Source organism: Mytilus californianus, unplaced genomic scaffold (genome assembly GCF_021869535.1).
Source record: "Mytilus californianus isolate M0D057914Y unplaced genomic scaffold, xbMytCali1.0.p SCAF_26, whole genome shotgun sequence".
Taxonomy (NCBI): domain Eukaryota; kingdom Metazoa; phylum Mollusca; class Bivalvia; order Mytilida; family Mytilidae; genus Mytilus; species Mytilus californianus.
This window is the reverse complement of record NW_026262675.1, coordinates 1,240,625-1,312,713: the sequence shown is the minus strand read 5'-3', so window position 1 is coordinate 1,312,713 and position 72,089 is coordinate 1,240,625. Positions and strand designations below refer to the sequence as shown.

The window sequence follows — 72,089 nt, the reverse complement described above, 5'->3', positions numbered from 1 at the left end:
AGATTGATTAAACAAAATAAAATCACTAATAAAAGTACTAAAATATTTTTAAAGTTACTACTATTTGGCCAAAAATACATGTATATTCACACTCACCACCACATGCACACAAAGCAGTGCACGGGAGACCCGATTTTCCACATTAACAACGACCACGGCATCCTTTCTTACATCCACAATGTACAAGCTTCTGACAAAATGATGAGGCCTCAGAAAGAGTTTTTTTTAAAAGTGATCCTCTTTGTCCCTTCGCCATCCATTAGCGCCTGGACTGGGTAGCATAAGAGCCAATTCCAAGCTCGCCCCCCTTAACACCTGCCTTAGTATATTGCACGTTTAACATGCTGGAAAAGACTAGACCAAGTTGAGGGAATAGCCTCAATTAGCCTTCCCTTTTGCGCAAATAGTTATTTTCTTGCTTCGTTAACCATGTTAACCCCATCTGATAAGTTTGTGCGATTTTACAGTTAAACCCCGGTGATTTAGGCTGATCAATCATCATTCCTTGTGTTAAAGTCCCATCTTCAAATGCCATTAATGTCTCCCACGCAGTCTTTTTTTCCTTTTCAAGCGAACATAGAACCGTATCACAACCGGTTAAGGCTTGGAGCACAATAAGTCTGTGTGATCACTCATTGCCTAGTGCATTTGAAAGGTCATTGATTGACATTTATCCAAAACGTTTTGCCCTCCCAAACACAATCCATAGTTCGTCTACCCAAATGTCACGGAATAGCGAAATAGTAATGACAGCATCATCAGTAACGACTGTTCGAATCATGACTCGTTTGAGTTCGTGTTTCACTGCATCAGACACATGCACCATGCTTCTAGTGTCAGCCTCTTAATGCGAACATGGTGCTAAACTTGAAATACTTCACGTGGTGGATAAGATAGAATATCCTGAGCATTTGTTGCTACAAGTACCATACGCATCCAAGACTTCTTCCACTCCTGTAACAGTTTTAAAGTATTTTTTAAGGTATGACATAATACCCTATCAGCATACTCGTTATTAAACACCTTGAAACAGTAACAACAGTGAATGTAGTCTCGGATGCGTACATAGACAATACCGGTAGTTTACAGGCTGCTTCAAGAAGCAAGAGCTACATTTAGGGGAAAGGGAATACACAGGCGAATCCAGGGTCAAAACAAATTCCTCAAAATTGGCAAAGTTTTCTGAGAGATGACGACAATAATAAAGAACTTTTTAGTTTTCATTCACAGCAGATTGCTCAATAGATTTTGAGGAAAATGTAGTTGTAGCAACAAATGCTGAGGATGTTCTGTGTTATCCACCACATGATGATGTTTCAAGTTTAGCACCATGTTCACATGAAGAGGCTGACACTAGAATCAAGATGCATGTGTCTGATGCAGTGAAACACAGACTTAACTGAGTCATGACCCGAACAGTCGATACTGATGTTGTTGTAATTGCTGTTTCGCTATTCCGTGTCATAGGAGCAGACGAACTTTGGCTTGCATTTGGAAGTGGGAAAAGCTTTAGATATATATCTATCCATGACCTTTCAAATGCACTAGGCATTGAGAGATTACACGTTTGCTGGAAAAGGAACTGCGTTGGTGACATGGATGGCGTTTGAAGATGTGACTTTATCATTTAGAATGATGATTGATCAGCCAACATCACCAGATATGGATTTGATAATGTCATTGATAAAACGATAAGTGGTTTTGTTGTAAGATCGAACAAATTTATCAGATGGGGTTAACGAAGCAAGAAAACATGTGTTTTTGGAAGAGGAAAGACTTATTGAGGCTATTCCCACGACTCGGTCTAGTCTTTTTCAGCATGTAAAACGTGCAATATACCATGGCGGGTGCGAATGAGTAACAAGCTTTGAATTGGTTCCAATGCTAGCTAGTCCAGACGCTTATGAATGGCGAAGGGAAAAATATAATCCATGGGAACCCTTTTGGACAACTCTTTGTGAGGCCTCTTCATCTTATCAGGAGCTTGTACATTGGATGTAAAAGACAATTTCACGGTCTTTGTACATGTGGAAAATCAGCTCTCCGATTGTGAATAAACATGTATTTGCGGCCATAAATTAGTAATTCAAAAGATGTTTTATTACTTAAGTGATTTTATTTTGTTTTAATCAATCTATCCAAAACTCTACATCGAAGATATGGATTGAGGACTCATCTTTGAAATTTACGCCATATTGGTTTTTTTTACCTGAAGTGTTAACTTTGTATTTAAACATTTACAGTTGAATAGATTTAGTGGTTTTGAGGATAACTTACAGCCAAAAATTAAATGACCAGCACAAAAAAAACATTTTCTTGACATTTTGTAAAAAAATTAATATTAAAATAAAAATTTTATATTTCTATGTCCGCCATATTGGATATCACCGGAAGTAGGGGTTTTAAAGACATATGTCCTATAAATTGTATCCATGAGAAGCACCAAAGAAAGGTTCCTGCACAATATAATGATAGAAGCAATACTTTAAAACACATATCAATTACCCTCCCTAAAAATAAGCTTATTTTAGTACAATGTCCGCCATGTTCGATTTTACCGGAAGTAGGGTTTTTGAAGACATCTAATCTATATAATATATCCAAAAGTAGTACATAACAAAGGTTTGTACCAAATATTATGATAGTAGCTTGATAATAACACCTTTTCACATACTAGCCATCGATATTGGGCTGATTTAAGTATGATGTCCGCCATTTTGGATTTTACCGGAAGTGGTTTTTTTTTTTCACATGCCTCCCTATCTGATATAAAAGAGTAATAGTTGAGGAAGGTCTATGCCAAATTTCATGCTTGTAGCAGGATGTGCACAATTTTTCACAAAGCCGCCGTACTAGATCTAGGAATGGGTTTTTGACTGATTACTTCTGTTTACTAAATCTTGATTTGTACCATTCAGTTAAACTCAGAACAAAAGACAGCGTAGTCAATGCAATAAACAACTTACTAAAGCTTACAAAATTATATTCTTGACTCTTCAGGAAACATGATTTCTGTCCAGTTCAGTCCAGTGCCGGTATGCGATTCCAATATTTACATGTGCAGCATTTTTATGTTTGTCTTGCCCCTGTTGCCATTTTGACATATCTTTGAACAACAGAACATTGAATACTAATTCTATTTGTTTGAAGAACTTGCACCTCCTACAGTTATAGGGAATCTTTAATTACATGTTTGAATCTTTAAAGGCTGTTTTCTCATTCTGATGTCCAATGTCTGTTTTTCTTCTTTCTTCATTGTATAATTAGCACAGAATAGATCGACGCAACGTATGGTGACGATTTATGAGCGCCAAAACCATAAAGTAGCCTGGGACCATGGCCCAATATCTATTTTTCATTCTACTGTCAACCAGTGAGCCATGATCCAGGCTTTACCAATAAGGACATAAACACTGGTTAGACAAAACCTAGTCAGGTCAGCTATGCCGGAGGAATATAATTGATAATTTTAAATGTGGGATAAACATCTATAAAACACTAACCATATATCAAAACAAAACCAGAAATGAATACAGTGACTATGAAGAATTTGTTTTTTTCCAGATATTTAAAATAGAAACGAACTAAGCACCAGGGGACTGTAATTCCGTGATTTTCGTTGGTAACTCTCTATCATATTTGTTTTCCGTTTATTGATTTCTTATTAGTAAAATAGAACACACACGCGACATCGCGGCTCCGTGACTGAATTAAGTACCTACACCTTATTTTCAGCCTGGATTTTCAGTATTCGTATTTTCATTTGATAAAGTCATGCTGATTAAAAGGTGCACCGTTTTCTCTGCTTTTAAAATCTTTCTGTTTGAACCCGTCATGGTTTTCTTGCTACAATACAGTAGTGGTACTCCAGATAGTGGAGGGACGAATAAAGCAAGAACTACAACCGTAAACTACATGTGACATAATCTATTGGTATCGGTATCTGATTCGACCCGGAAGTTGCTTATCATATGTGGAAAACAAATGGGCCTGGAATGGTGTAATTTTAATCAACACCATTGTCCTATAGTAGTTATATATAAAGTTGAATTCTTTGATTCGACGTTTATGCGTCATGCCGGCTAACAATTTGGACCTCGTTATTTTAGTAGTATAGATAAGGTCGTTGGTTTTCTCGTTTGAATTGTTTCACATTTTGTCATGCCGTGGCATTTTATAGCTTATTATAAGGGATGGGTTTTGTTCATTGTTGAAGGTCGAACGGTGGCATTTGGTCTCTGGTGGTAAGTTGCCTAATTGGCAACCATATCTCCGTATTTTTATAACTGAATATCCATATTTTATAAGACCATCATAATTATGAAATAGTCCTGAAATAGGTATCACATGATCATTGACTATTATGACAAATTCATTCAGTTGTGTCACTGATTACAAATACCGTTGTAATATATTATATAAACAAAGTCAATATTCAATACCCATACCTTAAAATACAAAAGAAAATGATCGGCTTATCACTTGTAAACATGTCATGACAGTATAATTGTTTTGTTATAAAGAAAATATTAAAAGCCGTAAGGGGGAAACATTTGTTTAATTTCTTACATTTGTTTTACGTGAAATAAGAATTGCAAGTGACTTTACAAGTTAAACATTTAGAATATGCTTACATGTTAAACGGTTGGATACAGAACTATGGAAGGTACTGCATTTATATTTTCAATTGAAAATCAGTTAGATAACATAATTAACATTAATTTTGTTAAGATACATTTTGTATTCTGTACCTTTTTCAGGAAACGGTGAAATAGATTTTGAGGAGTTCGTTATGATGATGTCAAAAAAAGTTCAAGACGCTGACACTGAGAAAGAACTTAAGGAAGCATTTAGTGTTTTTGATCAAGATGGAGATGGGTTTATAAATACAAAAGAACTAAAACAGGTGATGGCTAATTTAGGAGAGGATTTAGCAGACGAAGATGTAATGGCTATGATAAAGGAAGCAGACAAAGACGGAGATGGCAAGATTAATTTTTCAGGTAAAAAAATAATTTTGTAAAATGTTAATTGCAATTTTGTTCATAAAATGAATGGTCATCGTAGATAAACATATCTTGTTTCAGAAAGGAACACTTTAAACTTTGATAAAAAACACTCAGATTATAACAAAAAGTTTTCTTAAAAATGGCATCGTCAATATACTTGCATATTATATAAACTATATTTAATTATCAATTGACTGTTTACCCTTTTCTTGGAACAAACAATGTCCTCTTCTCGGTGACGTGTTCCTCAATACGTATGCAACAGACTATTTTTAATGTCGTTTTGATTTTCTGTGACTTTGGTTTGCTGTCTCTTTGATTTGTAACCAATGTTTCCTTTTGCTTCATATTCATGCAATGGCTTTTCAAGAATAATACAATTAAGTTTGCATCATCCATTTACTTTACGTTCCGCAAATAACATATTGAAAATATATTTTCATTGAGTAATTCATTGTTGGCGATCGTGTTCATTTCAATTGCTTCATTGGGGTTATAGTAAGAGATTACACATATCAATAAGTTCTGTCTATACATTGATTTATACCTTGAAATCGACAGTGAATGGTCAGTGGGTAACTAGTTTAACGACAAAAAAATGACTTCATGTTTCTCATTGTGAACATACACAAACCATATTTAAGTTGCATCATTTCTGGAGTACTTGCATATGGCGTATTAATATCTCTCCCTTGCGTTTTGAGGATTTTGTCAATAGTTGGTGGAACTAACAGGGAATCCACTGAACCAAGGGTTCTTAGGTCAAGCTGAATGTTATCAATAGTTGGTGCTACTAACAGGGAAGCCACTGTACCAAGGGTTCTTAGGTCAAGCTGAATGTTGTCAATAGTTGGTGCTACTAACAGGGAAGCCACTGAACCAAGGGTTCTTAGGTCAATCTGGATGTTGTCAATAGTTGGTGCTACTAACAGGGAATCTACTGAACCAAGGGTTCTTAGGTCAAGCTGAATGTTGTCAATAGTTGGTGCTACTAACAGGGAAGCCACTGAACCAAGGGTTCTTAGGTCAAGCTGGATGTTGTCAATAGTTTGTGCTACTAACAGGGAAGCCACTGAACCAAGGGTTCTTAGGTCAAGCTGAATGTTGTCAATAGTTGGTGCTACTAACAGGGAAGCCACTGAACCAAGGGTTCTTAGGTCAAGCTGAATGTTGTCAATAGTTGGTGCTACTAACAGGGAAGCCACTGAACCAAGGGTTCTTAGGTCAAGCTGAATGTTGTCAATAGTTGTTGTTACTAACAGGGAAGCCACTGAACCAAGGGTTCTTAGGTCAAGCTGAATGTTGTCAATAGTTGGTGCTACTAACCGGGAAGCCACTGAACCAAGTGTTCTTAGGTCAAGCTGAATGTTGTCAATAGTTGGTACTACTAATAGGGAATCCACTGAACCAAAGGTTCTTAGGTCAAGTTTAATGTTATCAATAGTTGGTGCTACTAACAGGGAAGCCACTGAACCAAGGGTTCTTAGGTCAAGCTGAATGTTGTCAATAGTTGGTGCTACTAACAGGGAAGCCACTGAACCAAGGGTTCTTAGGTCAAGCTGAATGTTGTCAATAGTTGGTGCTACTAACAGGGAAGACACTGAACCAAGGGTTCTTAGGTCAAGCTGAATGTTGTCAATAGTTGGTGCTACTAACAGGGAATCTACTGAACCAAGGGTTCTTAGGTCAAGCTGAATGTTGTCAATAGTTGGTTTTACTAACAGGGAAGCCACTGAACCAAGGGTTCTTAGGTCAAGCTGAATGTTGTCAATAGTTGTTGCTACTAACAGGGAAGCCACTGAACCAAGGGTTCTTAGGTCAAGCTGAATGTTGTCAATAGTTGGTACTACTAACAGGGAAGCCACTGAACCAAGGGTTCTTATGTCAAGCTGGATGTTGTCAATAGTTGGTGCTACTAACAGGGAAGCCACTGAACCAAGGGTTCTTAGGTCAAGCTGGATGTTGTCAATAGTTGGTGCTACTAACAGGGAAGCCACTGAACCAAGGGTTCTTAGGTCAAGCTGAATGTTTGGTTTGAGCGTTCCTGATTATGGTGAATCCAATAAAATCGCTTTGGACGCACGAAAAGTGTGTTTTTCTCACTGAAATAATTACTTCGAATAAAGTATAACAAAAACACCGGACTCAAAGGTAAATGCAAATTGGTTGAAGTCCATTAAAACGGACAAAATTCGTCATAATGGTTATTGTTCACGAATTCACATCTTTTTTTAATTTGATATGTGCCTTAAATGTACTAATGTCAAAACTAAGTCTAGCTGTTTTTTATTCTTTATGTGGTGCTTTAACAAAAAAATTACCAAAGTACTCACGAATAAGTCTTGTTTGTACGTTGCGTTGGACATGACATTTCTGTATTTATTCTTTTTTCATAAGTTTTTATTTTGCTTGTATAGTTATCTGTTTGTGGTTTATTTTTACCATATTCATTTAGGGAATATAGGAGCATTTTGTTTATGTAGCCCATACCACCGTTTTTTAACTTGTGAACCATTTTTGCCGTGCATAATGTATAAGTACGCAGTCACGTTTATTTTGATAGTAGATATATAGTAGTAAACAAATAAAATGGGATATTTATTGTAAATTTTATTCCCGAATTTGGAACCTTTTCTTACAGGCATATACTTTCTGAATGTTTTCGTAAAATACTAGTAACCGATATTTTCAATGCAAAATACAGGCACAATACAAAATTTCGAAAACCACGTCAACCTAAATGTTAGATTTCTTGGCAGGAAATACTGTATGAAAAGAGCAAGTAGTTCGGGTTAACTGCATATCAATTCCGATACCAGTAAACCAACTGGCCAAAAGTGAGAAAATGAAGCAGTATACATATAAGAAGTTATTTGAAGAATTAAAAAAAAGCATTCACCATTCATCCCGCACTTATGATGGCTACTAACTGTGATAAGTACATAAGAGGGAGTACCTATAAACAAGGGTAACATGAATCAAGGAGCAATTGCAACAACTCTTAATTAAGGACGACTGTTAGGCTGTATGCACAACGTCGTCAAAGTGAGGACGTTGGCTCCGAATTTCAAAGTTTATTTGATTGATTGCTGTCATCAAGGTAGTTTATTTGAACTGAAATGAATGTCACACAAGTTGGAAGTTTGGTGAGCTGTAAACCTGGCTAAACCTACAATTTTATTCGAAAGTGCCTGTTCCGTGACAATATTATGAAAAACAATCTAAATTGTTCCAATGAGGAAAGTCTGAAGGGATTTAACAAGTAGCTAGTATAATATTTTGAAATTGAATTTTGGATATACCTTAGATTTTAGTACATTTTTAATATGGGACATTAAATGAAATATGAACTGAAATGCAGTTATTGACATACATATACCTAATATCATATATGTTTATTTTGTAGAATTCTTTTATATGATGACATGCGATGAACTAAAGTAATTAGATCGCATGAAACAACTAGAGGCAGCAATATTATTGAACGATTTGTTTAAATTATGAATGAAGATGTAAAAAATGTAATCAATAGATTGAGTCTCACATTTAAATTGTTTAATGTGTTTAAATGTATTTGTGAAACGAAGTTGTTTTAATGTCAACATTGTTTGCTAAATATACATAATCGTTTGCATATTTGAAACAGACATTGAATTATTTGTAAAATTGTGTATGCATTTTTGTTTGTATATTCAATATCGTTGTTTTAAATCGCTGTTAGTCTGTTTTATTAATTGCGTGAACCCCTGAGGGTTCACGCATATTTATTAGTTAGAAATATGGTATAGTCTATGGAGGAATATTCGGAAGCTAAATTATTTTTCATTCGGAACACCTATTCATTTTATCTGTAATTAGCTTCCTGCAATTAAGAGCACCTCCATACAGTGTATCTGAGATATTTAAAACATGACAATAAAGAATTTTCACAGATCGCTAATTCACTTATCTGATATATGATAATAAACAATCTATAGATCCTTTTCAAACATGTATATTTATTGTAAAGCTACATTTTAAGCATTGCAAGGGTTAACTGACTTGAGCAAAGTTGACAGTTCCCTTTGATAAACAAGTGAAAGTTAAATGGTCAAGATTTAATTATAACGACCTATGGTATCAAACATCTGTGTCAAGATATTCACAGAGCGATATTTTAAAATAGTGCTGTGGTTTCTTCATAGTGAGTTATAGTGGGCTTTGGGATTTGATTTGTAACAATAAAATCATTATGCACACTTGTCATTTTGACAAATCAGATAAAAAAAAATATGTTTCAAATGAAAATAAAACAAGTAAAATAAAGACTGTTCGTTAATATAAATTTTTACAACTTTTACTGTTTCCTTTTTACTGTATTTTCTATCCATTAAGTAATCTTGTAAGTTAATTAAATGTTTATTTAATTCATTGATGTCACTATTATTTCAGTGACCGCTGCAGAAAGTCTTGACTCGTTCAAGTGACTACTGCATGCACATTAAATTTCAAGTCCCATGTTCTTATTTGCACCATGTATAAATGTTATGTACAGCACAACTTATTTTCTTTCTGTTAAAATTATTTTTGGACTTGTTAAGTATGCAAGCGCACACCAAACAGTGACAGGATAGTCAACCAAATGACGGTGGTCACTTAGTGGTAGAAGTAGAAATTTCTTATATTGTTCGCACACTGTAATGCTCTTAAATTTATGTGTGTTTTGGATGTGCACTAGTGATTGGTAAATATTGATACGTTAACATCAAGAATTCCATTATTAAGGAATCGTTTACTTTTGTACACTTCGGTATCTAAATAGAGGGTGGTAAAAGGGAGGGTCTGAACACGGAAACACGTGAAATAACAAATCGCAAAACGTTGCACGGAAAAAAAAAACACTCTGGAAAAACGAAGCCAAGGAATAAAATCGTAAATATTAAGGAAAAGAGTACCAAAAGTTATTACTCAACCGTTCTTGGAGATCATGCAGTCATTATTAATGGACATGGCGACCCTCCATGTGGTCACCTTTTAGCGTCCGTTAGTTGAATCCGATTTATCCTAGTAATACAATAGGCTATTAATAAATATCTTGGGACCAGTTAATAAGTTTATGATTTAAAACAATATTTGGGCTGACTTTGAATTAGTCCCGGTTTACTTTGTAATCAAATGCGGGACAAACACGAGAAAATAAGAGTACGGACACGAAACACGGAAAATAATTAAGGGAAAACACGAAGCACGCACATCGTACCAAACATGAGAAAACGAGAAATAAAACGTCGAAACACGGAAACACGTAAAATAAAAAGGCCGAAAACGTTGCACGAAAATAACCCTTTACTCCCTCTAAATAGGCCATACTAGATGTCGACACCTCATATTAGAACTTAAGTAGATGGTCAATTTCAATTGCAAGGTTAAAGAAATCTTCAACTTGCTCTAATTTGCCTGTGAAGACCATAAAACCGTCATCCCTATTGACAGTGTAATTTGATGTTTTCTCTCCATTGGAACTTATCTAAGATTTTAATGAATAGGGCAGACAGATGCAGATCTGTGCATGTTGGTGACAATGGGCGCTCCTATAATGTGTTTGTATAACAGTCCATTAAACTCAAATTCATTGTTTTTAAGAATTAATTTAAGAAATGCAGTTAAATCTATTTTGCTGAGAATCTTTAAAGTATATTCTCCTGTGTGTCAATAAATTCTAATGCATTGATAACAGTTTCTTCTAAATTATCAATGATCATATTTGTGTACATTGACGTACATCATAGGCAATAAGAATGCATACTTTTTTACCTCGTGTGACTCTATTTTATTAATGATTTTTTTTGTATCATGAATGTAAAAGTTATGCCTATTCAATAATTGGATGTTGGATGTGTACTAATTGATAATTTAGTCTTAGATGCATGATTTTTTAATAAGTTGTTAGTGGCTTTGAACTAGCTGTCAGTAACTGCGAGTACTCTCAGATCTGTACTTAGTGTCTATTTGTTGTTGGGATATAGAATCGTTTTCATAACAGCGTAGACAACCGTAAAACTTTTGTTGGTAATAATACTGATGTCATTGGCTTATCGATAACAATGATTTTACGCTCACTCAGTCTGTCAGAGGCCTTCCAGTGGGGATTTAAATAATGATCACTTGTTACACATTTCGATACATAAAATGAAACTTTCTTTTCACAAAACTTTAAAAGATTTGTTTTAAATATTTTTTTATACCATCGCATACAACAGTTTCATTTTAAAGAATAATAATGCTCAGAGCTGATATCATTAAATAATCCAAAAATACGTGTATTCATTGTAAAAAAAACTTTAAATTGATGGGGTTAATTCACAAAATATCTTATTGATTACGAGAATAAGTACTTCTACGTTGTAATCATTTTAAAAGAGTGGCCTACTATTTAGTCAATGCATACATGTAGGTTTTGTTTGTGAAGAGTTCCGGATAATTAAAAAATCTATTTTTTGTTTTTGTTTAGTACCTTGATTTTTTTTACATAGATCGATTCATTCATTCATTCAGATATTTATCAGTTTGTCTTGGCTATTCAAGTCCTACACAACGTCTCACGAATTTGGTCTTTTTCTTACAAAACTTATATTCTTGTGATGTATTCTTTTGTTGAAGAATGAATGTTGCCCCTTTTTTTATTTTTTGTCGTTTTTTTTGTGTGTCTCATTGACGTATAAGACAACCGGACTACCCCTTTCTTCATATTTAAAAACATACGAGTGACATCAATACTAATTCATGACACAAAATAACTAACTCAAACTTACATAGAAGCAAGATAATGAACATCGCTTTTATGGTCTACTTAATATCGAAGTCAGAATGTGGTCTTTGTAAAGATGTTGTAAATTAATCAAAAACAACAAAAAACAAAATATTTGAATGTTAATATTGGAAAAAGTAACGTTGCGTAAATCATTACAATTATTTTATTTGAAATGAATATCAAGCTGTTGCATTTTTCCGCTGCAGGCAAATTTTGACTTTTGACCGCATTTTCAAAATTAATTTTCTTGTTGTAATCCTGTTGGACGCTGCGCTGTGTAGTTTATTTTTCTTTTATTGTTTATTGCCATATATATATATAAAAGAAAATGTGGTATGAATGCCAATGAGACAACTCTCCACAAGAGACCAAATGACACAGAAATTAACAACTATAGGTCACCGTACGGCCTTCAGCAATGAGCAAAGCCCATACCGCACAGTCAAGACGACAAAAAAAGTTTGAAAGGTTACATGTTAAAATAGAGAATGGAAATCGGGAATGTTTCAAAGAGACAACAACCAGACCAAAGAGTAAACAAAACAGCCGAAGGCCACCAATGGGTCTTCAACACAGCGAGAAAATCCCGCATCCGAAGGCGCACTTCAGCTGGCCCTTTAACAAATGGACGTCACAAAATGAAGACTAACAAAAGCCAGAGGCTCCTGACTTGGGACTGGAGCAAAAAATGCGGCGGGGCTAAACATGTTTAGTGAGATCTCAACCCTCCCCCTATACCTCTAGCCAATGTAGATGAAACAAACACACAGCAACACATCGCTACATATTGTGCCAATGTCGGGCTGGGGAGGGTGCATGTTATACTGATTTAACCCACTGGATTGTGTGCCTGCACCAAGTCTAGCCAGGGAGGGATTGCATATTAAACTCGATTAGTCCCACTAAATTTTGAGCCAAACGTCCGGCTATCCGGGTTTTGTGTTGTTCATTGTTGATTTAACGTCTATTTTACTATTTATGGACAGGACTCGATGGTCTTTGTTGTTGTGGTCTCTTAATTTTCCTACCTTTTATCTTTTTAAGTATTATTGTCGTATGACAGATCTAAAGCCGATTAATTACGAAACTATCTGCAATATATTTAATAGTCCTAAACATGCATGACAAATTTGACACTAGACGTTACGCAAACAAAAATAAATACACCAATGTATCTAAAGTCACAATTGATACAACTTTATATAAAAATAAGGAGATGTGGTATGATTACTAATAAGACAACTATCCACCAAAGTTCAGATGAAGTGGATGTAAGCAATTAAAGGCAAGCGTACGGCCTTCAACAATGAGAAAAACCCATACCGTATAGTCGGCTACAACAGTCCCCGATATGAAAAATATGAAACAATTCAATTGAGAAAACCAACGGCCTAATCTACAACAAAACAATTAACGAAAAACAAATTTTCTGCTTTTTGATCGGGTTGTTGTCTGTTTGATACATTCCCCGTTTCAATTCTCAATTTTATTATAGATATAACTGCATATAAAAATAAGAATATGTGGTGCGATAGACAATCAGACAAATCCCTTCCAGTGGTCAACAGACGTTAGCAATATAGGTCACCGTACGACCTTCAACAATAAGTAAAACACACACTGTATATATATATAGCATGAAAGCTTCAAATGGCCTTGTCATGACAAACACGAAAGTTGAGTGGATGCAGAATAGAGCGAGTGAAAAAACACGGATACCGCATGGAAACTGGCAAATGGTCCGCAATATTACTTTGGTCAATTCACTAACTTGAAATTAAAGACCTGGCGAACTTAAGTCCTTATCTATGGCTGAGATGTATGTTTAAAAAAAAGGAAAATCAAGGTATGTTTTGATATTTATATAATGCAAGTCTTGGTTTTAAATTATTTGCGAGTAAGCTTACCCAGAAAGACGGGAAAATCCATTAACAAAAGAAAATGAATATACGAACTACAGTGCACAGTTTATTATATACATATTTTATTTGCGATCATAAAATGTACGAAGTCGTCCATTACTATGTAAATTGGGTCGATTAAAAAAAAAGCTGAATATGTTTCTGTTGCCAAGGGTTTTTCACAAGTATAGTAGTTAGCAGAAAAGTTCACCAAACTATACATTTTACCTATTCAAAAACGTAAATGCAAATTTCACAAAGCTTGATCCAAATAGCTTTTTTTACTGTCTAATAACTTGCAAGAACGAAAAAGACAGGACAGAAGTATATTTTGTCTATATGTTTTGTGTTTGCACACTTTTTAATGTTGATCATGCATTCGTTCTAAAATAAAATTTTGACCAGATAAAAGTTAAAAGATGACATAATTGGACAACCGCAATTGTTAAATCGCTTTGACTTTAGAAAAAAGATAATAATCAACACTTTTAAAGCCAGTTAAATCCTTTTTTTTTTGCTGAAAGAACGTGCGATATCATAAAAATTGCTTATCAAAACATAACAAAAACACAAGTAAAGAACGTTTAAGTATTCAATATAAATCAAAGCACAATGGTTATTCCTGATTAGTTTTTCGAATTATTTTATTAAGGCGTTGAGACCCTTTGGTGACCCCACAGTTTAAATGTCTATAATAAATACGTCGTGAGTTGTGGGCGTTACAGACGAACGTTCACCTAATCTGACCCAGTCAATGGGATATTTTAGCGCGCCAATCAATGGTCTCGTCTACGCTGTTATGCACATGATTCTACAAGTATCCGGCCATGTCCACTCTGTATAGTATTTCTGTTTGTATCCATCTGATGAGTTAAGCCTTTTTCAACTGATTTTTATAGTTCGTTCTTATGTTGTACTGTTACACCACTGTCGCAGCTTAGGGGGAGGGTTGGGATCCCGCTAACATGTTTAACCCCGCCACATTCTGTATGTATGTGCCTGTCCCAAGTCAGGAGCCTGTAATTCAGTGGTTGTCGTTTGTTGATGTGTTACATATTTGTTTTTCGTTCATTTTTTGTACATACATTAGGCCGTTAGTTTTCTCGTTTGAATTGTTTTACATTTGTCATTTCGGGGCCTTATATAGCTGACTATGCGGTATGGGCTTTGCTCATTGTTGAAGGCCGTACGGTGACCTATAGTTGTTAATTTCTGTGTCATTTGGTCTCTTGTGGAGAGTTGTCTCAATGGCAATCATACCACATCTTCTTTTTTATATTTATAATTAGATCAAGTAAGTATATCTCGCGAGAGAGTTACACTTATTGATGATTAGTCGGTAACGAACATTAATGTGTCCTGCTAGCTGACCAGTTCGCAATGCCTCATTACTTATTTCTAGTTTAATTTTATGAATTTTTGGAAGAAGGTACATGTGTCCTCCATGTTTTGAATTATTATTATTCTTCAAGAAATTATACGTCTGGGAATCTTTTTTTTTCTCTCCTTGCTTTATATTTAACATTTCTCTCAACATGCCAAAATTGTTATGATTTACAATAAAAAGAAAATATTATCCTCCACACACATGGCCAAGATAACACTGATAATTAATTTCTTATTCAGTTGAATTAATAATTAGAATAAAAAAGTTCTAAGGTTCACGTAGTTGTTCAATCTTTTTTATTGTATTGTCTTTTTTTTTTAAAAAGCAACTTGTTTTTCACTTTATCAATAAAAACAATCATGACAACTTAAGTAAGTCTGTTGATAATACTCTGTCGACTAGTGATCGGACTTTTTTCTCTTCTGTTAAAAACTGTTTCCGGTTAATAAATTTAAAACAGCTTGGCATTTGATGACAATATGAATAAAAAGATGTGAGGTTTATGTAAAAATCCCCCAAACTCAAATCATCCACGGGAAAAAACCACATAGAAGGCAATATACTATCTTCAAAAGTAAACAACAGTATGGAGAAGAGAGGTGAAAGATACCAAAGGGATATTCAAACTTCTAAGTCGAAAACATACTGACAATACCATGGCAAAAAACGAACAACGAAGAAGAGACAAATAACGGTACACAAAATACAACATAGAATACTAAAGACTGAGCAACACGAACCCCACCAAAAATACGGGGGTGATCTTAGGTGCTCCAGAAGGGTAGGCAGATCATGTTCCACATGTAGCATGTGACTCTACACTAAATGCCAAGCTTACAAATGTATTTCAACATTACAATCCACTATGGTTATGTCTGTTCATAACCACCGGTTGGTGTATCCTAATTGAGGCAATTAAAGTTTGAATGTTGAGCTCAAAGTTCAAGGTCATACAATTTGCTGATTTACTAAAAAAATCATCATGTTTCTAATGATTTTTACATTTCAAAAAGTAAATTTACAGATGATGAAGGTATCAATAATATTTCATGTTATCACAGAAGTAATACTGACATAATACTGTCTACTGGCCTGGTGATACCCTCGGGGACGAAACGCCAACAGGCAGTTGCATCGACCCAGTGGTTGTAAAAAATCACCAAAGATACCAGGCTTTAAATTTAGACAGACGCTCGTTTTGTTTTCACTAGACACATCAGCTGCGCTCGTAACAAAACAGTTGGAAGGTCGAATCAATTAAAGAGCATTCAAGAGCAAAAGGTTCAAAATAATTTGGCAAACAAAATCCTCATATCAAAATACACATGTGTCAGCGTATATATTTTGATGCCTCAAAAGTTACCCATATATATATATAATGTTGAATCATTTACCAATGAAAGTTTTTCTTGTTCCCTTACACAATATTTATAGCATCATTGCAAAATGTTATATTTACTGAAAATGTTATTATATTCAAATGTAATTATAACCATGGATATATTAATGACATTAAACCTTGTTTGTCTAGCTATGAAGCCGATGAGGGTTTCTTATCGTCGAGTTGCAAGTTGCGAGTTGAAAAGGCCGAGTTGCGAGTTACAAAAGTCGAGTTGCGAGTTACGAAAGTCGAGTTGCGAGTTACGAAGGTCGAGTTATACACTGCACGAGGAAGGGTCCCGGTATTTTGATTGCAGGATTTGAAAGAGTTATGTGATACTTATCTATAAGAGTCTACATGTTGCAAAGTCACGCACGATTAAATTTCTTTCATGAGAGCGACATTGTTCATTTTCTAAAATAAAACAGGATATACTGTAGATATAAGACAAAATGTATACCGTACTGAACAAATCAAGCATAAGAAAATAAATCATGTAGACAAATGAATTATACTTGCAAATAATCGACATCTCACAGAATATGGAACTGTGTTAGGCCTAAAGTAAATACTTATCAAAGGTACCAGGCTTATAATATTTTCTACGCCAGACGCGCGTTTCGTCTATACAAGACTCATCAGTGACGCTTGAATAAAGTATATTCATTAGCATACCAAGTGCTAACTCTTCGTCTTTTGCAAAGGTTTAGGGTGATATAGGCACAATTGCACATTTAACTTAGGAAAATATCTCATGAATTAGTCAGAAATGTGATATGCCATGTGCTTTATGTGATAAATTAAATAATTTTGAACTTTGTTAAATTTGTGATTCAACCCCAAGCGGAGTGTGCATATATATACCAAATAGTCAATAATCGAGTTGTTCAATGTATGTATATCTGAATACTACAACGCAAAAATAAGCATGCTATAGATGTCTTTCTATGGCATTATGGTAACTTCCTGGCATAGATCATAATATGGATTTTTTTTTTAATTTGGAAAGACGATATTCTACAACAAGCTATACCGTTGTTACAAAAAATAAAGGAACAGTTTTAAGGAATGTTATGGCGTGTGTTTTTACGGTATGGGCACGGAAGCCTTGTCTATCACAAATTTACTTTTTTACCTGCATGCAGCCTTGATACAAATGTTGTAGTTTCAGATATCAGCTGGGTATTGTACACTTTTGTATGATTAACCCGTTTTTTAGAAAGAAGTTACATATTCCAAAACTGTGTCTTTTGTCTCTTTTACAAAAGTATCTTTGACAGCTACATGTAAAGAATAAAGAATGGAAACGGGGAATGTGTCAAAGAGACAACAACCCAACCAAAATATACAAGTCAACCTAAGGCCACCAATGGGTCTTCAACACAGCGAGAAATCCCACACCCAGAGGCAGCCCCGAGCAGGCCCCGAAACACAATGTACACTAGATCAAGAAAATGGACGCCATTCTATGCTCCGAAACATATAGATGAACCAAAATTAAAAAATATACAAGACCAACAAAGGCTAGAGGTTCCTGACTTAAGACAGACGCAAAAATGCGGCGGGGTTAAACAGGTTTTATGAGCGCTCAACCTTCCCCCTTCACCTCTAGCCAATGTATAGACATATATAACTTAAACGTCCAATTTTGAGTGACACTGCCAAAGAATATATTTTGGGGTCCCTAACAAATATTGCTTCTGCAGCTGCCCCAAAGAGCCCATCTTAACGAAATCTGCAGAAGGGGTCTTTCACATATATGTTCTATAGTGTAGTTGCTATCTCCCTTTACGTTTAATATGACGGTGCTAGCTATGAAATTTAATAATAATTAAAACTACAAGCCATCCGCTATATTTCAAAAGGCTATCTGTTTCTTCAGAAAATAACCATACTTTGCGTAGTGATTATGTTAGCAATCCCTTCATTTTGTTTTACACGAGACTCAGATGAAGTCCAAACAAAAAGAATCAAAAATACTGTATACAATTCTATAAGCAATCATCATTCAAAAATGTTAAAGAGGTACACCAAAAAATTTAAATAGTTCTCCCCAATTTCACGCATATCTAATTTCGTAACTCGCAACTCGACTTTCGTAACTCGCAACTCGACCTTCGTAACTCGCAACTCGACTTTCGTAACTCGCAACTCGACCTTCGTTACTCGAAACTCGACTTTCGTAACTCGCAACTCGACCTTCGTAACTCGCAACTCGACCTTCGAAACTCGCAACTCGACTTTCGTAACTCGCACCTCGACTTTCGTAACTCGCACCTCGACTTTCGTAACTCGCAACTCGATACTCGACAACAAGTGAATCTCGAAGCCGATGCAGGGGCTTGTTGTTCATAGCTTTTTAAAACAAGTATTAGCTGACGAAAAGTCACGATACTCAAGCTGCAGTAATACATCTAAGCAAAAAGTTACTTCGTTTCAATATGATGTAATGGATTGCATATTTTTAAAAAAATTGTCAAGTAGTTTCAGATAAGAAAATTTTACACTGTTTCTAGGTGGTCAACATTTGCAGAAGTAGACTTCAACAGTATTTTCAAAAGGGGGTTTTAACCATCAAGACATTTTATGTATACTGACATTCCTGCAATGAAACGAGCGACTGTCGATAATTTTAACGAAGATGAGAACATCATTTCTAAAAAGCCGGGGCTGTAAAATCCTGTGAAAGTATAGCATTGCTCTGTTTCTTACATCGCCTGCATGTATATAAACGACCTGACAATTTTCTTTCTCTGTCAGTGTAATGGATAAAACAATAGTAGGATTTACCAAAAATGTCATACAGTATACCAGACAACACCATTCAAAAGCAGACTTATCCGAGAAAATCGACAACGAACAACATATGGTCAAAATAGCCTGAATTGGTACAGAAAGGAAAGGCACGCAATGGTTGGGTTTAAACCAGTTTAACTAGCACACAAACTTAATCCTTTGGCTTAATATCAATAAGTCGTAAAAGTGAAATACCCAATAAAAAAATAAACAGCCCAATTACCAACAGGAAGACCACTTACTTGCATATCTTGAGCCCTGTTGTTTACGTTTCACATCATCTTCGTGCTAAAAATTGACTCATTGAAAATTTGGTCATATTCTGAGCCAGCTGTTGTATATTAAGGAAAATTGTAATGGCTATGCTCACTCCACCCTTCTAAACCTTTCAAAATTTAGCATATTATACTTTTACTATTACTTGATGTTCAATACTGGCAGAAGTGGATCTTGGATTTTCAACAGATTTTCCAACAAGTGTGGAGAGGAGGTGAGGCAGCCGAATATTTTAACTGACAATTCTGCAAAGCGACTGTGAAATTATTTTACGGAACTGACAAATCCTATAAAATAAAATAGCTCAACATAACAAAATATGGGAAAAAACCTAATTTATAAACCTACAATAGGGTAATACCAAATGTAAAATATGTGTTAGTGTTGATCTTTCAAGTTGTTGTTAGATTAAACAGGTACTGGTAATTACTTGTATTAAAGATTCGAAAAATCTTTTCACATGTGGATATTGAATTGCAAAAGATTTAAATTGAATATAGAAAATTTATTTTAATTGAACAAATATTTGGACATTACTATTGTTATAAATACATTTAGTATATAAATATTACTAGTTCTGTTATTTATTTCCTTCCCGATAGTATTACACATACACTTGTGGACTTGGAAAAGCATTGAAACAAACAAATAAAATGGAAATAAAAAAGGTAAGAGAAATTCTTTATTATGTTCCAATGATTGTTCATTCATGATCATTTATAACCTTATTGATGATTCTGCGAAACTTCATATTCTCAGACGAGATTTTTTTTCTTTTGGTTAAATAAGTCAGCATTGATTGAATAAACTAATGAAATATTATACATGTACAGTATTTGGCGTACCTAGTTTTTGTCTCGCCTGTGACAATAGTCACGGAAGCGATATCTAAGCAGGCTGTTTCCAGCGTCGGCGGCGTCAACAATTGTTAAAGTTTGTGATAAGATAACCGAGGCGAGATATATCTCATTGAAAAGAGAGTATATGATATGTATTTTTGAAACAACCCAGAAAGGGAAATGTGACATATTTATATAGTATGATGGTATCAGTTGTCATCAATAAAGTACATCTATATCTATCGATGACTACACTTTTGTTTTGTCTGTTTGTTTGAGGTTTTTAAGTATTATTGTTCAATTTGCCATAGATACATTGTACACATATGACATAAAGAGTATGACTTTCGTTATTTTTCTCGAGATTGTGTGCTTTGGAAATGATAAATTTATCATTTATATGTTTCCTTGGTATATTTATCTGTTTTATTTGTTGTACAATTTCCTGACTATTTATTGTACAATACCAACCAATTATCGAAGTACATTTATATTGTTTGAAAAGTATAAGTTACTACTTTGCATTCTATATGATGCAGTTACACTTACAATTAGTCTTGTCAAATTGAATGGAAGACCGTTTGGCAGTGTAAAATGGAAAAATAAGCAGCTAATTGGGAACTTTAAATTCAATATAATTATGTGGGAGAGTATATCTATATATTTCTCGACGGAAAAAGCCCTGGAATCTATTATTGACGAGACACGTGCATTTGGCTGTGTGGGATAAAAAATACACATAACATACTACAGGAAACGTTTACTCATTGATATATGCATTACTGCATGATACAAATGGAAAGTTTGACGCGCTGTAATATCCAAACCCCTTAAACTAACATTCATACGTAAGTGGGGGGTGTTTGTACCAGGTAAGAAATTTGTTCCTAAGAGTATCTTACAAAGAGATGCCTCCCAAACAGTATATATAAACATAGATCTTTATGAATATTATATCTCGATGTTCTGTTATTTCATATTCTTTCAGGTAGAAGATTTAACTCCCGAAGAAGTAGCAGGTATCTATCATGTATAAGTGAAGTTTCCACTAAACTATTCAATTAGAAGACATGCCGAAATGAAATACAATTAACAAATAAAAATAAAATGCTTCGCTGAGCGCAGCTGGATACGACCGCAGAGGTCCAACCCTGAACAGTTGGGGCGAAAATGGACACAATTTTCGCGCTTGATACAGGTCTGAACTTGGATTGTAATTAAATATTTGACACATAATAGGTTTCTGACACCGAATAACTGTAGTCGAAAAACTTAGAATTGGTTATATGATTTGAATTTATATTCAATTTTTTGCTTTTGTGCATAACACTATGCTGTTGCGAATTGACCCCCCCCCCCCAAAAAAAAATAATACCCCCCTTTTTTTTTGCTTTTTTGAAATACACTATGCTGTTGCGTATTGACACCCCCCCCCCCCCCCTTTTTTTTTTGCAAAAAAAAATATTTGAAGAAATTTTCTTTTTAATTTCTGAAATCTGAAATGAAATAAAAAATTGCCCCCACAATATCTTTTTTACCCCTTCTTCCCCCCACCCTTTTCCAAAAAAAAAATTCTTTCCCTCAAGATATGGTCGTAATCTCAATTCAAATTTCCAATGGAGTTTGCAACCATAATTACCAATTTAAATACATCATAAAAGTCTTAAATAGATAATTTGAAAGCAGTGTAAGGGAGGTAATCCAACATTGTACAACATTGTACAATTTTGTTTTTGGATTACCTCCGTTACACTGCTTTAAAATTGTCCATTAACCAGGAAACCCTTGTTTTTTTCCCTTTTTGCCTCTAATTCCTAAACGGTTTGAGCCATAACCCCCCAAAGCCAATCCTAACCATCCCTTTGTGGTATGGAAACTTGTGGTATAATTTCAGAGACTGGAAGTAACAAAAATGCTTATTTTTGGCCCCTTTTTGGCCCCTAATTCCTTAACTGTTGGTACCATAACCCCCAAAATCAATACCAACCTTTCTTTTGTGGTATTGAACCTTATGGTAAAATTTCATAGAGATCCATTCACTTAAACTAAAGTTATTGTGCAAAAACCAATGTGTCTTCGGACGACGACGACGACGCCAACGTCATACCAATATAATATACGACCGCAAAAATTTTTCGCGGTCGTATAAAAACAGGAGCCTTTCCCACCTGTTCATGTAGTATATATGTTGATCTTTTGGATAAATTAGTTTTAAATCAACGGTAAAGATACAAAAAAAAAAATCACTTTGTGGAGGATATTTTAAATAAGTTTGTCTTACATTTAAAATTGACACTTATGTTAAAGAAAGTACCTTTTTCAATGATTCACATAAAATTATCTCCTAAAATAAAATAGTTTGCTGTTTTGATATCTGGAGGGTAACATAAGAGACTAGTGTCTATACAATGTGTCAAGCTCTAAATCACCAAAGAAGGTCCATAATGACAATAATTGTCATAGTTTGATTAAAACTTGAAGCCGGTTAAGTAAATCGATATTTGGAGTATTCAAATATCTTTTTAACATATAAAAATTCAAAAGAAAAAAAATATCCCATATTTCATGCAAGAAAGAAAAGAATCGTAATTTATATTCAGAAACATTCTAATGATAACGAAATCAAAGATAAACGCGGAACATTTATTGATGGTATTTAATGATAAGGACAACACACACCATATTTCACTTTAAAAACGCTGCATCTTAAGCTAGACACCCAACTGTACAACTAAACACTTCTAACATTTAATTGATTTACTAGAATTGCAATGAAGACAGCACAGCAGCTTTTTTCTCAACGAAATGTCTACCACAATATTTTTTGCAAATGCAGTTCAACTAATTTATCAAAGTTTTAGTACTTGCATAACAATTCCTTATAATTTGAACGTAAATTGTATTTTTAGGTATTTTTAATGTTCTAGCAGTACTATACCTGCGTTATTGGAGAAGGTTATTCTGAAAATATATGTACATTGTAAAAAAACAAAACGGTTTATATTACAGAATTTCGAGAAACATTTAAATTTTTCGACAAAGATGGTGATGGTACAATTTCTGTAAATGAAATAAGAACTGTCATGCGCAGTATTGGACAAAATCCCACGGAAGCTGACGTAGAAGCCATATTGACACGATATGATGGCGATGGTATGAAGTACAAATTAACAACACAATATGATAGTATGATGGGCTCAGTAAATAGTGTTTCGACACTGACATGATTTCTACATACTTTTTTTTAAAGATATTTTTAAGAAACTAAGGTTCTAACATCCACAGGCAAAGTTTACTATAGATGGGTTCGTCTATTCTTTTTATATCCTTTTGGTCATATTGCTCAAAAGTATTCAAGTATTTATATATCCTTGGCCTTAAATTTGGGGTTTGAGCTTTCCTGATGAATGTAAATGCAGAATACGCCTCAGACACACCTTATTTATGAAATGGTATTTTCATTTGAACTCGTATTAACACCCGGTTTGCAAAAATACAAGGTGCTTGTTGGTTTATTCCAGGAAATGGAAAATTAGACTTCAATGAATTTCTTGGGATGATAGTTGATAAGTTAAACAATCCTGAAACAGAACTTCTGAATGCCTTTAAATTATTTGATAAAGACGGAAACGGATTTGTAAATGTGGATGAGCTCAAATATATCGTTACACATCTTGGTGATCAGTTGACAGACGAAGAGGTACAAGAAATGTTCGATGAAGCAGACTTGAATAATGACGGACAGCTTAATTATGAAGGTATATATGTTTCTCGTTTCTCGTTTTTTATATAGATTAGACCGTTAGTTTTCCTGTTTGAATTGTTTTACACTAGTCTTTTTGGGGCCCTTTATAGCTTGCTGTTTGGTGTGAGCCAAGGCTCCGTGTTGAAGGCCGTACTTTGACCTATAATTGTTAACTTTTTACACATTGTGACTTGGATGGATAGTTGTCTCATTGGCACTCATACCACATCTTCTTATTTTTATATAGTTCCACAACGAAAATATTACTTAAGTATTTCCTCTCTACTCATTGGGTATAAGAATTTGATAACCATGCATAATCTTTCATGGTGTTTGAAAAATAAACCCTTGTGCGTACACAACTAAATGCATACTTTGCACAAAATTATAACCCAATGTCGGTGAAAGAAATGCAGCCAATAACAGAACTTTTTGTTCTAGGGCTTAAAGACATTAAGTAACATGGTGACTTTAGCTATTTTAGTCAAATAAATCGGCGCAATTTTATTTCGGGAATTTTGTTTTTACTTATGTCTGGATATATATATAATAAACTATTTGAAAAAAAACAAACGGTATGCAGGTCACATACACCAGTCAAAGCGTACAACTTTTGAGTGAACTTTCCATACCAGTACCATAAGCCATTTCAACGAGCTGTTCACTGATCAGCATTGTAAAGAGGACGTTATACGAGTAGATCTTTTATAAGATTTTGTTTTCACTACTGTTAATTCTTAACGAATTCGATAAGATGAAAACAAAAGTTTTTTAAATCCGTATTAAACTTTTGTTTGTATTCTGTTCAATCTTCTAGATAGTCAAAGCAATTGTCTACTATGTCTATTAAAACCGATATCAAGTTGAAACGTTCTTATTGTTGATGCACAAATTGATTTTCTAATCCTTCGTTACTTTCATGGTACGTTTACATTAATGAATGATTTAATTTTGGATGTAAAATGTCTTCCGATTGGCTGAATATTTTTTGTCTATCAGCTCATAGACATTATTTTGTCATGTGACCATGAAGCTTTTTCATGATTTACACCTTAAAAATGTAATTTAGAATTAAATTATAAGGAATAATTTTAATATTTTTTTTCTCTATTCGAAATAACCTCAAACATGTGGTGAACACTTTTAAATAACCCGCTACGCGGGTTATTTAGTGTACACCACATATTTGATGTTATTTCTTCAGGCAGAAAAAATATTACAGTCATTCTTTAAATAAAACAACATGAAATGGGTTTCCGTATAGTAATTAAAACGTAATTATAATACAAAATAAAGTAGTTTGGTACGTTGGACACGGAATTTTAATTTGACGCTTGCATTTTCAAGTTTGGTACTTACTTACTTTTGACTGGAAAGGAGAAGGTCAGGTAAGGGCTAATTTTGGCCTAAAATTTGAAGTACATCTGATGAAAGATTTTTGACATTTTTTAAACACTTTAATAACAAAAAGAAAACAATTATAGAAAACTGAACGATATAAAACATACAGAACATTTATTATCAAATGCACATATGTAATTATCTATGTTCTGCTTAGATACTAAAATATTCAAAATGAAAGATGCGAAATTGATTACTAGTATTGGTTTTGTTTTGTTTTCAGAATTTACTGTGTTAATGGCATCATGAGAATGGATAAATATTCATGTGGCACTTTGAGTTCTTGAAAACATTTGCTTTGCAACACCAGGAATAAAAGATTCAACTATGAAATAAAAGTATTTAAATTATGAAGTCTCTCTTTCTCTCTTTCGCTCTCTCTTGTTTTTATAATATTAACATTTGTATAATAAAATAACACAATCAACCAGCAAACGTATTGGGAATTATTATCATTATTGTTAAAAGAAGAAAGGTTGAGATTGACAAGACCATGTGTTATGTCGAAACGTTTGTCTTTCTATCGGCTATTGTAAAAAGTGTACGACTAAGGGTTATACAGATGATATTCTACTTCGATGTCATAGACAATACAAATATGCCTTTGACATCAAGTTACTCTAGTTGATTTTTCTCATACGCCCGAATAAAGATGTAAAAAGATATTTTGGATATATATGTGCCACCACTTACACATTTACAAGCAGAGAAACACTGTATAGGAACTTTCTGGAGAATTTCATACTTTTTATTATTCTAAATGTCGAAACATTATGTTATGTAGTCAAGTCGTCTATAACATTTATAAAGCGGAATTGTGAAATAAAATTCCGCTATTAACAGATTGGTTCAATTTTCAAAACGAATAGTCAAAATAAGCTCAAAAACATCTCTGATGTATTAATGGCTTGAAAGTCAATAAATCAACCTTATTTGAATTCATGCAACCTTCATTGTTACTCTTCTCTGGAGACTACGCACGTGCTTAGTATGTTAAAATTGTTAAAAATGAAGAATATCAATGTGGAAAAGTGAAGCAAAGGAGCCACCGGGAAGAACCATTTCGTTGACTGATCATTCTCATACAGTTAAAATAATGATTTACATTTTTTAAAAATCTAAATCATGAAATCGTCATGAAAACGATTGCAAATGCTTGTCTGTGTATTTATATTTATGTGAACATCAGGTCATATGACTCTATGCATTCTTCGGAGGTCATCTCGATGGTTAATTAGATGGCATCTAGTCTAAATTACACACAGAATGCTGATACATTATAACGAGTCTATGCATTGTGAATTGTTTTTTTTTAGACTTTTTTGTAATTTGGATATACGATTTAGTATGTTATAAATCAAATTAAGAATTTGAGTCAAATCTGTGAACATGAATTTGACGGCAAATGCCCCTGTAAGGGCATGTGATAGCTTTAGTAGAGCTAATTAAATACTGAACTGAAGATATTGCCCTTTTTAAGTATTAATATGTTGTTCTGATTATCCGAAAACGCTATTTGTACAGTGAAATGGATGTCAAAAAGGTACTAGTAACATTCGTGTCAAAAGACGATTGAAAAGAATTCTTAGACCAATTCTTTTGATTCTGCAACTTTAGATTAAAAAAAGATTAACGTCTTGTCAAAAACCGTTATTTTCGTCTTCTTAACATAATTTCAATAATCACAAGCACCGATCAGGACCTAATCACCAGCACAGAACATTCTCTCGCAGGACAACTTTACACACCGAGCCTTTTAAAAAAAAGATAAGAAAACCCTTATTTTTCCACTGTTTTATTGTGTTGAGAATTATGCTTTAAAGGAGATAAGCTACCGTAAGCATACCATTACCCTGCACTGTTACATTTGCAGTTAGAAAAAACTTAAATGGTAGGCTTAAGGGGACGACCATTTAATATTTGGGGGGAGGGGGTGAATATTTATTTTCATCTATTGCTATTCATGATTTTTCCATTCATTTTCATTCTGTCTTGTCCAAAGATAGTTTTTTTTTTCAGTTCACACCAAGCCAGGAAATCCTCCTGCCCAACCCCCACCACCCCGAAAATCATCTGGTCGTCCCCTAAACTGGTTGTAAATTGATTGGATCTTAGTTAGTGACTGTTTTATTGTTTTATCACACTGATTCTGTTTATTTATACATTTCTTAACCTAAATTTAAAAATGTTCGCATAGGTTGAATGAACTGTTAAAACTAAGTTTAAAGAGTGATGTCATCTCTCCAGATAAAAACGTATGTTTTTATACGGCCTGTTTACCATGGCCATATCAGGAATTGGGTATTTTTTCTGTAAAATTATTGCTTCTATTAAATACATTAAATGCGTTAGAAGAATACTTCCCAGAAGATTTGTATCCACCTCATTGTCTTGGAAGTCACTGAATTTGTTTACACGGCGTCCAGTGAATAACTGCCATAGTCCAAGAACGAATATAGGAAGTGCCGATATAGAGAACATTGCGATGTATACTCCAGTCCGGTTTCTATAGTATTTTCGATGTTTGTATACTTGATACATAACGACATAAGGCGCAACTGAGAGCAAATAGGGTCCATGTAAAATAAATTTGATAAACTCTAAAGTTTGAATACAAATTGTCAGTGTCAATCCCACTATATAGTACACAACCACAAATATAAGGGGGCACGTGTAAATAAGTAGCACTCTAAACTCCGGACGAATTATTTGTAGTGGTAACTGTAAGACGGAAAACAAGAAAAAGTCGATTAAAATGCCAAATGCGAATACACAGCAAAATATTTGGAGTATGTAAAACAAAGTTTTTGAAAATCGAATACGAATACTAGGTTTAAGGACATTTCCAATTGCATCTTGTATATATTGGCATATTACTGAACCAATTAGTAACAGTATAATGAAAACTAAACGTATTCCGCCATGTACTTCTTTCAGAATGTCATCAACTTTATTCAAACTTTCTGCGATTCTCCATGAAAGTCTATCTGCCGTTTTTGAAATAGATTCAGTTGCATTAGCTATTCTCGCAGCTTGTGGTGCTATAACTTCGACAATGGCAACCTGTAACTCATTTATTCTAGCATTCACTACAAAGAACTCTTGCTGAACATAGGTTTTCAAATTATCAATTGCAACTTGAGTGTCTCGTGCTGTTTGCGCTGCAACCTCATATCCTCGATTACCTCCCCTATTACAACCATTTACCAGTCTGGTATTGTTTAGAAGACTTAACACGACGAAGAACCACACTAAATGCATCTTCTTTTAAATGATCTGAAATAGTGAATAGTATCTGAAATTTATTTTCTGTACACATTGTCATGGTGATGAAATGTTAAAAGATCGTTGTCCAATATTTGAAGACTCCCATTGTTACTATACAATGCCATACAAAGACATATCACTCGAAATATGAACAAAACTCTGAACTCAAAATTGTCTTTGTTCTTGTACAATTTATGCTGTTGTATAAATATAGCACCAAAAAATTATATAACAATAAGAAGAATCACATTGTATATAGTCACACCAAATTGTACATCGACTAATATATTGTCAATACGATAAAATGTTTTTTCCATTCTATTTTTTATTTTAAGCTCACCTGGCCCACAGGGCCAAGTGAGATTTTTTCATCACTTGGCGTCCGTCGTCCGTCGTTAACTTTTACAAAAATCTTCTCCTCTGAAACTACTGGGTCAAATTTAACCAAACTTGGCCACAATCATCATTGGGGTATCTAGTTTAAAAATGTGTCCGATGACCCGGCCCGCCAACCAAGATGGCCGCCATGGCTAAAAATAGAATATAGGGGTAAAATGTAGATTTCGGCTTATATCTCTGAAACCAAAGCATTTAGAGCAATCTGATATGAATAAAATTGTTCATCAAGTCAAGATCTATCTGCCCTGAAATTTTCAGACAAATCAGACAACCCGTTGTTGGGTTGCTGCCCCTGAATTGGTAATTTCAAGGAAATTTTGCAGTTTTTGGTTATTATCTTGAATATTATTATAGATAGAGATAAACTGTAAACAGCAATAATGTTCAGCAAAGTAAGATCTACAAATAAGTCAAATGACCAAAATGGTCAATTGACCTCTTAAGGAGTTATTGCCCTTTATATTAAATTTTTAACAATTTTTTGTTAATTTTTGTAATCTTTTACAAAAATCTTCTACTCTGAAACTACTGAGACAAATTTAACCAAACTTGGCCACAATCATCATTAGGGTATCTAGTTTAAAAGGTGTGTCCGATGACCCCGCCTCCCAACCAACATGGCCGACATAGCTAAAAATACAACATAGGAGTAAAATGCAAGTTGTGTCTATTATTTTTTGAACCGTTATAAATAGAGAAAATCTGAAAGGAGCAAAAAAGTTCAGAATAATGAGCTCTACCAATTGTCCATATACGTCAAAACTGTTAAAAAATTCTTATAGGAGTTATTGCCCATAAATGACAAATTTTACCATTTTTTTTCATTTTTGCCTATTATCATGAAAACTATGATATTTAGAGTAAATATTTTTTTCCCGTTATGCCTTATATGATTTAAATTATAATAGATAAATAAACACTTTAAATCACAAAAATGATCAGCAAGGCAAGAGCTATTAAAAAGTCAAATTTTGCATATATAGTTAGTAGACCGTCACTCTTCATAGGAGTGATTGCCCTTAAATAAGGATTTTTTTTACCCTCTTTTGTGTTTTGAGCAAAAACTAAAGAAGATAGAGAGAAACTAAACAGACTAAAAGATCAGTAATACAAGATCAACAAAAAAGACATACCACAGTTTACAAAAACACTGCACAGAAGGATTGGGCAAAAGAAACCCTACCAAAGACCGGAGGTGACATCATGGACATCAATACTCTGGATGGTTAAACTGTTCCTGCTTGAATAGAGGCATCCTTCTTGTTGATCATGACAACCAAACGTTGATAAGTGGATTCTATGATGATAAGGACATGGTTCTCACTACATCAAATGGAACATGTCCATGGTTGTTAATGTGTATTTGGTCATTTTCGCGAATTTGTTACTCTTTTATTTTATCATCACAACATTTTTACCGCGAGCTGATTAAAGTTTGAAATATTGTACATTTTAAGCTGTCTTTTGTTTGAGACTGTGTAGTGACTGCTTAAGATATCTTTGGGTATTATTTTTGTGTATGAGACTGTGTAGTGACTGCTTAAGATATCTTTGGGTATTATTTTTGTGTTTTGGGTTGCTATCCAACATCCCGTTTAATTGATAACGTAAAATGGCGTATCACTAAACATTGAAAAATTCTATACTTCTATGTTTAACCCCTTGATACCATTGTCAGGTGGTAGTGTATTAGGGTATGTAAAATCTTGATTATTGAAAAAAAACATTCGAGAAATTTCAGAAAGATCCGGTCTTATCTTGCTTTAAAACAATAGTGATTAACAAAGTCGTAAAAATAAAAATGATTAACAAAATATATATTTAAAAATAGTAATTGATTGATTGTTATTTGCTTTACGTCCAGTGGCAAATATTTCCCCTTTTGAAATGATTGAAAAGCTGGTCTACTTATATTACCGCATACTGAAATGGTGAAGTTAGTTTGTTGGATTCTCTTCCCTTTAACATGCAGAGCCGGAATTATATTCCTTTGAGATGAGTTGCATTTATAAGGCACATGGACAGACGGACAGACAGACACATAGAAAACGATAAACGGCAGAGTGATTCTGGTGTACCTGCAGAACACTTGATTTACGTGGTTATAATAAGTGTGAAGTCACGAGAAGGAATGCGTCTCTGCTTACCGGTACTATGATTGTTGTGCAAGCATACAGTGTGATCTTCGATTTCAGTTTCTTTTGGAGATCAAAATTCATACTACCAAAATATGAGGATTTAAATACAGCAAGTAAGTGTCTTTTCAGACCATATCTGCTAGTTTTCAAAGCTAATTTAACTTCTTAACCTCTATGTTTAATTCTAAACCATGACGACCATATTAGGTCCTGGAACAAATAAAATTATAGACACACTGAGGAACATTCCTTTCTAGTTTGGTTATAATTTGTTCCGTAGTTTGCGAGAATTGGGAAACACTCTTGACCGTCCGTCATACATGGGCTTAAATGTAAACGGAAGATGTAAATCTTATGAACGTATTGGGTTGCAAATACGTTTAGCGAAATTAACTTGATATGAACTTTTTATAGAGATTGTTATGACAAGGTATGTAAACATAAATGACGTTCATATTACGAATGAAAGTGTGGTCTGTATGCATAAAAAGAAAGCAACCCATTGATACAGATTACCCCAAAATAAACAGAGGTTAACACATAGTCTTCAACAATAGACAGGTGTCCATTCAAAATTTTAAGCTCTAATTTGCCTCAAGTTTCAAAAGTTATGAATAAATTTCACAGAGTCTATCAAAGATCTGCCAACAACACTTCACTATATAACAACAACATCAATAAGCAAAACAAAACAACAACATTGAGTTGATGTAATACAACCACTAGCTATATGGACATGCAGGCACATCTACATGTGGCGGTGTTTTGAACTATTTGGGTTTTTTTTAGATATCAACAGTTCTAATTTTTAATGTCGAACTAAAGACTAACAAACGGATCATAAAAAAACAGACGAATAAAATAAGTACTGGAAAAAAACACATGTCTTTGATAAGGATAGTGGATAACAAATACACAAATAAAACATAAATAAACAATACCGTTTAAATGCTCGCACTAACTGAACATGCTGAAAGCAAACTTGAAATAATTACTAGTAATCTGCTAATGTGAAATAATTGACCTTGGTTAACAACACATTGTCGAACTCAAATTTTTCACTATTTCTGCAACGTCAAATAAACTATAATTTGTGTCTTACCTTGAAATTATAGTTATTTCATAACATCAATGATTGATTAACTAAGTATGTATATTAATAGACTGTTGGGAAGTTTCTTACTGCGTGGTACTTTTTAATTGGTGATTATTTATTGAAAAATATTTTCCTGTTCTATATTTTTAGCACGCTTTAAATCCCCTTTTCATCAAACTAAATATAGACAATGCTGTGTGAACTATTTGTTTAGGAAAATACCCGCAATACAAGACCCATATTTTGTATGTGAATAAAAAGAAATGTCGAATAACGTCAATGAGACACAAAAAAAAAGTTTATATAAATAAGAAGATGTGGTATGAGTGCCAATGAGACAACTATCCATCCAAGTCACAATGTGTAAAAAGTAAACAATAATAGGTCCAAGTACGGCCTTCAACACGGAGCCTTGGCTCACACCGAAAAGCAGGCTATAAAGGGCCCCAAAAAGACTAGTGTAAAACTATTCAAACAGGAAAATCAACGGTCTAATTTATATAAAAAAAAACGAGAAACGAGAAACATTTATGAACCACACCAACAAACGACAACCACTGAACAAGAGTCTCCTGACTTAAGACATGTGCATAAAAATGCAGCGGGTTCAAACGTTTTAACAGGCGCCAACCTTTACCCTAACCTGAAATTAGTCTTTTAAAGGGCATTAGCTCCGATTTAGACAAAAATAAAACGATGACTTTTTTCCAAACTTAACCAAAGCTGAATATTAAAATGATATTTGTCTATTAGCAATCAGTTTGGTTCACTTTTGTCAAAATAATCTCATTAACATCGCTGATTTATTATTGGCTTTAAAATCAAACATTCAACCTCATATTCATGTGACCTCCAATTTATCACTTAGATGGAGATGGGTTGCGCATGACATGAAATCAAACAGACCGAGAAAAGGGGTTATTATACGATTGTATGTGCTTGTCTGTGTATTTATTTTAATATTTATGTTAACATCGCGTCAAAGGACTATCGACATTCATCGGAGGTCATGTCGACAGTTAATTAGATGGCGTCTAGTCTAAAACAAACACAAAAAGCTGATACATTAGAACGAGTCAATGCATTGCTTTTTGTTTCTTTAGGTCTTTTTTGTAATTTTGATACACGTTTTAGTATTTAAAAGATGAAAACTTTAGTCAAATAGGTGAACATGAATTTGAAAGATAATGCAGCTTTAATAGTAAATGTTCAGTTTGCAACAATTCACACCGAATATCGTACAGTTAAACGATTTCATCCGTCAATAAACCATTAAAGTAAACATTTTAAGTAAAACTTTATAAAATAAATACTTATCTTCATAAATTCTGAGATTTTCCCCAATTACGTCATATCAACAGAAGGAATTCTAACCTAAAAATAGAAAGTAGGGCACCATTGTTTCGGCGCATGAATACACTCGATGATTCCTCAAAACATAAGAAAAAGGAGGATGAAAGAGAATCGGTTGCATATTGCACCTATAAGATAATTTATAGTACTAAGAGTTACTTTCAAAAATGTATAATTCTTTTGCGATAAAAACGATAACATCACTTCTTATTTAAAACAGAAGAACAGAAGAAAAGTTTACTCTGTGCTGTACCTATAATTCACAGACAGTAAGGATTTGCTGCATGGACATACATAGAGCGGATGTAATAGGAAATAAACGAGTTCACATTTCACCAGAAGCCTACTGACAATACTTCTTCTAAATGAGCATTGTTGAATCAAGTTCAGGTTGACGAAAAAGCTCTATTTTTACGAGCTTAAATGTTAAAATTGCATAAAAGCTTTCTGTTAGTAATTGCGAGCATTGTTGAATATGGTATTGCTCATAGGTAGTGACAACGGTATGACAAAAAAAGAACGAAGACGAAGAGACAAACAAATACACAAAACACTACATAAAACAAAGATCGAGCAATATTAACCTGGGGTGATCTCAGGTGCTCCGGAAGGGTAAACAGATCTTGCTTTACTAGTGATACCCATCATGTTGCTAGTGGTCAATACAAAATCGTTTGTGAGTGTTATTCTGTGAGGTCACAATCGAGAAAAAGAAGACAAGATTAAGGTCACGATAATTGGAACATATCTGTGGTCATATGTGACATAAATATTGGAGAACGGTCATCCAACTCGTGAGGGCGTCCGTGAAACGTTTTCAGGAATGACTTTAATTTACCACTTGGAAACCTTGTTGAATAGCTTCCTTGTAAGCAGAACCCTCTTTTAAAGGACACAAGCTTTGAATTATCGTGTCGACTGGGAGATATATACTCCAAATGCAGTCGCTGCAGGAATGCTGCTATATAAAATGAAAAGTTATCAATTGAGAATCTAAATCATTCCGTTTGTAGTTTTGTTCTCAACCGATCCTTATTGTCAATTTCTAGATGTAGGCGATAGGAGACATACTTCTGAAATTTTGATGTTGATGACAGTTTGATTTTTATTAGTTATCTTTCTTTGCTTAGAACGATTGCCTACTTCATATTTATCATACAACTCCTTTTATTCATAAATTATAGCGCCGATTACCACGGAGTCAAAAACAGTGATCTGTAATATATATCTGTTGAAAGAACGGAATACACATTGAAGTAATGTATGCTATTTTATGGGTAACAGGTATAATCATTTCTTTAGCATACAATTTTTCTTTGTTAAAATAACAAATAACATGTAAAAACAAAGCATCTTGAATAGGGTAAGCTCTTTTTACATGATAAATATCTTCTTTGGACACTATCCTGTTATTACATACAATGATTCCGTGGTTAAGATCTGTACCAGACAGATATGGCAAATCGAAATACAAAGCGTTATCTAGTGTAATAGTACCTTTAGGTGCAAGGAGGTCCTCAAAACAAATCTAAATAAACAAATACAAAAAGATATGTAAAAAGTTCTCATATGTGAATTATAATTTGTAATTTCTTTATTTTTGTAATATTGGTCGCTGCCTTTATATTTACACCAATATGTCGTTAAATGAAATTGGTTACCCTGCATTAATCATGCTTTTCTATATATATGGTCAAATCCCTGTAAGACCCCCTCTTAATTTATTGAAGAATATCATTCTGCATTGACAATAATATCTTGGTGAATAACGCCCTCATAGGTGTATTTTATACATGCATCGTTATTCTTTAAATCAGAAAAACATATTACGTTATGCCAAACTCCCCGGCAGTTCCAGCTCCGATCCGCATACTACTCTACACTAAGTGATGGAGTAAAGGAAAAAAGTTCCGGAACGGAAACGATCACTGTACGGAGTTCGACGTTATGCATCATTCCGTGTTTCAATGACTAATAAACAATAAAAACAGAGGGCACCAAGGGAGCAACAAAAACAAGAAGTCCAATAAAGAATGACAATATGGTCAAAAGAACAATGATATAAAGCCAAATAATAATAAGAAAATATTAAACACAAAAACTACAGATTTCGTTATACAATCCCCTTCCCAAAACTCGAGTGAAATTAGCCGTTGTGTTGCTAATGCTAGTAAATATGCGATGGTAATTCTCATTCGGTAATGCCACAATCGAGGGAAAGAGAACGGAATATTGATATTTATCTAAATGTAAACTATATCGGTTCCGTCTGTTACGTTAAAGTACTAGTAACCTTTTAATCATTTGTTTTTATCATTATTTTAGCTTAGAGTCTATTTTTATTTTGCAGTTCTAACGGCTTTTTAATTCAATTAAATCAATTACATTGAAGAGCATAAAATTTGAAATCACGCGACCATTTTGAATTAAACATAGACATATTTAATTCATTTGCACATTGACTTTTGATGTTACTATGACTTACATGCACATTGATCTTTATTTGCGTTAATGAAGATAAAGTCAAATGTATGTCCTCTTTTAGTCAGGTCAGTTAAAATATCCATTGCTGGTCCTGAAAGATTGATATTTTTATTACATGGAAGTTTATAAGAAAAGAGGTTCCAATTTATATTTTCAATTTGCCTTAAATTAAAAGTAATTATTTTAAATATGTCGTTACATACATATATAAACAGTATGTGTTATACTTATCATCCAAAAATTTCAACTTATTTACATAGTATAAATACAAAGTATGTTAATATACGTACCAACCAAAATTTCGACTTGTTTACCATGTGGCGACTTGTCTAATAGTTTACGTCCTACATCTTCCAAATATGGGTCGATTTCACATGTAACAACAGTGCCATCAATCGGCAACACTTCGGCCATACAAAGAGCACTGCATCCGGTAAACATACCGACATCAAGTACCCGTTTCGCCCCTGATGCGTTAATGAAGAATCTCAGTACATAGCCTACAAATGAAATTACTGGCCATACAATTTTGTTCTCCACCATTTTAATGATGTTTTCTGGTAACATTGAGACCCTTTGCAAAATTGGTAAATATATACTAGTATACTATAAAAATCGATGAGATAGTATATTCCTGGGAAATTAACTTCCAAGAAAACAAACAAAATGACAAATTTTTGTACCTGTGGTTTGTAAAGAAGAAACAGTTTTGAACACATTGATATTTAAAAGCTCTCAATTTAACTGCGTTTCTAACTAATGACTGAATTAACAATCAGAAAAATTCTACTAATACTAAAATTTAAAAGTTCAAATATTAAACTACTATAAGAAAAAGAAAAAAATATATTACATGCAGTTTGACAATTTTGATTTTAGAGCAACGTCCTGTCGGAACTGGTATGTTTAACTCATAGCCACTTGTAGATAGTGTGTCATTTTACGTTCAACATTGAGGCCTGTTGCATGATAGATAAACTCATCATATATACCAGACGCGCGTTTCGTCTTCAAAAAAACTCATCAGTGACGCTTGAATAAAAAAAGTTAAAAAGGCCAAATAAAGTACGAAGTTGAAGAACATTAAGGACCCAAAAGTTCCGAAAGGTTTTGCCAAATATAGCTAAGGTAACCTATTCCTCGGGTAGAAAATCCAAAATTTCGCAATTGGTTTTACCAGTGTTATCCATGGAACTTCCGTCCTTCGACATGATGGGCCCATTTTGCAGAAACTATCTATCTTTTACAGATTGATTTTCTTTTAAAAATATACATCTGTGTGAAAAGATATGACCTTAGATATAATTTTATTTGGAATCTTCAAAGTGTCGTCCGTTTGCTGTATAGTCCAACCCGAAACGTTGTGTTAGGTGAGTTTCTCGATTTTGCATTATATATGCTTCAAAAATGTCGGATAATATCGTTTTATTTTGTTTATAAGGAAATAAATAATTAAGAGCCTACTAACTAACAGTAGTTTACAGATATTCTAATTTCACAACTTATTATGTAATTTCCATATAGATGCCGTGATATTCCCAATTTTCAAAGGTTGTAGTTTTGTTATCATAGTTTCATTGTTATGTTGATAAAGACAGTAGCTGCTTACAAGGAAGCTATTGAACCATTTAATAGGACAGGACAGTGTATAAAAGACAAAAAAAGAATGCAAAGTACGTTTTTAAAATGTACAAATACTGCAGTAAGATAAACATCTATGTAATACACGTACTTTCGAGATTTCCAGACAGCATGATGGCTTTAATATTCATTTTTGTCTTTCCTTCATCAAACTCCTGTTGCCATGGATAATCTAAAGTGTCTTTGATTACTTTTTTACTAAACGAACATTCAGACTGAGATTTTTATACATTTTCAATTTTTCAAAATCAATGTTTAATCCAAGTCCTGAACATCTATATTTTGTAAAGGTTACAAGTGTTGACACAGATCAGTGTGGCTAGTAATTGTTTAATTTCTGTTCATATATTTGATAGTGCTTTTTCCACTGAGTTTATGGTTTGGTTGTGCCCCACCAAATGTTTTAAGTGTTTAAAAGCAATATCTAATAATTAGTTTACACAGGAGTTTCATGCAATTCCGTTATTTTGATTGGCTGAGGCATTCCAGAAATAAAATTTTGTTTCTGTATAAAATGCAACGTTGACCTCACCTGCTATCTTTGAAAAAATTAGAACAATGCATAACAAAAACAAGCGAAACACTTGATTTAACTCGCAATTTTATGATTGTAGCTTACAACTGTCATTATATGAATCGCTTTGTACAAAATGTGCTTCGGTCAGCGCTTTTCCTCCCCAATAAAATAACAAAAAGAAGCATTAAATTCTTAAATAAAATCGCACACGGATGAAATCTTGATCTATGTTAAACAACGGATGATAGTGTATATTGTTTCTGTTTTTAAAATGGGTTTACCTGGTATTATGTTTCATGTAGATGTACTTTTGTTGTCTGTCATATCGTTATTTTGAGATAACGTGTTTGGAGAATATGGTTTTTTTAGTATTTCAACGGTTTCATTTATTCCAAGATGAGAGATTTAACATAAGTATTGAAACTTGCCGCATTATAATTGCCTGTGTCGAATATCGTTATTGTTTGTCTCATTACGATTTTTTTTTCATTTACGGAATTCATTATTGATGTTAGATCTTTGAACATCATCGTTGATGCAGTTAAATGCTTTAGATATACATACGAGACGCTTACTAATCACTTAAGACTAAGTGATGATTATTTAATGAATACTACTATAAAGGTAACAGACGTTTACCTGGCTGTTGTTTCGTTGACGTCTACCCTGCAATCTCTTTGTTTTATTTTATCCCCAATATTAATAAAAATAAAAAAAATCCGTTTATAAAACAAACCGTTATCGGATCATCTAAATTTTGAAGTCCGTTTAGAAATTAACTTGGTATTCCCCGATTTTCTGCTTCTAACTTCAGTTCTCTCACTATTCTAAGAACCGGGTCCATGATAGTACTAAGTAGATTTGTCATTGCGCTCTTATTACCAGGTATCTATGATAAGTATATTTATAGTACTGTAAAAGTGAATGATGATATATTCGGTATTCTGGAATTCTGCATTATTAAGTTCTACCTAAATATCTAAGAATTATAAAACTGCCAACCTGTCACATACTTTCCGTTTTGAATTTTCCTTGGAGTTCGGTATTTTTGTTATTTTACTTTATACCGAATGTGTCATTCCTGTTCCCAGTCAGGAGAGCTTGCTGATGTAGTCTTGTTAACTGACTATAAATAACTTTTTTTAAGGTGTAATGTTCTCCTGATTTTAAGTTTTAACATTTAGTTATTACACAATTCATGTCAGTGATTGTCGTTGGTTCATGTCTGTCATATTTGTTCTTCTCTCTCTCTCGTAAAAATAGCTCATCTCACAGTATGGATTAGTGACAGTGTAAATTTGGACCTACATACTTTATATTCGCGTCATTTTTCTACTCGCGCAAGTCACGAAAATTAATCGCTCGCTAAAATTACAGTATCTTATTCACATTTTTAATACGAAGAAATTTATTACTCTAACTATTCGTAATTTCACAAATTTCTTGTCTGATCATGTATCATACATATAACACATATAATTTACTTTAAAATATATTCCATAAATCAACTTATTGATTAATCAGTCAAATAATGATTATACAATTAAGCCATCAGACAATGAACTGTGGCGAAAAAAATCTCTTACGTGTATTCTTATGCGACAAGGTACAATTTTTGTATCTAGGTGAAGATGTTATTACATACTTGTAGCGGGGTCCCGCAGGTAAATATGACTACCACGCCTTGATTTTGAATAGATGTTTCTCTAACCAATCTTTACCTGAAGCTCTGGATAGTGTAATGAATACCGTGGTTTTGTATATTCTAATCACTCAGGATACTTTGACCAGAACTTGTGAAGTATAGAATCTTCGCATGCATTGTTCATTTTCTCTTCAGAAAAAAAGGAGTATGTTCACGAAGGGTCCCTATTTTCCCTACGATTCCGTGAAATTAAACACATGTTTAGTAATAAAAATTTGGTGACAGAATATGACAAACATATATGACAAATCCAAATTCAACAAGCTCAGATGTATTAGAGCAATTTTGATGTCATGATTGTGCACTCGAAAGAAGAAAGATAATAATTTTGACTATTTTTGTATAAATCTTAATAGAGTTTGCTTGAAACGACACCATATTTTTTTTGTTTGGATGTGTATCTGACCATATACATCTTTTATAACAATTTTCTTTTTGGTCGAAGGGTGTTTTTTCAGATGGAAACAAACCTTACAAATGCATAAAAACAGGCAATTTGGCTAAAAACTTGAAATATCATACTTTTGAAGCTGTTAACATTGTTATCACAAACAGCAGACAATAAAAATGTCTAGTTTATCTAAATTTTGCATATTTAAGATCATTAACATAGGTTTTAACATATGTATTTAACATACAACGTTTGATTTTTTGGGCTAGTTTAAGGCCTTCGTGGCCATACTCCTTTCTCTCCCCCAATATCGAAATCCGTTTTCACAATTGTTTGAAGATCAAACGATCCTGTTTGGCTCATTGGGAACCAATGTCAAAAGGAGGCATCTTTACTGGTGCAAAACCTTCAAACTATCCGAAAACAGATCAATCCAAGCAGACACTGCAAATAACTTACCAGAAATAGAATACCAACTGGAAGTGATACCCGAAGATTTTGAACAAGTTCCTGACGTCACAGAGAATACAGAACTAGGTACTAAAGCATTGCAGGATGAAAAAATGGCAGCTAGGCAGCAAGTTGATTTGTCTTAATTTATTGACGAGAAGACACGAGTTCAAATTTATAATGGTCACACTTCGAAAGATATCAAAAGTCTACAAAATTTTCAGACCAAAAGGCAATTGACCATTTGCATTTCTTTCAAACTGGTCAGGCAGGTTTGTAGCTTTACACACTCTCACCAGACACCAAAGGGAGCCTGGGCTTTTTTAAGATTTTCAAATCATACCATCATCACCAAACTGTATACTGTCAAGCACAATGTAAATGACATTGGGAATGATTATATTGCAAGGGTATGTCAGTCTGCATTTAATGCCACTGACATGCCTGAACATGACACCATTTGCTTAGCAATAAATGGGCTTTGACAAATTAAAAACCATTTGTAAATTACCATAAACATTTGAAGAGCCATAAGAAGCAATTAATCTCGCAACATCAATAACAGAATGTTAAACACTAACACCAACACCACAAAATACGAACGAAGTGTGCGCCACCCTAATGACGTCCATGAAGTCTGCTATTAAGAGAGAAGTAAACGCTGTAGAACAATTTCAACAAAATAGAAGACAAGGAGACAACAACAAAGACAGTGGTCCAGTGACAGATTACAGTGGAACAACGAAGCTGACCATTTGGGCAAACAACAAAGAAAAAGAAAATCAACAACATGGTGCTCCTGAACAGAAAAAATGTCGTGGATTTGGTAAGTTTTGTAGAGATAAATGACCAGCTTTTAAATGAGATAATTGTGGTATTTGGTGCCGCTTTGCTTCTGTGTGCGAACAACCTAACACACAAAGACAACATTTGACAATTGATAAATTAAGTTGGGTAGACAAGACAGGCAAAACTACTCATCACTACATACTGAAACACCAAAAACAAACAGTTCATTTAATTAGTACTCTTAATAGGAACGCTATCACAGTACACATACAAAACCACGGAATAAAATGCTTGGTTGATACTTGAGCAGCCATCAGTTACTGTTCCTTATCATTATCAAAACAGTTTTACATAGAAGACACATACATCGAACACTCCAACATACATGCCTGTGTAGGAGTTGGTGGTGAATTGCATATTATAAACAGGGACATTTTCGCGGCAGTTTTATTTTTGCGGTAAGAGTTAAAACGCGAAAATTAAACTTCCGTGAATATTTCAAGGAAAACTGACTCAAAGGATGAGGACATACATGAACCTAAATCAATCGGTTTATGGACTGGGGCAAATTATAAAAACGATTTTACAGACTTTTTTTCTAAATGAAGGGCAATATCAGGATTCCAAAATTTTAACTCATGACAGTTGATTTCAAATAAAAATCATCATAATTTTTGTGTTTTCACAAGCAAACATAAATGTAGAGGTTGAATTTTACTTCATATGAATCAAATAACCTAAAATCTCCATGTGCATGAATGAACCGACGATAACTCAACAGTACACTTTGTTTAGACAAGAAACATTTTAATTGTCGATTTTGAATACTTGATTTACGATGCACTACTGTAGCGTTTTAAAATCATTGATTAAATTTTGAAAAGGACACCCATCAATCGCGAATTCAAAATGGCGGGAATTTAGATTCAATGGGCAAATCGGAATATAGCCGGCGCGAAATTTACCTAGTTTACAGTACTATTATTGTTTTTTTTAAACTTCCTATCGATGTTGGCAATCTTGATTTTTTGTGGAAATTTCCAATTTAGGACCAGCAATTGATTTTAGGTCTGGACTTACTACAGGAAAAACAAGGTCAGTATTGACTTGAATAAACAAACACTTTACATACCAGACAATGACAAGAAAATCGAATACACTGTATTGACTTTTAAATGCTGGTCTTGCAAGGACGGTAAAACCGACAACAAAACCACCACTCAACTTTAATGACATACCGGTCAGAATCAAACCAGAAAGTAGGCGAAATAATCATCATTCAAACCGAACAATGCACTGCAACAGTACCAACTAAATGGAACCAAAATCAATACTAAAATTCGTCAAAACAACAAAGCAATGATGCGTATCATGAATCCGAATGAAAACCCAGTATTTCTGCCAGCAAATGCTATTATCACTTCTGCAGGCTCAATTGAGCAATCATCTTTACATAGTTTGATTCAAAATAACATAGGCAAGAATCTGCAATCAAACAATATCAAAACAACACAGGATTAACTACTAGTCATTGATCTAGACTTTAATGAAACAGATCTCAGCAGCAAACAAAAACATATTTTGGAAACGTTTTATACCGTTAAATCGCCACATACTTGTTTTGATGAATTGGTCACACTCATTTATAAACACACAAAATTTATACAGTAAACGCATTACCTATTCGCAAGCGAATTTATAGACCAGTCTCAACATTTACACCGAGAAATGAACAAACAGATAGACGAGATGTTACAACATGGTATACAAAATATACCAACAGCGATTGGACACCAGTGATAATGTGCAAAATTAGAGGAGGACAGCTACGGTTTAGTTGTGATTATCGCTTGTTCAACACTATGTAAGAGCCAATGTTTTTTCAATGACAACACCTTGATGATGTTTTCGACTAACTAGGTAATACCGACGCTAGTAAATTTTGTACCTTAGACATGATGATTGGGTACTGGCAGAGCGGAAGTCACACATAAACAGCTCATAAGGATTATTTATTATACCAGGAGGATTATATCAGTGGACAAGAATGTCATTCGGAATAACTTCAGCAACACAAAGTTTCCAGTACCTTCTTCCGCAAGTGCTTAAAGAACTACATTATCAAATTCCATTAGTGTAGGTTGAATATATTTTAGTATTCAATAAAACTTTGAAGAACATTTATAGCACTATAAACTAATATTTGATAGACTCACCGAAGCTAAATTAACACTAACACCAAATAAATGCAAATTTGCGCAAAAAGAAGTTATGTACTTCGGTCACGAAATTTAAAAAGATAGGATTTAAGTAGAAATTTCAAAAGTAGAGAACGTAAAAAAAATTACTGACATTAAAGAATCAGACTCGAGTTCTTAGCTTTCTAGAACTTTCCAATTAATAGAAAATTCATAAAAAATTGCAGTTACATATACTTGTCATCAAAACGATTACTTCAAAAGGACGTACCAATTAAGTGGGGTGAACAATGTCAAAAAGCATTCTTAGCTATACAAACTGCATTGACAACAGCACCAGTTCTAGCATATCCAGATCTTTCAAAACCATTTATTCTCACAACAGATGCTAGTGGTCATGCAACCGGTTATATACTAGGGCAACTGGATGTCAAAGGTAGAGAAAGAGTCATATCATATAATTGCAGATCAACCCTTGTCAGCTGCAGAACAAAAATGGAACATAAGTGAAAAAGAATGCATTGCAGTAGTAGATGGTATTACCACAAATCATTTAAATCTTGCTAGCAACAAGTTCAAAATGTATATAGATCACAATGCATTGACATACTTTACCAAACTTAAGCAATCAACCGGTCGATTAGCCAGATTGGCAGTTCTTCTCCAGTGATATACCTTCAAAATAAGTCACCACAAAGGAGAAAACAATAAAAATGCTGGTGCCATATTGAGAAGAAAATACCCACAACATACTAAAACTGAGGAAGATGTCATACCAAACATCCAAGTGAATGAATTACAAGAAAGACCTGAGTCCGTAGAAGCAATATTTATGTACAATGGATATCTAGCGAGGCCAAAACAATTAGTTTCTATAATAACAAAAGACTCAGAAGAATATGAAATGCCTCAAGACATTAGTAAAATACACAAGAGAGTCCTGACTTGGACGACATTAATGCCTACCTTCATAATGGAAAAGTCCTGACAACAAAGACAAGACACAAGACACTAACTGAAACCAATCAATACGGTCTACGAGATGCTGTACTTTATCACTTATGTCAACCAACATTAAGATCAAGATGGAAAAAGAAAGATGCTTATTTTATTAAACAGCTCGCTTGGGATTTGACATGACCTACTAGGCCATGCTATAGAAGACTTATTTTCCAGGCATGTATCAGAAACTCGCAGATTTGATAAAACATTGCTATCCATCTCAATAATCCAATCCAATATAACAAACAACGCATGCAAAACTAGTTCCTCTAAACATCAATGCCAATAATGGACACATTCTCGAAGCTTTGTATAAACAGGATTGACAAGTCACGTTCTTATTGTAGTAGACAACATTTCACTAGTTCATATCATCCACAATCTTAATCTGTTCCAGGGAAAACCAGCAAATCAATATCTCAGAGTTTCAGAACTTAATAGACGGTAATCAGTCAGATTGACCAGATCAATTACCAGGAGTTTATGAACATACCAATGGATGTAAGCTTAATTACAGCCGAAAACTTAAATAAGGACTTAAAAAGTCATGTTAAACTTTATGTTAAAGAGACGACATAACCAACATTACAGATAGGAGAAATAGTCATGATTCAATCACCGAATCTACCTGTAAGCCACTCCAAAACTTCATCCTAGATGGACTGGACCATTTTACATAACAGCATAATCTTAATCATACATATAATCTACGTCGATGTAACAGCCATATCATCATGCAAAGTATAATTAATGCTAACAGACTCACTCAAGCACTATCATGATCTGCTATCTGGTATACTAAACTACTTGCCAAAATCAGCACGATAAAAATAGACATGTCAAATAAATCAAACAGTACATACAATGCAGTCACTGATACCATCAGTCACATTTTCAACACTGTTAGAGACCAAGAGTCGGACAAAGAGAGGACTATTTTTCGGTTCAATCACGCAATCATTATTTGGCATTGTCACTCTCGACAACGACGACGTAAGAAATCTTGCTCGTCACACAGATGACATAACAAAACACAATAACAAACTTGCAGCTGCCATGGCGAAGCATGACGAGATACTTACATGATACACGACACATACAGACAAATGCTTTGAAAATGTTACGGATTCAGTCAAAACTAATTTTACTGCAATTCAGAATTCCACAAAACAAATAAACAAAGAGTCTAAAGGTATCAACTTATCTATCTAAGTTAACAGACTACATTTTTCAAGAAATGAATGCTTGCGCAATTATTAACAAGCATTTGTATTTCATGAACTTTTGAAAGGAAAGTTGTCACATTTCCTTCCCTCACCACCTGTTCCCAAAAACACATATGTATGTTGTATTTTTGTTTCTTCGTAAATTGTAATGAATAAATTAGACCATTAGTTTTCTCGTTAGAATTGTTTCAACTTGTTTATGTCAGGGCCTTTTATAGCAGACTGTTTTTTCTAATTGTTGAAGTCGTACGGTGACCTATAATTGCTTTTTTGTCGTCATTTGAACTCTGGTGGATAGTTGTCTTATTGGCAATCATAACTATTTACTTATTTTTATGTTGATACAAAATTCAAAGGATTTCATCTGACACGCACAGATCCACAACATTATTCTTCATTTCCTGATTTTTGTATTTGCTCGCAATTATTCCAAACTTAATGTTTTAGTAAAATCTCCTGTTTCTTCATCTACATCTACATTTCAGTGGTATCGAGTCATCTATAAACCAGTACCAGTCAATCCCAAATCAAAACATGCTAATTACAAATGGCTGATATTTTTGTTCGAGCATATTGTTTTTCTTAAATTGTTTAACATTTCATACCGGTATTACATGTTACTTTTATTATTCTTCCCTTAGTTTATTTATTTTGTATTTTACATTGTATCATAGGTCAAATTTATTTGTTCAGTGTATGTTCACTGGTGTTAATATGTCCTTTGATTGAGTTAAGCTATTTCAGTTGATATTTTATAGTGTGTCTTTCTATTTTGTGTTGTTACACTATTGTTTCGGAAAAAGGATGAAGGTTTGGTACCATTAAAACGTTTAAACCCGCTGCATTTGTTTGCATCTGTCCTAAGTCAGGAATCTGATGTTCAGTAGTTGTCGTTTGTTAATGTGGTTCATAAGTGTTTCTCGTTTCTCGTTTTTTGTATAGATTAGACCGTTGGTTTTCCCGTTTGAATGGTTTTACACTAGTAATTTTTGGGGCCCTTTATAGCTTGCTGTTCGGTGTGAGCCAAGGCTCCGTGTTGAAAACCGTACTTTGACCTATAATGGTTTACTTTTATAAATTTTGACTTGGATGGAGAGTTGTCTCATCGGCACTCATGCCACATCTTCTTATATCTATACACAACTTATTGACACATTTGATTATTTCGTACAAGCACAAGCTACGGAAATGAACAGGCTAAACATCCAATTTTACTTTTTTCGTCTTCCTTCAACATCTACAGCTCGCAAACTTGAATTTTTGCTATTTTCTATAATTAGAAAGAACAAATATACAATATCTGTGATTTTAGATTTCACATTGATACACTCAAACCAGACATTCTCAATATATCCTCATCTTCAATTTTGGTATATCGAACTAATATAATTGTTTTAGACTGTCCCTCTGATCAGAAAATCTGAAGGATTACACATTCTGTATTGTTTGCATACCATGTATGTTATCAATTCTACAGATTGTCTTTATCAACCTCCAAGACTTGGTAGAATTCAGAATCATTCTGATTCTATCACTACTCTTCCTCCCATTAATCTTGTTCTTAGTCAATTTTTCTTTTCACATGACACATACAATTTTATCATGGGCAACACAACTTTTGCGCAACCCATTGACTTTCATATTTCTTACTCTCATATCTACAATCACACATTCTCAAATAGTTTGGCACAAGACAAGCAGACATACAATACCACCTTAGCCTAAAACGCATGAAAAAGGCAGATTTCATAAAAGAAACTATCTTCACATCTTGATCTAAACTTTTGGTTGATAGAGAACTGCCAGCTGTTAGCTTTGATTGGCCAGATCTTAATGGGATTGTATCTATTGCTGCACTAGGACTATCAACTTTGGTTGCTTTAGTTTGTCTTGTTTTGTTCAGACATGTCCAAAAATGTACGTCTGCATTTCTCTTATTGCAAAAGGTCACACCAATGCATGGTTTGTCACTGTCGTCACTAATTCTTACATTACATTATGTAAATACACACTTAAACACCACAGAGGATACCAACATTTACATTTTGATATACAATGCAATCCATAGCTATTTGTATCATTTTCAAAACTAACTAGTTGCACTTAGAAATTTGAATAGAAATAACAAATGGGATCACGTGTTTAACAATCCCACTGATGTCACTGCCCGCATGTCCATCATACTGGCACGTTACACCTTCAACAGAATTTACAGACCTGCATATAACTTGAACCCTTCAACACTATATGCACGCACAACTGCTAGGGTTAGAAACCACAAATATTCACACCAAACATCACATACTGATACCGAGTAAGATTACTGCGCCCTTTATCAATGCAAGAAAACTTAAAACCATGTTCAATCAGCCATTTCATTGTTATTTGTTATTAAGCACATGATCAATATTTTCATAAATCATAAGACAAAAAATCTAAAATTGCGTCATTTGGACACCAATTTTAATCAAATGAGCAATATAATTAATAATGCGTGTCAGTGTATCATCATATGTTTTTAATTTTGATGATTACTAGTACGGTAGGTATATTGTCCGACTGGGATCGTGGTTTTATCGGGTTTTTTCGAGTGTGGCCACTTTTTTTCGAGTAAATATGATCAAAAAATGTACACAAACAGACTTCCTTTCTGGTAAAACGTGAAAAATTATGCTAGAACCTTATATACAGGATCATAGAAGGTAAATTAGTATTTTTGATAAAAAGATATTATCAACTCTACATTATTTTGTTTTAAAAATGTTTAATTTAGCGTTACAATGCTTTATTTCAAAATATAGATTAAAGCCATTTTTATACACATACCAATGCAAATGTCAACGGAAATGTGCACATGAAATCTATATATACTTAGATATACAGACATTTTACAAAATTCTTGATTTTGCATTGAAAAGGGCATTTTAGAGAGTAAATTCATTTGTATATGTCCGGGTTTTTTCGAGAGCAGTCCGTGTTTTTTTCGAGTGTGTCCCTGTTTTATCGAGTGAAAAAACAAAATTCCTATGGCTTAAAACGTAATATGTCAGGTCAGTGCATTTACGTTTAGAAAACAATGAACAGGTCCAAATAAAGTACTTTTCAAAGCACGAAACGATGCAAAACCAGTTTGATGATGTTGTATTGACACGTACATTTCATAAAAAGTCCTCGTTCATTTGCATTCAGAAAAGATAATGTTAGTGTACTGATATGGATTTCATTAAGTAAATATTTCATGATGTAAACAATCTTTATGTGATCTCAGACATGTTGGACGGGTAAATCCGTTTTTACAGAAAATATCTCCTTAATGTTTCATTTACTATTTGTCTTGATGGTAATATTAGCTATCTGGGTGTAATCAGGAGTGTACAGCATTTTACACCGGTGTTGAAAATATATACACCCTTAGCCGCAGCCGAAGGTCATTTGCATTTTCAAAACCGATGTAAAATTCCGTACACCCCTGATTGCACCAAGATAACGAATTTATTTCTTATTTGGCGTTCGACGGTTTACTATTTGTATTCCCAGGAATAAAATTGAAGAAAAAAAATCTTATAACGAATTTCCACTACACATTTTTCAACACCGACGTTGATGTGCATTGTCAAATATTATCTATTTTTTTTTTAATTGATGAAACTTTTAAAATTTTATTATTTGGAGAATATTTTTTTTTCTGGGCAAAAAATTTCAATTTTTTTTTTTAATATATTATTTTTATGATTATTATTATTATTTTTTCCAAAATTTTAATTTTCATAATTATTTCAATAATAAAGCACCAGCATAGCTTCATTTCCATCAGAAATGAAAAGAATAAAAATTGACAATGTATATTTGTGAGGTGAACGCATATTATATACACATTTATTCTTTATTATTATTTCAAAAGGATCGCATTGAAGCGTACGGATTATTTGTTTTGTTGTTTATTATATACATTGGACAAGTCCCCGAGTTTATCCCCAACTCAGTAGTCAGTACTTCGGTATTGACATGATTTATAACAAACCTTTCTACAATTATTTACCTCCAAGGAGAACAGGGAATAAAAATATGGTCACTTAAGTCCTCTTCCGACCGACCTTTGCCAAAGTTGGACGTCCGTTTGGCTGTGTGGGATGTTCAAGTCTTTTTGGTCATATAGCATAAAATTATAAAGTGTTGTTTTCATTTTTTATTAGATATTCCATTCAATTCAAATGTTACTGTATTTTTTTTGGTGGTGGTGGTGGTGGGGGGGGGGGGGGGGCTCTTTTAGTAAAATATTTGGGTTTATATTGAATTTTTCTGATTGTTTACTCATTTTCCTTAGTTTTGCTCCTATGTTTTTTATTGACTATAAAAAAAAGGTAGCATGCAATAAAATTAAAAAGATTATGAGTCCCTGTACTCTGTTCTTAGGACCGTTTTTAAAAGGACCCATTGAATTCTTATAATATCGTAATACTGCAGGGTTATGGTAAAATGTTTTCATTGAATTGAAAATGGTTAAGTTTAATCAACATAGTAATCTGTTTTGTGATTTATTAAGAATATATAATATTGTCCTTCGCTAAATTACACTTACAAACTAGAAAAAAATCTGTTTTTAAGCCAAAGCATGTCTTCTTTCTTATTCACGTTTTTTTTCTCAAAAAAACCCGGACCATTTTTTGAAAAACCCGGACGTTTTAATTGTTGCTCTCGAAAAAACACGGACAATATAAAACACTATATTATAAGTGAACTAAAAGGAAATTATGTGTCGTTTGTGATCAAAACATGTCGATTTTGTCATTAGCAAATTAAAGCATAACTAAATTTGTATTTTCTTTTGAAACGGGATGTATAGAGGCACACACACGTTCATTTTTATCTATAAAGAAGTCACTCCTAACTATCCTACTACCTGTCGATACATTTATTTTTGGCATTACACAAGTCATGTCTTCTTTGACTGTTCATGACGTTAAAATACTAAATCCCTGGGATGTGTTTTAGTTGATTTCAGTCCCTGATGCATGATGTTTTATTATTAATTGTTTTGGCTTTTAACTAGCTGTCAGTAACTGCGAGTACTCTCAAATCGTACTTTCTTTTTAATTTGACCTGTTGATACTATTTGTAATGCTTTTTTTGTTATTCAATGTTAACATGGATCTTGTCTATATACCAGCTTTGATTATTTGGTATTACTACTAATTTTCACTTCTTCGTACTATGAACATCAAAATGATTTCATTCCTCCTTAAATACTGTACAGGAAGTTTTATCTAGCACTTATTGTATAGTTTTATTGTTGATATTCACCCTATATGTACCAAGTGTTAAATTAGTTTTATTGATATTAAAGAAATTTCTTGGTACTAGTATTCCTAAACGGAAGATTTTATACACACAGAAGAAGAAGTATACTTAACAACAAAATTATTTTCATTTACCTGTGTATAATATGACGCAGGTTTTTTCAAAAGTGATGATTTTCTAAATATTGTTTAACATTTCACAGTGGTATCATACTTTAACTTTGTTTAAACCTGTTTATTTACTTTTGACCTTAATTATTTATCCCTTATAATTTTTATTAACTATGTATTTGCATACAGGTATCACAGATCAAATTTATTCGTTCATTGTGTGTTAATTTACTTTTTTGATTGAGTTAAGCCTTCCAATTGATATTTCATAGTGTGTCTTTCTATGTTGTGATGTTTTACTATTGTTTCGGAAAAGGGAGAAGGTTTGGTACCATTAAAACGTTAAATCCCGCTGCAAATGTTTGCACCTGTCCTAAGTCAGGAATCTGATGTACAGTAGTTGTCGTCTGTTTATGTATTTCATACGTGTTTCTCGTTTCTCGTTTTTATATAGATCAGACCGTTGGTTTTCCCGTTTGAATGGTTTTACACTAGTAATTTTTGGGGCCCTTTATAGCTTGCTGTTCGGTGCGAGCCAATGCTCCGTGTTGAAGGCCGTACCTTGACCTATTATGGTTTACTTTTATAAATTGTTACTTGGATGGAGAGTTGTCTCATTGGCACTCATACCACATCTTCTTATATCTATATAGCATTCAGAATAAGATGAACAGTCACGAATAAAACTATTATACTCGTGAAATAGCAGTAAATCGATTGATCGCATGTCAGTTCACTCAAAAAAACCTGATCTACACTAGAAAAAAGTGGACCGATTCACTCGAAAAAACTCGATCTCCGTCGGACACTATACCTACCGTGATAATGTTTCATTTTATAGATTGTATTTTGTTACCTTTTATATGTAATGTTTATAATTATGTTTTGTCATTTTTGCAAAATCTTTTGAGACAAAGTTTTTCCAACCCCATGCACCTGTGACTAAGTAAATTTGGGCCTAAATTATTATTTCCATTTTTGGTAAAAGAAATATCTTTTTCGAAAAATATTTCAGAAACATTTATTTTAATCATAATAATAAGAAAAAAATAATAATTTTAACTATTTGTCATTTCACAGATCTTATCTGACCTTGTGTTGTACATATGATACTTATAATTAACAAGTATAGAATGAATTTACTAATTGGCCAATCAGTCAGCTTTCAGACAGGAAACTTTTGAAAAAAAATCTATAATATATTTTTATGCAACAACGTACATTTTTGTGTCTAGTTGAAGATGGTACTACATACTTGTAGCGGGGTCCCGCACAGGTAAACATGACTACAAGTCTTGATTGTAAATAGATTTGTTCTTAATAAAACCTTTACCTAAAACTCTGGGTAGTGTAATGAATACCGTGGTCTTGTATGTTATGGTCACCCAGGATACTGTTGCAAGATCTAAATAAAGTATAGAAACTTCACATATATTGTTCATTGTCTTTTTTCAGAACAGATTTCTCAACCATCTACCAGAAACCCTTTTTACATAAGTCCGATAAGCTTTAAAGAAAAATTTGCATATATTCTCGTTCTGTCTAATATATTTGTAACACGGGCAATTATGATCTTCATCCTTATAGCTGACAACCAACATGTATCATATAGACCAAGTCAGTTGTTTTCCTCATTTGCATCCGTCTTGAATACGACGTAAACACAACTTGTCGACAATGGTGCATATAAATAGTGTTATGGTGGAGACAGTGGGGGTCATTCTTAACTTATTGGCCAGGTCGGATTATTATGTAATAGTATTGGATTTTAATTTTAATGTTCATGTACAGGTATCTTTAATTTGAAATATTGTTTTGTTGAAGTTTCGATATTTCCACGTTAATAGTTTCCTTTTTCATTTTACGTCCGATCAGAATATGATCGTTTATGTAGAAGGAATGTCACACTCACTGCTTATTCAAGAACCCTTTCAACCTCCTATCGGTCCATAGGTGACCTGTTAAAAGGGCAAATGTCCCTGAGTTTCTGACCGGAGATTAATATAACAAAATCAGTTTATCAGCATAATATTAACATTTATGTCATATACTTTTACATCATTATGAACAAGATTTTGTTTAATATTTGTATGGGCTTTCTAACTCTACTGAAAACATACATCAGTGTTTATATTTTACGCTTCATTACTAATTCGTTATTTCAAAATGTATAAAGGCGCAGGGGAGAAAATAAACTTTATTATTTATTATCTTATTCTGATGACAAATGACAGCGAATTTATTAAAACTTATCGCAATTCTCTCGACCAATTACCAAAATGACTACTTCTGAAACTCTGCTTAGAAACCAATTTTTATTTTTCGTTTTAATTTTCGCAATCAATTTTGAAATTGTTAGGCGAAAATAGGACATTCAGATTGATTGGTTGTTTAGTTCATGTCTATGACGTATGTACTATTATGTAATTCTTTAATGTATATATAAAAAGAAGATGTGGTATGATTGCCAATGAGACAACTCTCCACAAGTTCTTTAGTAGACTGTATAAATACATCATGCATATTCAGAACACATAATAGATATGAATTAAACATCCTAATCATTCAGGGCATGCAATAAATACAAATTTTTCTTCGTTCCAAAACAGTAAAATATAAATATTGAGTGAGATATTTTCAAATCTTCCTATTTCTATATTTTTGTATCAAAATGGTAAAAAAAACAGGTGACAGATTTCTTTGGCTTTTAGATATGGGTTTTGCTCATTGTTGAAGACCGTACTTACGGTGGTGACCTATACATTTTTGTAGTTATTTCATTTTGGATTCTGTTGGATAGTTGTCTAATTGGCAATCATACGACATCTCTTTATTTTATAAACATAGTCTCTCGTAACTCTTTATAGAGTGGTTAAATAGTGTTTTTACTACGTTGAATATTTTATATGTAACAATAATGGCATTGATCAGTGGACAAATTAAAGAATAAATAATAATGAATTTAAAAAATGAATGAATGAATGAATGAATATTTTATTTGCAAAAGCATAAATAACATGCTATGGCAATAAATAGACAAGTATATACAATGTGACAAAACGACATATAGCAGAGAACAATACATGTATAATGTAATAAAGGTACAATTAATTCACAATACATGATCTAATTTTCCATGCATATTTCAGATAGTTACACAGTTTAATGTTTAAATGTCAATGTTTGATGATTGTTCCCTGATTGACAGCAAAAAATATTTTGCAGTACATATTCTGTAATGTACCTATAATATGTATGTAATATATAAATATGCTTTTCTATACTGAATTCATCTATCAATCAACATTTCGTTGTTGATTTCTGACTGTAGCAAAAACAAAAAATTAAAACTTCTATATCATACATATTCTTAACTCAGATTACATAAAGGCAAACCACTGAATATTTTGTTTTTTATAGATATTTAGTTTTGAATGATGAATTAAAATCAACTGAAAATAAACATGTTTAGACTCTTTATGTTTTATTCCTCTGAAAAATAAATTTAAAAGTTCATGTTTTCTGTTAACTTCCAACTATAAATAGGTCTAACTTTTCAAAACTCCTAATTCATATTCTCGATTTCGCCATTCGAGATAACCTCTGCATCAAACATTGAATATAGTCCTGATTTGATAAGTAGTCTAGCTTTTCCTTGTGGGAACAACTCTTAATTTATATAAGGGCTTGGGTTACAATGTACCTATCATGATTCAGTTCTAATCACATCAAATGTTTGACTTTGAAGTCGTGTACAGAACCTTGAAGCCAAGTATTGGGCAACTAAATTGCAGTCGTTGCAGAGAAAAAAAACCTTTCAATTTTTTTCCAAAGTATAAGAACGGTGCCACTGTTTTGATCTTTTATGCGTAGTGTAGTGTATTAAATTTGATAGCATACCATTCTACTGTTAGACCTCACTTGTTAAAAATTTTAGCGATATAGTTAATTTAACCTCTGATGTACGATAACGGATTACAGTCATAATTTTTAACTCGATATGAAATGATAGCACACGTTTTCCTTTCAGAGCCGTAAACTTTCAAAAAAACATTGTTGTCTTTTAAGTTTAATGGGCATTCTGATACCTAGCACAATCAATCGTTTCAACATACATTTCCTTAAACATGTAATATTAGTTTTCCAAATTCAAAGGTATATAACCCCATATTTATTGCTGGTATTTATGGGTAACGTATTTAGCAACTGAACTATGGCAGTTAAAATTGTGACTGTGCAAAGCGAGACAATCTAATTACAAAAATGAATATCCCTAAATGTGCGCTACTAGCTGAATTTGGCTAGGAGTCAATAAATAGATTTATGGATAGACAAAGAATTGCATACTACGCTAGATTAAAAAACCTAACCGATAATCGACTGTCTAAAATTATCCTAAATGAAATTATACCTGTTAAATGTAATGAATGGAAATATATAGAAAATATTGAAATTCTTCTACAGACTGCGGGTCTCGACCATTATGCAAACGGAAACATAAGCGTTAATATCTTTAATAAAATTTACGGTAACGAAACGACCAATACTCAACTATCCAATATTTTAGGAAAGAGTAGTTTAAACTTGTACAAATCATTTGTGGTTGTTAAACGTAAGCAGCTGTATTTATCAAATGTTGACGACTTCCGCTCAACAAGGCTAAAATTTTTGGCAAGAACGAATTGTCTGCCTATAAATGGCACGCTTCAACGAATGAATCTTATAACAAACAATGAGTGTCAGTTATGTTCCTCAAATGCGACTGAGAATATTTTTCACGTTATGTTAGATTGTCCTTCTTTCTCGTCTATCAGAAAAAGAACAAGTACTGACACACAAGCATGTTTCGATAGTTTAAAAATAGATATCTGCTTTTCAGAGTTGCCGCCCTTAGCACAAATACAGTTCATGATAGGTGATCTGGGTTACTTGTATTCTCCAGACTTAGGTATTAGTTTAGATAAGATCGGGAAAAAATACCTTACAGACGTTATGAATGAACTGTGTGCGAACGTTTTTTTAGTTTCAAGATTGAAATTTTTTATCTTGTATGGATGACAGAAAGATCTCCAATAATATATGAATATGAATTTGTTACTGTAATGTACTTTTACGGAATAACCAATGTATTATGTTATTTTAGCGATAATTTATTTATTAGACTTTTAAATATTTGCAAGTATCTTGTACCATTTTTATTACAATCATATACTAGTAATGTTGTTTGTAAATACTATGTTTTTGATGACGCAGGTGTCAGTACCCCGCTGGCGCTTGCCCCTGTTGTAAAGGGGTAGTTTCACAATAAAATATATATATATAATAACAATTGTTACATTTGAATGTTAATTGTCAATAATTATAAACAACACAAACACGAACCATCAGAATGGTTAAATATCTAAAGATTATACAAGTTGAACGGCCATATACAATGTGTTATATATAGCATATAAGTACTATGAATATTGTAATGTTAAAAAATTAAATTTTTTAAGGTTCGGAGAATTTAATTTTCAAAAGTGCAAACACAATGCATTTGTATTTAAACGCATAAAATTATGCTTGTAAGAGTGTATACGCTTGTGCGAGATATCTCTTTCCGTTTAAGCCTAACTTTCCCTGAAAATCCGGCAAATTCGTTTCATCAGTATACATAATAGATTTAATTTTCAAAAGTGTATACACAATGCATTTGTATTCAAACGCAGAAAATATGCTTCTAAGAGCGAGAACAACCTGCTCAATCTAAATTATATCTCTTCAGTTTGAGACATGCGTTTTCCTGAAAATATGGCAAATGCGTACCTTTAGCATTAAGTACTCTATGCTTTAGAAATGTTTGATAAAAAAAAACCGAACATATTCTAAAATATGAGTTGTTATAATTCGTATCACCAGTTTTAACATTAAATGTTATTGGCATATAAGTCATTTTGTTTTAAAAGATAGTTCAAGTCGGATAATGAACCATGAGTCTGAACTATTTTATCTTTATGTTAGAGAGCTCTTGCAGCGATCTAAACATATAAATCTTCACCAGTGTTGACGCTCGTCCTGCTTTAACAATTATCTAACGAATCAAGCAATCAAATTAGCTGTAAGTCAGTTCTTCGAAATAATTCTACAACAATACACATTATATTAACATTAAACATACAATTCAAATCACTCAAAATTCTTATAAAAAATTATGTTATTATATAGTTATTGTATAGGTCTGGAGAGTTATAAATGTTGTACTACAAATAAAGTAGCAAGGTACATGGAGACAGTTGATGTTAGCACTGGATATTAAACTTGTCGAAAACCTTTAAACACAATGACCGCGTCATGAAATGTGTATTTAACTGTTACTTTTAGCCTAAAGATATTGAAAGATAATGATACAAGTGTAGGTAAAGAAAGAGATGACAAATTTGGTACAGATCACCAGTGATGGCTGTAGGGATTTTGGCCTGACTCACGACAGTTACAACATCTTTCACTGATGCACTTTAGGACACCTCTGTCAAATCAAAGTATGTTGTACGGAGGTCTAATAAGGGATAATATGTTGGTATGTTCATGCAATAGTCAGATTAGCTGAAAATTGTCCCAAACTTTTCCCCTACATTTTCATAAAATATTGACGTAAGATTTAGTTGTCAAATAGAACGATAAAGATAATACGTGTTGGATAACTGGGAAAATGAAGGTAAGAAAGGAATAAGTAAACTTTAATATGAAGTAAACGAAAGTTTAGACTGAATTGATTGAAACTCAGTATTATCAAAATTAATAACATAACATGAACAAATTTGTACTTTTCTGATACTAGAAAAATCAGATGAGTGTAACAAATGATGCAATTTTTTTTAATTTTGATCCCAAGATCAGAATGATAAATGGCTCAAGTCGGACAATATTTTCATCAGTTTTGGGATTTAAGTTTTCATACAATAAAACAAACCATTTTAAAGAAAATTGTTCAGAGTAAGTGTTCTTTGTTCAATTATGAACACTGTAACGTAATAGTTTAGACAATAAAATATTTCTTTATCAAAAGCATCAAGATTTTAAGCATATATATTCAATACGCCTATATGGTGATACAAAATTAAATTTTTTTCATTGTACGGTGTCTTGTATCAGTCACTGCTTAATCAATCATGTATATCCTTTGTTAATGTCACTCATAGTCTGTTAACTTCATTTATTTCAGTTGCTGTACCTTCTTTCTTTCATTATTTCGGATTTAACTTACAATTACGTAATTGCAGATCCAGAAAGTAAGTTCAAAGATACATCAGGTTTAGTAATAAATCATTAGATTACAAGTATATTATGCTTAGAGAGAAGAATTACATTAAATATATTTTAGTTCAGACAAGGTTTTAGACAGAAACTGACAAAAGACAAAAAACAAAAAACAAAAAGAGAAACATACAAAAGAAAGAAAGAAAATCAGTTCGGCAATGTCTTCACCGAACAATTTTTTACCAATACAGTTCCAAAATCTGAGCAAAATGATTAGACATGAACTTACAATGTTTTACGATTATAAGATAACAAAGGAAAACATAAAGAAAAGTCAAATGGACCGTCCTGCTTGCTTTGTTATGTGTAAAGTCAAACGGACCGTCCTGCTTGCTTTGTTATGTGTAAAGTCAAATGGACCGTCCTGCTTGCTTTGTTATGTGTAAAGTCAAGTTTATCTAGAATATAAAAGATACCAAAGGGATATTAGAACTCATCAGTCGAAGACAAAGTGACAATGCCATGGCTAAAAAACGTAAAGCGACGAAAAGAGAAACAATAGTCTACAGCACCGAACATAGAATAACACGATCCCCAACAAAAAACCTATGGTGATCACGGGTGCTCCGGAAGGGTAAGCAAATAAAATGTAAGGTATACACCAATGGCAAAACAAGCAAACACTACAATAGCAAAGGTTTTGTACAAGTGACTATTTAATATGCCAAGTTCTATAAGTTTCCTCAAGTTCAAACAAAAACATCAATGTATTAACAACAATAGACAATAACAAGGATCCTTTAAAAAGGGGGAGAAGATGGCAAGTAAAACAAATTGGTAAAATGTCACAAACGGTTATGCCATAATCGGAATCATATGCATATGGAACATATCCGTAAAAATCAGTGACTGTAGTTCCCCTTACTAAGTAGATATATATCCGCCTTCCATTAACTGTGCTAGTGGAGTACTTCTCTATCTCAGTTGGTAGAGCGGTGGCTTACTGAGCCAGAGATTCCGGGTTCGAATCCCGGCAGGTGCAGTAATAAAGTTGTGAAGGCAATATATATTCTTAGGTCACATGACAGATATATTCCATAACGACATCATGATTGCGTTCGTGAAACTTTCGAACGGAAGACTTTAACTTTACCATTAAGAACCCATGAAACTTACATTTTGCTATAAACATACATTCATTCGTTGAACACCAAAACCATTTATTATTAACAGGATGTACCTTACCAGTGATGAAAGGATCATGCATGGCCAGCATACCTAACTACTATTACAACACAAAAACAGGCCAGTGTGAGAAGTTTATGTATGGAGGATGCGGTGGTAATGATAATAGGTTTATGTCAATGGATGACTGCATCCAGAGCTGTGCATGCCAAGTAAGTCCAGATGCCGGACCATGCAAGGCTATCAAAGAAAGATGGTATTATAATCCATCTCGCGGATGTTGTGAAAAGTTTTGGTATGGTGGTTGCCAAGGGAATGGTAATAATTTTAAATCATACGAGGAATGTAATAAAATTTGTTCAGGGTCGTTCACAATAAACCTCGAACCAAAAGGACTTAATTGGGGAAGTATGAAAATAACTTCTATTTCCGGGGACCGAAGTATGGGCGGAACTTTCGGAAAAAAATTTGGTGGCAGTAGAACCGTATGGCTACATAATGAAAACGCACCAGCTTTAAATAAAGGTGTCTTCCAAGCTATGTCAAGGTCAGCAAACATACCTGGAGGAGCGAACAATCGTAATATTATTGGACGCGAATTAACGGGACCTGGTCTCGTGAAGGCAGAAAAAACGAGGCAATCTTGGTCATCAGGACCAATCGTTACAGGTGGCAAAAGGACATTAAGTGTTCAATCATCCGGTCCCATGGCTACAGGGGGTATGACTAGTTTCTCTGGAAGCTCTGGTGCTATGCCGATAGGAGGTGGAGGAATGTCGATGGGAGGAAGAGGAATGTCAATGGGAGGTAGAGGAATGTCAATGGGAGGTGGAGGCAGGCCAATGGGAGGTGGAAGCATGTCAATGGGTGGTGGAGGAATGACTAGTGGAGGTAGAGGCATGCCAATGGGAGGTGGAAGCATGTCAATGAGAGGCGGAGGAATGACTAGTGGAGGTGGAGGCATGCCATTGGGAGGTGGAAGTATGTCAATGGGAGGTGGTGGTATGCCAATGGGAGGTGGTAGCATGTCAATGGGAAGTGGAGGAATGACTAGTGGAGGTGGAGGCATGCCAAGGGGAGGTGGAAGCATGTCAATGGGAGGTGGAGGAATGACTAGTGGAGGTGGAGGCGGATTTAGTATGAACTCTTTGTCGGGAAAATCAGGAGGAAAAGTCAACCCAGGAGGTTTTAGAGTCAATAGTGGAGGAGGAGTAATGAGTGAACTTCCTACAGGAGGTGGCCGAGGATTTGCAACAAGTATGACTGGTGGGTCACGAAAAATATCATCACCAATTCAACCGTCTTGGATGAATAATATTGCTGTTTAAATATGTCACTTAACACATAAAAACTAACTGTCATTTAGATGACGATGATACATTTGTTATGTTCAAGAATATGAAACTGGAGATCGATTAAAATAAATGTAAATCAAACTTTCGTCCCTGTTCAAAGAACAAAATTTTCCGGATTGAATTCCAAGTGTACAAAATTATACTTTTTCAGTTATTAAAGTGTTATGAAAAAAATGCAGAGTTTATAGTATAAGTTCAAAAAAAAAATATTATGTGGTTATATGTTTTGAATGTCGAGTTGGTTTACAAAAAGATAAAAAATATAAAAACATTCTGCCACGAAAAAATAATTTCAATTTCTTGCTGATCAAAACTATTTCTTGTGAAACGTCAAACTTATCATTTTACGCAAACCTATGCCATGGAAAATAAAAGGCATTGTATTTATTTAATACGAATGTTTTATGGACAATGGTAATCTAGTTGGGACTTTGTGGTGACCATACAATTTATGATTAAATTATTTATATTTGATAAAAACAACAATAATCCAAGTTCATATGTGATAACAAACATATGCATATTTACATTTTACAGTTTGCTTTTTTTCTGTTAAAAAATTGGTAAATAAAAGTTGTCATTAAATTATACGTCACTACTTTTATATAGCCATAGAACGGAAGATTTATTTTGAAATACGCAGTTGATGTTATGTAGTGTTAAGGATATGTATTTTGATAGAAACCTTTGGAAAATAAACATCTACCTATTTTTACAGCGGATGACCTTGAGGGCATTCCGGTGTTAATATATTTTGCCGCAGACATTTCTACCCACGTGACTTGCGTTTTTGACTGATAACTGAACGTATTTCGTATAAATACGCGGATATTATCGAGTGCAGAATAACATTCCTTATCGCTTGTTATAAATTCATATCTTCAATGAATACTCATGAAAATATTTTTTAAGAACACAAATAAATAATATGAAAATGTTTTGTTTTGAGAAATATATATATATATATATATATATATAAGTAAAAAAATCATTAATATCTATGCACACGTACCGAAAATTTTTGATTGCGGATGAATATCTCTTATCGCTTGATATATATTAATTTCATCAATACATATTCATTAGCGGGGGAAATATGAATGCCTACTCAAATCAAATTTATTAGAAAAACGAATTATTACAGAAGAGGGTCCACCATGCACTTGCACTGCACTATCATTAGAATAGTAGAATAGAATAATGGTATAAATGGATGAAAATTTGCCGGTAGAGTTATTAAGATGATCTGCTATATATATAACTGTTGTACAAATATTAATATAATATATAACAACAAACCAGAATATACTGATAACAAATTATTGTCCCATGATTATATCACTACAATATAATAATTATTACGGTGAGGTTGAATTCTCTGTCATTTATTCATCATCCACACAGGAACTTGTTTCAGAAAAAAAATAAATCTATGTACCTTAACCTAATTTTCAGGTATAGAGATATTTTATTTTTTCTGAGACAAGTGCCTGTGACTATCCACCAGAACTTGCAGTCATCCGATGTTCAGTACTTCAGTAGTTTGATTTAATACGTTATAAATTTCTAGAATAAAATCCTGATTAAAAAAAGGATAGAACGTAATAAAATATTTGATATTACATTATAAATCATCGTTCTCTTTGCTTATTGTGTAATATCTTCTATAAATAAATGTTTTATACACGACAACAATTAATTAGCCTTGTCTGTAACTCGCCGAAAGCTCCATGTTAATATCTAAACTTAACCACGCCTGTTACAAATCTATTTCAAAAGTAAAAAAATATCACCACGATGTCGTATTCCTACTCAAATAACTTCATGTAAGCATCTTTACTGATACATGCTTTACGTCAGACGTACAAAGAGCAATTAGGGTCTTACTACTAGATGATGGATGTCCAAGCAGCAACCATGACGGATATCCAAGCAGCAACCACTAAAAATAACTGCATATTAAAAGAAAAACTTTGCTCATACTTGAGAAATTGATTTCAAGACAAGACGACATTTTAAACTGGTAAAATGTACTTAAATAGTTAAGATTTAAATGAATACTGTCCTAATGTGTGCTTTCGGCAGAAACAGAAAGCACACAGACACACACACACACACAAATCATGTAGTGGTTGTTTATAAATAATGAATGTTAGAGAAAACTGTTGAACCATTTTACTACTAAAGAAAAAAATCTAGAATCGCCTGCTGTATTTTACTCGGTATTGTATTCCCGATACTAATGGTAAATTGACTTTATACCACCCTTTTGTTAATAATTGTTTACCACCTTTTCTACATAATTGTGAGCGTTAATCCAGAATAAAAAACCTAGATTACTGTGTAAAATCATAGAATTGTTCCACTGTAATTATTGTCACGATGTTGCTGTAGAGATGATAGCGCATCACTCATAATATCTATATAGATGAACCGTAAAAGAAAATTTAACTCTGGCCATAAGATACTTATTTTACACTATAAAAAGGAACACAAACTTCAAATTTCTTTATATTTTCAATATGGATATGTAGGAATAATAATAAATAGCATAGAAAATATGGTTATAAAAATTGAAATAAAATTCCTTTTCGATAGCACGTGTTTGAAATTCTGTAAAATAAATTGTTCGAATAAAGAGATACTTTCTGAATGAGAAATATGTATATTCTGCAACACCAACGTATATGGGTATTTAAAAAATAATCTACATTGCAAATGAACATTAGTATGCAAACTTGTGGTAACAACTGACATCATACTAATTCAGCCAGTCATGAAGTAGACATGATATATATGGAAATGTAGAACGAGGCACACAGGAAGCTGATGTAAGTTTGATTACTTATTTAGATATTTAATTCAGGTATGATAAGGCTACCTTTTTTGGCCCTATGAATTCGAAAATCAAAATATACTATAAATCTTCTTTCAAATGACATCTTTCAAATGTTCAACAGACATTGGTTTAGGTTATAGCTCATATTAAACTTATACATAAACGAATGACAATTAAGGTCAAATATATTAATATATTAATGTAATAATGACATCACAGGTTCATTCTATAAGAATTTTCTGTCTAATGATTTATATCTTTCCTTCAAAAATATTGTTTTAAATAAATGAATGTTCCCAATAATCAGTTGCAAAAAAACGCATTTTCCAGGAAATTATTGTTTTTGAAAATACAACCGCTTTAAAAATACGGTCCTGCATAATACTTATTCTATTTGTTTGGTTTTAATGATACATTTGGTTGAGATAAAATAAACGTGTATATTTATGCAAATGTTTATAAATAGAAGTGAGAAGTGACGAGGAAACAATCAGAAGTTACAAATAGCCATAGGACGGGAAAATTAATGACCAAAAACTACGTGAACATGGTATTTTGTAATGCTTTAATAAAATTTACCGCGCAAATAAATGAAATAGTAACAAACACATAGTATTTTATTTATACAATTAAAGAAAGAAAGAAAGGAGGGAACTTCAGATAGGCATTTATTTTGTAACTTGATATACCATATTTACATGTCGGAAAATTGTTTGAATACATTCGTTGCATTTCATTTTTAACTTTTTTAATCAAATCATATATGTCTGAAAAAAATTAAATCTTTTGTTTTGAAAAATCCCAATCTGAATTTATTTGTAGCCCAATATTTTCTGCTGAAACTATCCAGAACGGTTATTGTATTCAAATCAAATCTTAGATGAAGCAGTTAGCTCTGTTAGTATGTGTTCTCTTGTATGCAAGGAATGTTGATGCTCAAGCTAGAAAAGCAACACCAAAACCTGTAGCTGCTGGAGCTGTTGGCAAAATGGATAGAAGTAAGCATTTGTTATTTTGATAGACTAATTGTATCATTGATTGAGCGATGGGTGTTTAGACTACATATTAGTTATATTATTCATTTATCAATCGATGTTTAGTCCACAGACTAGTTATATTATTGATTGAGCGATCGATGTTTATTCCACAGACTACTTAAAATTATTATTGATTGAGTGGTCGAAGTTTAATCCACAGACTATTCATATTATTGATAGAGCAGTGAATGTTTATTATTGATGGAGCGGTAAATTTTAAAGACCAAAAGTTATAAATAGCTTCATAGGTTCTGAAAGCGAGAAGCGCCAGGAACTTTGTGAAGCCTCAAGAAATGAAGAGTATAAATTTATCCTTAGTTAAAGAAACTCATCTAAGGCGAAGTATACGTATTTGCACGCCTCTAGCGGAATTTGGGATAAAAAACGTGCGTCATTAGTTACGTGAGTTATCTCCCATACTCCAAGAAAGGAAAAATGGGCACATGAAAGAGAAATGACTTCGTGCGGTCTATCACGAATTCAAACAAGTATTCCAGTGCTATCTCAAAACTTCAAAGAAATTATCAGAATGACTCTAATCAGAAATCTGAGTATCCTATTGTGAGTTAGTCTGACTCTATTACCACTGATTTTGTTTTAGACACACAGGAGCAGGTACACAATACGACTCGTGTTTATTTCAACAGAAAGTAAAAACGCCTAACAACAAAATTAAAACCAAATTAACATATAAACCATTGAAAATTCTGCTTCTTTTCGTATCAAATTCATTAAAATTAACCCAGAATTGACCCCACAATTTTTTTTGAAAAACCATAGTTTTGAATGAAATTCACCGTGTAGCGTAAAATTGTAGGTAACGAATAATTATATTGCATGTGACTTTGTGTGTTGAACTAGAAAGACGTTATCATGTCCGTTTTTTATGTAAAAAGTATAAAAGATACTAAGGGGTATTCGACCACTAGTGCAACATTTATAAGTCGAAGAACAAAGCCAACAGCAAAAACAAAATACATCAGATTCCGTCCATAAAACATCACACAGAAACTAAGAATTGAGCACTATAACATTTATCTCAGAATAAGTAAAATTTATGTCATCCAAATCAAGTTTTAAAGGGGCAGAAAATAAACAGGTGTCATCTAAATTTAGAACCATGGTTGAAAATGAAACTACACAAAGTCATGTATGAAAAAAATGTATGAACATGTTATTTTTTTTTTCTTTATCAAATTCCAATTTCGAATGGATAGAGACATTTGTTTTCTTTTGTTGTGCTTTTGTGTCATTCAGAAGTAGTGAATACAATTTTGAGGTAAAATATTTCTTCTCAAGTCTCAATTGAAAATTATGATAGAATACAGTATAAGAGTATAAGGTAGGGGGAAGGGGTGAAGAAAATAATGTATACAATGTCAGGGTCTTTTATAGCCGACTATACGGTATGGATTTTTCACATTGTTGAAGGCCATATGGTTGCCTGTTATAATTGCTTACATCCACTTCATTTAAGGTAGCTGGGGTGTCTAAATGTTCGACGATAGATTTTTCTTAAACTTCTGTAAAAGACTTCTTCTGAGTCAATGTAATTTCAAATTTCAATATAAAAACTGGGGATCACGGAGATTGTTTTTTCGTAATAATACATTGAAATTAACGAAATTTGGGTTATTTTATATTGTTTATAGGGGAAACTTAATTTTTCTTATCGAGGAAACATTAAACGATAGAATTGGCTAAAATTCGGTGAGAGAATTGCTTTTCATTAATACTTCTGAAATATCAAATAAAAATAGGGGGTCACGGGCCTTATTTCCTTGAAAAAAAAATCCCTAAAATATTTAAATTTACTTTACGACACTTAATTTTTTGATAGTTCAATCTTTAAATTTCAAGTTGTATACTGAATGATACTTGGTAAAATATTTTTAAAACTAAAAAGTATTTTTGCAACATGACCAGAACGGACGCTCAGAAAAAGACACCCGATCTACCTTAACTGTTGTAGATAGTTGTCTCATTCGCAATCATATCACATCTCCTTATTTTTATATTATATTAAGAAAAAAGCAATTCATTTGTATTATATACAGGCACAATTCGTATGACACTACACTAGGTAAACTCGTATAGCATTACATTATGAACAGTCTCCTTGCATTACACTAGGTACGTTCTAATAAAATTACACTAGGTACATTTTATTAAGCATCATACTGGATGGATACATTCTCATAACATCGCCCTTGGCACATTCTTATAGCATTACATCAGTACATGTATAGCATTACACCAGTACATTTATAGCATATCACTATATACAAAGCTTTAGCATTTCACTATACACAATGCTATATCATTACGATATACACAATGCTAAGGCATAACACTGGGAATGAGCTGTGCTACGGGAAGTTATATCAAAAACTCCGATCTGTTTTATTTTGCTGAAATTCATATGCGGGTTCTTCTTTTGACCTTATTACAGACATAAAAATTTCTCAAGATAATATGCAGATGCAGTTTCCTTATTTTTTGGATGTGAATATTTAACAAATAATTATATCATGCTTTGTCGTGTAGTTAAAGAAAATTAAAGGGAAAGCGATCGAGACAGGAAATTTTTTAAATAAAATTGCAGAGTTGTGTCACGTGTACGTGTGTGAACCTGACAAATAGAATGGGTTTTGTGCGCAATACCTCGAATAGCGCCGGAAATGGTGAGGATGAAAAGATGCAGAAAATTATATTTCAGACATGCAGAAATAAGATTAAGAAAAGACGTTTATACGCGATCTCAATATTAAAACCGATTATTCAAATATGTATAGAATCATTCTGTCAACGCTGTGTTAACCGGGACAATTTCAAACTCGATATTTGATTCATAAAAATTAGAACAATACAAGCATTTCAAATAAGATGTGAAACCCTGTCTAATTTAGAAAAGATTGAGTTAGAGTCTATATACAGTAACGTTCTTTCACTTGCAGTATATTTTTTTGCAAATTTGCATTTTTTTCTGGCAGCAGAAATAGCCTTATAAGTTAGTCAGTTTATTTCCTTATTTATTGATTACGCTTGAGCATTTGCAATAATTATGAAAAGGGTTATACACACTCACGATTTTGTGTCGACACTGTACTGTATAATAGCGTTGTAGAGTAGAAGTTGTGGTGACGTTACAGTAGACATCAATAACGTTGCCGAATATTTTTTTATTTTTTTCCGCTAAAAATCAAACTTCCACAGGATATAGCTTGAAAACTAGCACGGTTGCTAGGGACTTTCTTTGCATCAATGGATTCGTCGTTCATTTTTGAATGGTATATCGATTTTTAAAAAAACTTTATGGACCAACGAAATAGAAAATCTTGATAAAGTAAAAATATCTGCCTATTTTTATGATTTTCCCTATATATCCTTTGTATTTTTGGCGTATCATGCTAGCTGTTAATTTCCACAGCTTGTATCTAAAAAACGAAAACGGTTACCCCCTTTTTTTATTTTATTTTCTGATATATTTTTACAAGCAGAATCCATATGTAAAATTTTAAAAAAATCTATGGAGTACTTGATTACGTACACTACCAACTAATCACAATATTGCATTTAAGTCTGGTATTGGATTCATTAGTGAGGCGTCTGAGTCTACTTGTAAATACGACAGATAACTGCACGGCAAAGTTTTAGAAAGGTTTTGCAGCAATTCTTTTTCATCTATATGCTGATTTGAAAATTATAATTTTATTATTCCTGATTTTAGAAAAGGACATGCCTTTTTCTTTTCTGTACTTAAGCTTTTATGTCTAGTATGAGATATTGTCGTCACTAGACATCCACAGTCTGTGTGTCTCGTCCATATTGTTTTGGTTTTTTTTAATGGTGGGAAGGAAACAATCATCTCGTAAACCACTGGAAAACTATCTAGAAATAAAGGTTCTAACTCCCACAAGCGAAGTTAATCATATGTGAATTTGGCTATTCCTTTTATATCCTTTAAGTGCTTAAGATGCGTCCGTTTCGCCGTGCGGGATGTATAAATACGCATTCACATCCGGTCGTAATGGAGACGTTATGTTCAATGCCTTGTGCATTTCTGCATCTAATCAACAAACCCTAAATTTTAATGTGGTAATCAAAATTTCCCGTTCGATACTCTTTGCAGATCTACTAATGAAATTTATTATTAAGTTGTTCTCGTCCTAAATATGCATGGAATATGTGACACTGGAGTTAAGAAAACAACCTGGATTTTTCACCTTATGAAAGGCCGTACGATGACCTGTAGTTGTTGACACTCTCGCCCTTTTGACTCTGGTGAATAGGTGTTTCATTGGCAATCATACCATATCTCCTTATTCTATAGCAACCTCTATTATCTTACTTATATGAAAATAAGGAAATGTGGTATGATTGCCAGTGAGACAACAATACACCAGAAAACATGCATATACAAGATTGTTGGTATTTTTTACCATTTGGTTTAAGTTTTCTTGTCAGTGGCATGCCTTAACGGAAACAAGCTAAATTAGGATTTTGTGTGCTTTAAACATGTTATATCATAAATAATACGACTCGTTTTATTTCTTGATAACGTTTAGATTTTTTTTATATTATTAGACTGCTTTGATATGCCTCGAAGTGGTATGTGTATGGGTATGTTTGTGCAACGATGGTTTTTCAGTGAAGCTTCCGGTAGATGTTTTATGAATCGAGGTTGCTTCTATCAGGGATTTTCAACCATACGTGAATGTAATAAAGAATGCAGGTGCAAACAACCTTTAAATGAGGGAGCTGGAAGTGGAGGTTTCAACTGTGAACTGGAAGTACAAAAGTATGCATTTGTTGGAGAAGCATGTACGCCATTTATGTATACTGGTTGCGGCGGGAATGGAAACAGATTTAATTCTATAACACGGTGCATGAACACGTGCAAAGTAAGAGAGTTTGAACAAATGGAAATGATGGGAGAGTTCCCAATGATGGGACAGGGAGGTTTTGGTTTTAACCATATGGGTTGGAATGGGGGGAATATGGGAAACAATGGTGGCGGATTTAGAAACGGAATGAACCGACGAAACTTAAATGGAATGACTCCCAATAATATGAACTCTAATGGTATGCGTTCTTCAATGAATAGTATGGGAAATCCTAGTATGGGTATGGGAAATCCTGGCATGGGTATGAGAAATTTTGGTATGGGTATGGGAAATCCTAGTATGGGTATGGGGAATTCTGGTGTGGGAAATCCTAGTATGGGTATGGGGAATTCTGGTGTGGGAAATCCTAGTATGGGTATGGGGAATTCTGGTGTGGGAAATCCTAGTATGGGTATGACAAATCAAAATATGGGAATGAAGGGATGGGGAAATGGACAAATGAGAATGGGAAATAATAGAGGAAATGGTATGGGAAACATGGGTACTACAATGAGTAATATGAATAACCAAAACTTAGGCTTGGCAAATGCAAATTCTGGAATGGGAAGCCAAAATTCTGGAACGGGTATTACTCAACCTAACCCCCAATCTAGAAGTTTTATAACTGGCTCTACATCAGGAGGTGTTACAAGTAATAAGGCTAGTACGGGAATAGCTAATTCTGGCACGAAAAATGTCCGAGATCACATTCTTGATAAAAGTGCTATGCCAAACCAAGGTAATGGACAAATGCCAGGTATGACTAATCCTGGCACAGGATGGACTAACACAGGCATGGGGCCTATGAGAAACACGAACAATCCTGGAATGGGAAATACTGGATTGAATAATAACCCTACAGGAAACGTGGGATCAGGGGGAGGAGGAATGAATATGGTCCAAACTACACCCCCAGGGCAAAATCATAATTTTGGCCAAGGAAATTCATTTTTTGGATCAGCAGGAACTCGATCACAAAGTTCATTTGGAAATAACAATGCAATGAATCCTACTACAACAATAATGCCAGGTTCTACAAACATGGCAACATGGATGTACATGGGAATTAAGTGAGACATTTCAATCAATAGAAAATAAATTATTTAATTGTTTATAATAAACAAACTTATTATTTGCAGAACACCTTTATTGTACTAAAATTTGTATGCATATGACATACGTTTTTAAAAGATATGTAGCGATTATATATGAGTATAAGAGAGTACCGATAAAGTCGACGATAGGAGCCGTCTTGTGTTTGCTGTAAGATGTGGCCTCTTAAACTCGTCATTGTAGACCTTCCACCAACTGTCAAGATGATGACCGCAAATAAAGCTCTGTTCCATTAATAAATTGATTATTTCTTATTATTTCAACGGAATATTGTCTCGTGTTCATTTATCGTGTATCCCTACTTATCAAATAATGTACAAAGATACTGATAGTAATGATAGAAAGTTGTTGGAAGGGTTGTTTGTTATAAATTCACAAATACATATTTAAAAATAAGGAGATGCGGTATAAATATTAATGAAACAATTAGCTATTTAAAAGACCGAAGGACAATGATGTGAACAATTACAGGTCAACGTATGACCTTCAACAATTAGCAAAAACCCCACACCGTATAATGAGCTATCATAGGCCTCGGGATGACAAAATGTGAAACAATCTAATAAAGGCAATAGTAGTTTGCCTATGTTCAAATCACATGGATTGAATAAGAAGACATTTCTTAAGGTTACAAACACAAATTGAGGAAATAGCATGAACTCCAATGAACTCGCAGTGTTAAATATGTTTGGTGGCGCCCAACTCTACCCCTCACCCGGGACAGTAGTGCAACAGAACAACACAAGAAAAAATTGCAAACCAATAAACAAACAAATCGCATGTATATAGCGACAAAAACAACAAACCTATTCCAACTATTGTTTTACAGTTTGTTCGTTTGTTATG

General features: G+C 33.4%; 5 protein-coding genes and 1 long non-coding RNA gene across 16 annotated transcripts in view; 5 read left to right on the top strand and 1 right to left on the bottom strand.

Annotated features, from left to right (window-relative positions):
• LOC127732654 (calmodulin-A-like) overlaps positions 1-8,724 on the top strand; it is a 17,713-nt gene extending 8,989 nt beyond the window's left edge. For both annotated transcript variants that reach the window (XM_052241770.1, XM_052241771.1), the window contains exons 4-5: positions 4,761-5,003; positions 8,416-8,724. In XM_052241770.1, coding sequence (XP_052097730.1) covers positions 4,761-5,003; positions 8,416-8,453 — 281 coding nt within the window. In that variant the 3' untranslated portion in view covers positions 8,454-8,724. The remainder of the gene's footprint in view (positions 1-4,760; positions 5,004-8,415) is intronic.
• On the top strand, positions 5,012-8,408 carry LOC127732655 (uncharacterized). The gene is made up of 3 exons (XR_007996367.1): positions 5,012-5,902; positions 6,101-6,232; positions 6,629-8,408. It is a non-coding gene; the product is annotated as an uncharacterized LOC127732655 (long non-coding RNA).
• Positions 8,725-21,172: 12,448 nt separating the features above from the next.
• LOC127732653 (calmodulin-A-like) lies at positions 21,173-25,875 on the top strand. The gene is made up of 4 exons (XM_052241769.1): positions 21,173-21,398; positions 23,389-23,532; positions 23,901-24,137; positions 25,749-25,875. Exons 1-4 carry the CDS (start codon positions 21,341-21,343, stop codon positions 25,772-25,774), a joined length of 465 nt encoding a protein of 154 aa, XP_052097729.1. The 5' UTR covers positions 21,173-21,340; the 3' UTR covers positions 25,775-25,875.
• Positions 25,623-32,504, bottom strand: LOC127732643 (uncharacterized). 8 transcript variants are annotated; one of them, XM_052241750.1, is made up of 3 exons: positions 32,432-32,483; positions 29,133-29,322; positions 25,623-28,801 (listed from the first exon to the last, which is right to left on the bottom strand). In XM_052241750.1, the coding sequence occupies exon 3, from the start codon at positions 28,784-28,786 to the stop codon at positions 27,761-27,763; it is 1,026 nt and encodes a 341-aa protein (XP_052097710.1). In that variant the 5' UTR covers positions 28,787-28,801; positions 29,133-29,322; positions 32,432-32,483; the 3' UTR covers positions 25,623-27,760. The 8 variants fall into 8 exon arrangements, with proteins under 8 accessions (XP_052097710.1, XP_052097712.1, XP_052097714.1 ...); XM_052241752.1 differs by lacking the exon at positions 29,133-29,322 and adding an exon at positions 30,325-30,514 and having other exon boundaries at positions 32,432-32,482; XM_052241754.1 differs by lacking the exon at positions 29,133-29,322 and adding an exon at positions 30,325-30,488 and having other exon boundaries at positions 32,432-32,482.
• Positions 32,505-58,249: 25,745 nt separating this feature from the next.
• Positions 58,250-61,374, top strand: LOC127732640 (keratin, type I cytoskeletal 9-like). Of its 3 annotated transcripts, none has more exons than XM_052241729.1 (4): positions 58,250-58,286; positions 58,794-58,860; positions 60,062-60,904; positions 61,073-61,374. In XM_052241729.1, exons 1-4 carry the CDS (start codon positions 58,281-58,283, stop codon positions 61,339-61,341), a joined length of 1,185 nt encoding a protein of 394 aa, XP_052097689.1. In that variant the 5' UTR covers positions 58,250-58,280; the 3' UTR covers positions 61,342-61,374. The 3 variants fall into 3 exon arrangements, with proteins under 3 accessions (XP_052097689.1, XP_052097690.1, XP_052097688.1); XM_052241730.1 differs by having other exon boundaries at positions 60,062-60,925; positions 61,094-61,374; XM_052241728.1 differs by having other exon boundaries at positions 60,062-61,374.
• Positions 61,375-64,072: 2,698 nt separating this feature from the next.
• On the top strand, positions 64,073-71,483 carry LOC127732639 (uncharacterized PPE family protein PPE12-like). The gene is made up of 3 exons (XM_052241727.1): positions 64,073-64,199; positions 65,030-65,205; positions 69,832-71,483. Exons 2-3 carry the CDS (start codon positions 65,088-65,090, stop codon positions 71,202-71,204), a joined length of 1,491 nt encoding a protein of 496 aa, XP_052097687.1. The 5' UTR covers positions 64,073-64,199; positions 65,030-65,087; the 3' UTR covers positions 71,205-71,483.
• Positions 71,484-72,089: the final 606 nt, after the last annotated feature.

Bases quoted from the DNA above. Each gene is read 5' to 3' on its own strand.
- LOC127732653 (XM_052241769.1), top strand. From the start codon at position 21,341: ATGTTCTGTTATTTCATATTCTTTCAGGTAGAAGATTTAACTCCCGAA. The intron at 23,533-23,900 runs GTATGAAGTACA...GGTTTATTCCAG, and splicing joins GACACGATATGATGGCGATG to GAAATGGAAAATTAGACTTC. The intron at 24,138-25,748 runs GTATATATGTTT...TTTTGTTTTCAG, and splicing joins CGGACAGCTTAATTATGAAG to AATTTACTGTGTTAATGGCA.
- LOC127732643 (XM_052241753.1), bottom strand. From the start codon at position 28,786: ATGCATTTAGTGTGGTTCTTCGTCGTGTTAAGTCTTCTAAACAATACC.
- LOC127732640 (XM_052241728.1), top strand. The intron at 58,861-60,061 runs GTAAGTTCAAAG...TATTATTAACAG, and splicing joins CGTAATTGCAGATCCAGAAA to GATGTACCTTACCAGTGATG.
- LOC127732639 (XM_052241727.1), top strand. From the start codon at position 65,088: ATGAAGCAGTTAGCTCTGTTAGTATGTGTTCTCTTGTATGCAAGGAAT. The intron at 65,206-69,831 runs GTAAGCATTTGT...TTATATTATTAG, and splicing joins TGTTGGCAAAATGGATAGAA to ACTGCTTTGATATGCCTCGA.